Genomic DNA, 72,089 nt, shown 5'->3' on the forward strand with positions numbered 1-72,089 from the left:
TGTCTCTGGCCCCGAGGTCTATTTTATTTTTAATTATGAATGTGTGTGTCTATGCGTGTGACTTCGGGTGCCAGCAGAGGCCAGAAACATACCTTAGAGGTGGAGTTACAAAACGCAGGTGCTGGGTCTTCTGATGGAAGCTTCACCCCAGCCCCTGGCATCCCTGTACCCAGAGAGTCTGGAATGTTCTGGTGGAAGTTCCACCCAAGACCCCTCCCGTATCTCTCTCCAAACCCTGCTGCGTCTCAGAAAGCCCGCCAAATAATAACCCCTCCCCCAGAAATGCTCAAGACCACTCCCACGGGACATTTAAACTGCCCCCCAGAAAACAGACTCATGGTTTTTCCAGTCTCCCCTCCCCGTCTCCTCTCTGAGGGACTGGAAGCCCATCCTGGAGCGTTGTATCCATTAAACGTGGGCTTTTTCTAATTCGGTTAGATTTGGTCTGATTTGGATTGCTGCTTCGGCAGAGAGGCTTATCCCAGGTGTAGAAACTTTTCGCTGGGAACCAAACTCGGATCCTCTAGAAGAGCTGTATGTTCTTTTAGTAGCTAAACCGTCTCTCCATCTCTTGCTTCTGTGGCTGGTGGCCCACCAGATCTAGTTGGTAAGATAATATTGCTGGAGAAATCGCTTGCATAAGTCACACTGGAACTGAACAGGAAGCTTACTCTGGGTTGATTAGCTTTCATAGCACCAGAGGGCGCTATAGGCTGCTAGGAAGAAGTCATCAACAGTCTTGCCTTGCTATGGACCATGTGTGCTACCTTCTGACCTCCCAGGCAAGAATTGCCCACTTTTCAATAGTGGGTAGCCAGCCGTTTTCTGATTTAATGTGAAGCCCAATCCACAGGACAGAATTCACGCCTGGCACAGTAGGCCTAGTCAAAAGTCTGTGGTTGGGGAGGTTATATACCCTAATAGGGAAGTTACTATTGTTTAGCTGAATAGATATGTTGTGCATATTACACAGCCTTCCAGATACTTACGTTTATTCCCATAGATTAGTACTGCGCTCTCAGCTTTGGTCAAAGCAGCTTTGTAGTAACAGTGGCTACACAGAGACACCTAGATGCTGAGAATAAGTGACTTGAGTGTTCAGTCCTAAAAATGGGGGGTGTGGTAGAGTCTAAGAGCCAGGAGAGTAGGAGTGTTGTGAAATGGTCATTGCAGTCCTGCCTCACTAGTAGCTATGATTACCTACACAAGATCTGTTCAAGACTGTACCTGTCTTGACATCATTGTGAACACGGCAAAGGGCTCGTGAGGAGCTGTGGGCAGTTAATGATTACTGGGGAGAGGAGGTCTTTTCTTCAGTGGTACAGCAACTAGTACGTTGCCCATCCATGCTCCTATAGATAGCACAGATGCTATTTACACCTATGCTCATGTAAAAACCCTAATTAAACTCATATAGCTGTATCCCCTGCTCTTTATTAGCATATATTAATTATGGATACTGGTTGCATTTTATTTTCATACATGTTTGTAATGTATTTTGACCAAACCCACTTTCCATAGCCCTCTTCTGTCCCCCTCCCCATTCTCCAGATCTCATTTTTCACATCAGTCCCCCTTCTACTTCCGTGTCTGTGTGTGTGTGTGTGTGTGTGAGAGAGAGAGAGAGAGAGAGAGAGAGAGAGAGAGAGAGAGAGAGAGAGAGAGAGAGACCCAATGAGTTGAGTTATAGGTGCTTACACGTGAGGAGGAGTCCAAGGCTATCTTTGGATGTCGGGATTTGGGGCCACAGAACTCCTTCCCCCATCCCTACTAGTGGCAGTGATGCTCTGACATTGGCATCTCAAGGGAGAACAGGCTTATTTGGGCTCATAGCTCTGGGGCAGAGCCCAGCAGGAACTTGAAGCAGCTAGTCAGTCACCTTATATCTTCAATCGGAAAGCAGAGAGCAAGTGATCAAGGAATACTAGTGTTCAACTCGATTTCTGTTTTTATTCAGTCCAAAACTGAAATAGGGCTGCCTACAGTTAAGGTGGGTCTTCCTACCTCTATTAACCTAGAGGCATGTCCAACGACTATTTGTCAAGTTGACAATATTAGCCACCACATTATTCACCCAAACATATTTGATAAATCTCTGTTCTACCCTGTCATCTTTGACTGAAACATCAGGTGGTTGAGCCCAGCATGTCAGGACTTGGAGCCAAAAACTCCAGTAACACATAATTTTTTTTAAAGATCTGCTTCATATGAATGAATGTTTTGCCTGCACACATGTATGTGCATCACATGTGTGCCTATTGGACCCCCTGGATCTGAGTTTATGAGTTGTGAACCACCATATGGGTGCTGGGAATCAAACCCTGTCCTCTGCAAGAGCAACTAGTGTTCTTAACCACTGAGCCATCTCTCCACCCCCAGTAGTGTTTATTTAACAGTAGGATAGCTGAGTGGTGATTTTATTTTTATTTAAATCTGTATTTTGTAACAGGGTCTTACTACGTAGCCCCCAACAGGCCTCTAACTACCAAAGTCCACAGCCTCCCAGTGCTGGGATTGCAGGCAGATGCCAACACACCTGGGAGCTGCCAACCTCGCTATAAAGCATTTTATAATCACAAGTGCGCCCTACCCTGCATCCTCAACTGTGTTTGAATCCTTTTCTTTCTTTTTTTTTTTTTTTTGACGGTAGTAGTGGGAGATAGTGTCTTGTTTTGTTGCCCAAGCTGACTTCAAACTCTTGCACTGACTCCTAAGTGGCAAGGCATATAGGAATCAAGCAGCCTCCTGGAGAGAAATCTTTTCATGAATTTGATGACTATTCAAATCCCTTACTTTATAATCAAGGTTTTTGTTTATTTGGTTGCTTTTGAAAGCTCTAGCATTTTAGTAATCCTCTGTGTGTGTTTTGGACAGGGTCTCTATCACAACCTAGAAAGGCCTGAGATTTACTATGTAACCCAGGCTGGCCTTGAACTCCTGGCTATTCTCTTGCCTCATCCTCCCAACTGCCGTGTCCAGATAAATTAAACAAATAAGTAATAAGTATGTATATATGTCTGTCTGTCTATCTATCTATTGTTTGCTTTGTTTTTAGAGACAGGGTTTCTCTGCACAGCCCTGGCTATCCCGGAACTCACAAAGATCCTCCTCCTTCTGCCTTCTGAGAGCTGGAATTAAAGACGTGGTGGAACACCACCACCTGCTGATAATTATATATTCTTTTATATATTAATATTTATTTATTATGAATGCAACACCCTGCCTCCATGCCTGCCCGCCAGAAGAGGGCACCAGATCTCATTATGGATGGTTGTGAGCCACCATGTGGTTGCTGGGAATTGAATTCAGGATCTCTGTAAGAGCAGTCGGTGCTCTTAACCTCTAAGCCATCTCTCCAGCCCCGATAATTATATATTCTTAAAGGTTTGTGAATTTTATAGACTTCCTTTAACTGATTACTGTATCTTTTGTGCTTATAATTTTTGAGGAGAGCTAAATATTTTTTATTAAAAAAAGAAAAACAAAGAAAAGGGGGACCTCTGAATTAGACCTGGAGAGTCCAGCACAACTCTAACTCCTTTCTCACATCCTGAGAGCAGCTGGAAGAGCAGGCACTTCGGCCTTGGCATTTCCTTTTGTGTATGCAGTTCCGAATCTATTCAACCCCACGGGAATAGTCACAAGGAATGGTCAGAGGCATCTAAATAGTTACTACTAATAATTTCTGGTCTTTAATAAAGGCAGTGCAATAGAAGAAATGCAATCCAGGCCAGTGAGTGGCTGAGCAGATAGTGTTTGCCACCAGTCCTGATGATCTGAGTTTGATCCTTGAGACCAATATGGTACAAGGAGAAGACTAAATCCTAGAAGCTGTCCTGGCCTTCCTGTATGCGCCACAGCACATACAGAGAGACACATACACACACCTATGTGTATGTAAATAAATATAATAAAAATGTTAGAGAAATGAATTTCATACCTCACCTGGGAGGGTCTTGAAAGCTTTCTCCTGACAAAATGATTTAAGTGGGATACATACTTCATTTTATTTTCTGGTTTTTTGAGACGGGGTTTCTCAGTGTAGCCCTGGCTGTCCTGGAACTCACTCTGTAGACCAGGCTGGCCTCAAACTCACAGAGATCCACCCACCTCTGCCTCCCGAGTGCTAGGATTGGCAGGATACATTTTATAAACTTGGGGGAGGTGTGGTGGGAAGTGTTGAGACTCAAACCTAGAGACTCACACATCTCAAGAAGGCCTCTCCCACTGAGCTATATCCCTAAATCTGTATTTATTTATTTGAATATGAATTTTTTGAGACAGGGTCTCAGGATCTCCAATTTGCTACACAGGAACATAACACCATGCATATTTGCTACCATGAAACTTAAAAGATATGCTGATGAATTTTTGATATTTTATTATATACTAGGGTATATAATGTACCATTTCAAAAAGCTGGAAGAAACCATACAAAGGAGCTGAAATCCCATAGTATCCTATAAATACAATTTTTAAGAGAAAGGAGGAAGTAGGAGGGAGCGAGAAGGAGGGAAAATAGAGAGGAAAGAATTCACTGCCTTAGAATGACTGGGTAGCTGTGTACGTGGGGTTCCTGGAGCTGCTGCCCAGGGAAGGTCATCTGTAATTATTATAATGCCTTTTATGATAAATGAGTAATTTTGCCTATAGGGAAAACAGCTAATAGGAACTGTAAAAAATCTGCTCCTAAAATGCTGAGAGCTCATCTATGCAGGTGCTCCACATAGAACACAACACGGGCTGCAGCCATGCAGGTGCCCCACACAGAACACAGGGCGGGCTGCAGCCATGCAGGTGCCCCACACAGGACACAGGGCGGGCTGCAGCCATGCAGGTGCCCCACACAGAACACAGGGCGGGCTGCAGCCATGCAGGTGCCCCACACAGAACACAGGGCGGGCTGCAGCCATGCAGGTGCTCCACACAGGACACAGGGCGGCTGCAGCTATGCAGGTGCCCCACACAGGACACAGGGCGGCTGCAGCTATGCAGGTGTTCCACACAGGACACAGGGCGGGCTGCAGCTATGCAGGTGCTCCACACAGGACACAGGGCGGGCTGCAGCTATGCAGGTGCTCCACACAGAACACAACACGGGCTGCAGCCATGCAGGTGTTCCACACAGAACACAACACGGGCTGCAGCTATGCAGGTGCTCCACACAGGACACAACACGGGCTGCAGCTATGCAGGTGCTCCACACAGGACACAGGACGGCTGCAGCTATGCAGGTGCTCTACACAGAACACAGGGCGGGCTGCAGCTATGCAGGTGCTCCACACAGAACACAGGGCGGGCTGCAGCCATGCAGGTGCTCCACACAGAACACAACACGGGCTGCAGCCATGCAGGTGCTCCACACAGAACACAGGACTCCACACAGAACACAGGGCGGCTGCAGCCATGCAGGTGCTCCACACAGAACACAGGACTCCACACAGGACACAGGGCGGGCTGCAGCCATGCAGGTGCTCCACACAGAACACAGGACTCCACACAGGACACAGGGCGGGCTGCAGCCATGCAGGTGCCCCACTCAGACCTCCAGTAGAAGAACCTGCTGTGACCCCACAGTGACACCTTGGTCTGTAATGCATTCTTGCTAAGCAATACTTCTCCTGGGCTGTCAGAGCACACCAGGGCAGAATGCCTTGCCCATCAGTGAGCAAGAGAGGCTGCCTTTAAATGCCAAATTCCACTCAGTGACCTGGTGCAAACCTCAGACAAGTGGGAACAGCCAACGGGTATCCTCCAATCCAACTGGACAGAGGACTTCACCTGCACTCCCTGTGTACCACACGCCACTCTGTTTAGCACCGCAGGTAAGCAGTGTATTCCTTGGATGTTCTGCTTCCTGGAAAACAAAGTCACTTTTACTTGGTTTGATCAAAACCATTTGTTGTCCAAGAAAGAGGAAACAAAGTTTGATTTTGGAAATGAGAACAGCATCAATACATTCTTAGTTTAACTTTTGCCAAACATAAAGTGAGATCATGCTTGTTTTTTGCCTGACCTGCCCTAGTTTTTGTTTGTTTGTTTGTTTGTTTTATGAGACAGGGTTTCTCTGTATTGTTTTGGAGGCTGTCAGTCCAGCCCAGCCTCGAACTCACAGAGATCTGCCTGCCTCTGCTTCCAGAGTGCTGGGATTAAAGGCGTGTGCCACCACCGCCCGGCCACCTAGTTTTAAACTTATCAAAAATGACCATTAAAAATTCCTAAATGGGGGCTGGAGAGATGGCTCAGAGGTTAACAGCACTGGCTGCTCTTCCAAAGGTCCTGAGTTCAATTCCCAGCAAACACATAAATAAAATAAAATAGAGCCTGCAATGGTGGTACACACTTTGTTTGAGACAGGGTTGCCCTGTGTTAACAACCCTGGCTGTCCTGGAACTCACTCTTTAGACCAGGCTGACCTCGAACTCAACAGAGATCAGCCTGCCTCTGCCTCACAAGTGCTGGGATCAAAGGTGTGTGCTACCACGGCCTGGCTTTCACCTGGCTTTTTAATGTTTTGTAGTGCTGAGGACTGAACCCAGGGCCTTCCTCGTGCCCTTGCAAGTGCTTTACCATGGAGCTGTGTTCCAGGCCTGGCTGTGCCAGGCTTTGTTAAGTAAAATCACAAGAAAGGCTGGGATGCAGCTCAGGAGTAGTAAACTGCTGCTTAGCATGTGCAGAGTCTTGGGCTCAGCCCTCAACACCTGAAGCGGGAATCGGGGAAGGGTGAAGGGGGTGGGGCAGACAAACGCTGTCTGCTCTAGGGGCTACAGAGCTGTCAGTGGAGACTAGGAAACTAAGGAGTGGGGCGTGGGTCCATTCGTCCAGCAACTTTCTTTCCTTGGACCTACCTTCTCCAAGAAAACTGGGAGCAGCACTCTGGATGGAGTGCTATAGACTTAGACTGTGAGAAGCCAACAGAGTCTTAGGTGTCAAGAGGTCTTTATTGAAATAAAAGCACAGTTACACTTCTACTACCCTTCCCACTGTGGACTATAGATTTAAAATGCTTGCTACATATAGTGAACAGACAGGTCAATACAACTGCAGCTGAAATAAATAAAATAGCCTATTTAATAACTTAAAGTAAAATACTGGACAATATGAAAATAAAGATACATACAATGTTAGTATCTATAGTACTGTACAAATAAAATCATTATTCTTCATTACACAAAACTGTGCAAGAAAAATCCAAATAAGTTTCTGGAGTGCAAAGTTTCAGTTTTCCATTTTAAATTACCATGCAGACAGTTTTTCAAGCCATGCTAGGGTCATGGCAAAGTCTTTAATTTTTAAGAGGAAAATGCTACCCAGTAAATATACCCTACCATCAGATATTGTTCCACTTAACTGCGGCTGCTCTGCTTCTACAGTATCTTTTGGAAGGGAGGTATCTTGTGCATTCAAAAAATTGAAATCAACAAGTTCCCAAAGCAAAATAGTTACTTTTTAGTCCAAAACAAAGTAATGTGACAAATTAGCAACCACACCCTGGATTAAGGAAAAGAAAAGGCTGCTGCAGAATGAGCGAGAAGCAGTTTTCCCTTCATCCGTGAGCTCTAAAAATGATCCCTATGTAAAGACAATCATGAAAAATTTGAAAGACTTACCGAATTCTGATCTCTAGAAGACACGTGATACAATATGGGATTGTGACAAGAGCAAAGTAATTTCTGAACACCTATGTTTCATCTGGGGAGAACTTGGCTGTATTATATGTAACAGTTACTTAAATATTAATTCCGTGTCAGTGTGTGTATAAAACTGTTTCCTGGGCAAAACCCGAGAAGCGTATTTAATAATAAACCATGAATACATCCTGTACCTTGACTTGGCGTGCACACCAACATAAGAGCTCTTCTACAGACTTTGGCAAGGAGACTACACAGCAGCATGAACACACATGGAAGACTGAAAACCACCACCCAACACCTTCTGTTCATAGGACATGGTAACAGGGGCTTCCTTGTGCTAAAGTCTGTCTGCAGCGTCCTTCAGGTCTGTAGTCCTCACAATTCAGTAGTCTCGAGTCTCTGTGCTTGCGCTGCATAGACCTTCATGGGGTGGACTCTAGCCACTGTAAGTCCAGAGGGTCACAGTTCTGTCCGCAGAAGACGACAGGAAGGAAAGGTCCTGGGTGTGCCATCGGCACTGAATCACTTTGTCCTTGTGCTCCCCCACCACCATGAGAGGGAGCTGCTTGGTGAGGTCCCCTAGATTGAGAAAGAAGAAACATTGGCTTTAAGGGAAAGGTCGGCAGATACACAGACTGTACAGACTTCCTGCTACTTTGGGGATGCTACAGTAGAAAAGGTCTCGGCAGAGAGAAATGTCAGGGTCTGGTAACATACGCTGGCACATTTGTCACAGCTGCCCCCCTTCTCCAATGCTGCTCCATCTCACTCAAGACCTTCGCTCATCTTCCTTCCTTTCCTGATTTCAACTTTGATGGATCCCTGGAGTCAGCTGGCAGACCTCTTCTGTCCCCTGTACCTTTTTGTCTTTTTGTTTGGTTGGTTGGTTTTTGGTTTTTCCAGGTAGGGTTTCTCTGTGTAGCTTTGAAACCTGTCCTGGAACTTGATCTGTAGACCAGGCTGACCTCAAATTCACAGAGATCTGACTGGTATGAGCCACCACCACCCAGCACCCTCTGTATCTTACTTCCTCTGAAATTCCATATATCTAGGGTGTTTATATGCCTATGGTTCACAATCACCTTATCCCCAAACTTAAACTTCAGATTAGTAACCAACTATTTTTTTTTCTGAGACAGTGTCTCACTATGCTATCCTGGAACTCACTCTGTAGACCAGGCTGGTCTAAAACTCACAGAGATCCACCTGCCTCTGCCTCTGCCTCTGGAGTGTTGGGATTAAAATCGTGCGTCACTGCATTCAGCCTTTTAGTAATCATTTGATACTCCACTTGATTCCTTAGCAGCCATCTTAAATTTAAGTTTCTAACCTAATTTTTTGTTTTTTTGCCCAAATTTGTTCTGCCCTATTGATGTACCTGTCTCATTAGTGCACTGTCTTCATGCTTATGTCAGGAACTTGGGGACCACCACTGATTCCTGTTCTCTTACTGCCTACATCTAACTGGATCAAAACACCTCGGGCTCAGTTACTTCTCCCTCCACTTCGCACCCCCTTCCCAGACACCGCCCTCTCTGACTGCATTTCTGCTCCTGTCCTACTCACAGCACACACAAGGACTCAACTACTTTTAGATTGTAATCAGATCGTATTATTCCTTAATTAATCATCTTCCAAGGATTCGTGTCATAACTTTTTAATGCTGGCAGCTCATCAACAGCAAGTGTACTATTCTGGAGGGACACTAACAATGGGGAAGACACGTGTGAAGGACAGATCATACATGGGAAACAGATCTTTCTCTTAATTTTTCTATAACCTAAAACTGCTTTTAAAAACAGACCTTTGATGCCGATAAGCTCTGCCTCAGAATTAAGACTTTTGTGTTTCTTTCCTTGGGCTCACTGAGTTCCACCACCTTGGCTCCTTCAGTGTCATGACCACTCCAAGTCTGTCCCTGTCTCAGTATCCTGCTGTCACGCTTGGTACAGCTTTCTCCATCTCATAATTCAGGCCTCCATGCAAATGGCATCACCCTGTCTAAAATAGCCATCCCCTAACTACAGTCACTATCTCTACCAACTAATTTTTAAACAGCACTATCCAGTGCCTAAAAAATTATATTACTTGGTAGTTTATTTTTCACTGGCCTCTAAAATAACAAGCTCCATTAATATGGGAGTTAACTGTCTAATCTATCTGTTCCTAGTTGCTATAAAGCAAACATTTAGTTAATGAATGTTTAAAGATAAAACTAGACACTAAAGGACTAATGATATAAATTGTACAATATTATTTTTAAGGACGTTAAAGAGTATATAAATTCATTACTTATATCACAGAATAAGTCACTGTAGTGAATAAACTGAATAAAATGTGTTTTATTAAATAAAATTTCACTCCATTTCCCTAATAATTTACTACTAGAAATCTTAACTCAGTCTTAATAACTATAAAATTAAACCTCAAAAATGTTAATCATATCAGACTAGAAACAAAGACCCCAAATAGAATAGGAGACTAAAAACAAGGGCAGCCAATCTCATCACCTTGTAGGTCTGTCACCTTTATTTTCATATCGTAAGAGCCTGTTAACAAGTAGTGAGCTCCAGGAGAGAAGCGAACAGAGCGCACATCACTGGAATGCGGGTGGTAGCTCTGGACCATTCTGCCTCCTCTTATGTCATACAGCATGCAGCTAGAGTCTTCTTGACCAGTGGCTAAGAGACGGCCACTGGGATCCACGGCCACAGATGCCACCGCACTGCCTATAGTGGAGAAATGAAAGTTGCAACACAGAAAATTAATACACTTATGACACATGTAGTTGTTTATGTTCACTGAACCACACACCAATGATCTGATGTAGCTTATTAATACTGTTATACTGATTTGACACAGAATGTATTGTATAATGAAAGAGCCAAATTAATAATATCTTTTTTAGAAGCAAGAATAAAACAAGATCTGTAAGAAATGAGAACCTCGCCGGGCGTTGGTGGCGCACGCCTTTAATCCCAGCACTCGGGAGGCAGAGGCAGGCGGATCTCTGTGAGTTCAAGGCCAGCCTGGTCTACGGAGCGAGTTCCAGGACAGTCTCCAAAGCCACAGAGAAACCCTGTCTCAAAAACCAAAAAAAAAAAAAAAAAAAAAAAAGAAATGAGAACCTCTATTTCTTCTGAGTTGAAACCCCCCAGAATAACATTGTGAAACAGTGATAGAAAAACCACTTCTATCCCAGTGAGTTCAATACCAGGCAAGTCCTAAAAATTCCCCATTACTCAGCTTGGAATACCTACCTGAGGGAACAAGAAAACTAACAAATTATACTGTAAAGTAACAACATAGGAAATACCCCAAGGCAACCCATGACTTATTAACAACAGAAATTAAGTTCTGAGCCTGAAGGCTATAACCATAACTTTACTATGTATTTTTAATGGAGGCATTCATAACCCCAAACAAACACAAAAGGATAGTTTAAAAAATTAAATGTAAACTGATAGTTTGTGGACTTGCCAAAACTCAACTGTATCTAAGAAAATTTTATTACTTAGAATTGTTTTTCTTGTTAGGAAAAAGATTTGACTTTTCTTCTTAAAGGCGATCATTCACGAATATAAGATTGAAGAGTTGTGCTCAATACCCAAGTAGTTCAAGTACTCTGCAGAAACTTGATAGAAAAAAAGGACATAAATTTTATCTTTAAAAACAGTATAAACAATGGTATCTATGTACACGCAAAGGTAAACATGCCTATGGAAACTAAAATAATCTTTTCAAAACTTTGGCAAGAAAAAATAAACATTATGGTCTGGAAGAATTACATAAGAAAACATTAAATGAAAACGTAAAAGCTGAAAGGCTCAAGAAGTAAAGGCATACATGAAAGGTAGTTGAGCCTTCAATTCTAAGCTACGGGGTTTGAAGTTGAAGCATCTGCAAGTTTTTAAGCAAGAGGACTTCATGATATGAGATTAATCTAAGTGAAAATGTGTAAACAACTAAAATCGATTATAAAAGGAAGACAAAGCAGAATAACCAAATAATGAGGAACTCAGAGCTGAATTAAAAATGAAAGGATAAACAATATTGGCAGATTACTCAGTGGGTCTTAAAAAAAGTATGAATGAGTCCCAGAGGTCAAATAAAACAGCCTTCCTCAGACTAGTAACATCTCATTTGAATGCCTGAGAGTCTCAGTTGTATGAGGGAAAAAATTATCAGACTGAGACTTTATAGTAAACAAATTATCAAAATCAGAAAAGATGGAACCAGCGTAGCACATCAGGTAAAAGTATTTGTTACCAAACCTAGTGATCCGTTTGATTCTTGGAACCCCATAGTGAAAGGAGAGAACTGACTCTTCTCTACAGTTGTCCTAAGATCCAAGAGAACACCATAACACATGAGCACATACTCACACACATGCACACACACAAAGTAAATGCAATTAATCATCATTTTTCATTAGAGAAGCTGAGGACTGAGAATATGACTCAAAGGGAAAAGTGAAAGACCCAAATCCAGATCCATGATGCCCCATAGGAATGCTAGGCCAGGCATGCAGGTCTGCAATCTCAGTGCTGATGGCAAAGACAGGTTCACTGGCCAGCCAGTCTGGCAGACATGGCAAGCTCCATAATAAGTGAGGGACCCTCAAAAAATTTAATAATAAGGTAGAGAGAAACAGATGAAGATACCTGATGTCAACTAACCTTTGGTTTCTACATGAAAATACAGTGAGTGCATCCGCACATATGTGAACATATACAACATATACACTACATATATAAAAATACATGGAAAAATTAGGGAAAATGAGAGCAGATGACACACAGAGGAGAATGTTGAGGAATATTATTTTAATATGTGTTACATTTGTTTATGCTGTGGAACATTTGTTTTAATTATGCAAAGATGTGTTGTATTCTTTTATGTTGTATTTGCTTAACTATGTAAAGCTGTGTTACTTTGCCTGTCTAAAACACCTGATTGGTCTAATGAAGAGATGAACAGCCAATAGCAAGGCAAGAGAAAGGATAGGTGGGGTTAGCAGGCAGAGAGAAAATAAATAGGAGAAATTTAGGAGGATCAGATTTCAAGAAGCAAGAAAAAGAGGAGAGGAGTTGGCTAGGGGTCAGTTACCCAGCCACCCAGGAGCAAGAGTGAAAGTAAGATACACAGAAGAAAAGGAAAAAGCTCAGAGGCAAAAGGTAGGTGGGATAATTTAAGAAAAGCTGGCTATAGACCCTCCCCCAAATGATATGACAGACTTTGATGATCCCCATGGAAGGCCTCACTCACCGTCCCTGGGGAGTGGATGGGGGGGTGGGACAGGGGGCTGGTGGGGGACAATGGGAGGATGAGAGGGAGAGGAAACTGGGATTGATATGTAAAATAAGATTGTTTCTTAAAAAAAAAAACTGGCTAGAAATAAGCCAAGCTAAGACCAGACATTCATAAGAAGTAATAAGCCTCCATGTGTTTTACTTGGGAGCTGGGTGGTGGGCCCCTCAAAAGAGTAAAGAGTAAAAATAACAATAACAGGGGAACTATACAGAGTTGACTTTAAAGATATAAGATTATCGTGTCAAGAGAAACCTCAGTTCATTTCTTTAAAAAGTTGGTATTAATTCAGTTGTCTCTTGGACTTGGCACTTTACAATAGGTGGTTCATTATTCTGGTCCATGAAAAGATATGAACACTTAGTGTCTACTAGAGATGAGCACTAACAAGCAAAGCATTTTAAACAGACATTAAGAGTTCAGTGACAGAAAGCAGTGATGAGTGTGGAATGAGGGCAGTTAAAGGAGGTGTCTTGTGGTGGTGAGGTAATGCTGAATGAGACCTAAAGGTAAGAAAATACCAAGTCAGTCTCCACCTCAACTCTCAGCCCACCCCTGCTATTTTTTTTTCAGTCTCTTGTAGCCCAGGCTGGCCTGGTTTATTTGGCACAAAACATTAAACTCAGAGCTTCACATAAACTAGTCCAGCACTTTATCAGCTAAGCTACATTGCCAACCCTAGTTTTCCTTTTTACATGAAGATAGGGGTAGGGAAGCAGACACTAGTGTAATATTCACATCTATGCAAACCTACCAGTTCCATGGAATGTTGTGCCAACCACACGAACACAGCTTGGTACTCGAAGATCCCAGAATCTAACAGTCTTATCCTGGGAACCAGATGCAATCATCCAGCCACTCCAGGTATAAAGTGCTAAAATATGCCCTGTAAAAGACCATACATGCAATTACTACTGTGGGAAAGGCCTTTCCACAATTCATCCAAAAGTAAGTTCTTCTCAGGACTGGTTAACCAAATACATCATATCCTAGAGATTTTATATAATATCAAATAGATTAATTTTTAAAAATTCATTAAAACACACATCAAAACCACTATGAACAAATTCAATCTTTCTTTGGTGACTCCATTAGTAGAATAAGTCATTTCTGTATTTCAAGATATAACAATCAGTATACACACAAATTTGTCACTTGAAATAATGGCAACTTTTTCATGGAGAAGACACAGGCAGTTATTCTGTGAAGTGACATTACTAGCTTTGAATGAAATGTATACAGAATCCTATCTTAGACCTGTCACTTCCTGGCTTTACCCTTTCTTCATATATACATCATAAGATGGCTGTGAAGATTAAAGTAAAGGAATTCTGTGATGAGTAAATGGATGTTAATAATGCTATTATTATTACTCTGATATTCAAAACACACAATGAAAGTTTTTGAAATAAAAATCTGTCTCAAAAAGATGCATTGGAAGAGATTTATGCCACTAATGAGAACAGTACACAGCACAGGTTGAGCAAAGCCAGAGTGCACAGAGTGACTGTTACGTACCAGTGTGTCCACTCAAAGCATGAAGACCCTGTCCTCTTTGACAGTCTGTTGTGTAAATGTTACAGTCTCCTGCCCCAGCACTTATTAAGATAGCTCCACCACTCTCTGGGCCTTCCATAAATGCCAAATCTCGGATTGTCCCATCATGCATGCTAAATTCCAGATCTGGTCCTGAAACAGCAGTAAGAATTAAGAAAAAAAAATGCTGCTCAACTTACTGTGTGAAGAGGATGCTAACGTGCCTAAGCATGGGCCAAGGATAATTCAGTAGTGTTAGAGCAAAGCACAACGACACATCCTCAGAAAAACATCACAATAAAAACCATCATCTTGTATAGTAACCTAAAAAATTAATTTTAAAAATAATGCAGCAGTATGGTTTATATTTTTACTTAGGGATTGATATAATCAACTCATTTATTTATCACAAAACTTTAAGAAATCAAAATTGATTCAGTTATCACTGTCCTTAAAGCAGAGCTACAGAAAGTTCATTGCCTTCCTGTCTTTTATTTCAAACAAAAAGGACAGATTAACTCTACAAAGTATCCATTAATTCAATTATGGTAGTTATTTAAAAGGTTCTCTCTGCCTCTATTTCTGTCTCTTTTGTGTGTGTGTGTGCACGCACACACGAACGCTCACATGTGTACATGAGAGCACATGCACACTGTGCAAATGGTCTACCACTCAGCTATATCCCTAGTTCATAAAAATTATTTTCACCTTCGTGTTTTTCTAAAATTCATATACTATTTGGCTCCATGTAAGACTTTTATTTAAAGGAATAATACACAACGTTCTGAGACTTCCTTAGGGACAACAGAAAGACACAGCAGGGGCAAACGTTTGCGAACACTGGCATGTCAGCCACTGCTGCACTCAGGCCCTACCTGTTGCATTACAAGTCTCGGCATTGAAGGGCAGCACTTTCACATACTTGTCATTTGACCCCGTAGCTAATAACTGTCCACAAGGACTCCACGCCACACAATAAATGGATCCTTTATGATGTTTGTTTCTTTTAAATCGTACCACTGGCTGCTTAGGCACGTCATGTGCACTGAAAGAAAAAGTACATAAAGATATTTCAATTTCTTTTTTTTAATTTTAATTTTTATTTTTAAATTTAAATTTAAACTAGAAACAAGGCTGCTTCACATGTCAATTCCAGATCCCTCTCCCTTTCCCTCCCCTCCTCCTATGCCCTCCCACCAACCCCCCCAATATCCCCTCATTTCCCCAGGGAGGGTGAGGCCCTCCATGGGGGTGTCCATAGTCTGATATTTCAATTTCTTGATTTTTAAAATTAGTTAACACGAAATTCTCCATTATAAGGGAAGGAAGAAAAGAATATCCAGCAGCAAGGTGTTATCTTGCGAGAGGTTGGATTTCTTGGCTTCTTGAGATACAGCCTACAAAGCCTAGGATAGCTCTAAACTCAATAATCCTCCTGTCTCAGCTTCCAGAATGGTGATGTTAAATGAGAAAATCACCATATCCAACGGACAGTAGGTTATCTGACTTCTAAAATCACAAAATAATATAAACCATATTTTAACCGAAAACAGTAAAATTACAACTATTATACAAATCTCTCATTTCAGGTCACATAATAAATAGGATGTGTTTTTTTATCTCCATTTATCTTATTTTTCATAAATTTTTTCAGGAAAAAATAAACAAAAGAAAGCTAATACAAACTAAGAAAGTGCAATAAATATTTATTAACAAGTAATAAACAATGTGCTTTAATTTAAGAAAAGGTGAAAATGGGTAAAAATAAAAAAGGCAAGACCCCTCCAGAGTTTAAAATCTACTTGGAGTAGATAATGTCATGACCACTACATATAAGTCATTATGAGAAAGTATAAAGTTTTGAACTGTAAAAAAAAAAAGGAAGTTTTTTTCCCCAAGAAAATCAAAGTGTGCGAATAGCTGCAGGGAAGAGAAGACACAGATGAGAAGGGTTTGCTTGGGATGAGCCATGGCTCTCAAGCTCGAGACAAAGAAAGCCATCACATTAACTCTACACTTTGGCTGTGTCGCCACAACTACGGCCATTTCCCACTCCCTGATCTAAAATTTTGCTTTTTCCTTTTCAAGTATTTCTACTTAGTAACACAGAGCTGGCAAGGTAGTTCAATGGTTATGAGTATCTTCTGCGCTTGTGGAGGACCTGGGCTCAGTTCCCAGCACCCATGTGACTGCTCACAACTGTCTGACTCCAGTTCCAGGATCTGACACCTTCTTGGCCTCTATGGACACTGCATCATATGTGCACTTACACACAAGAGCACTCATCCACTCCATTTACTCATATAATGAGCAATAAAAATTTTAACACTCTGAACTAACAGGGGCTCTATGATTCCTTTCCCTAGTCTTTATTTTTTATTTATATGTATGTGTGTGTGTTTGTGCTTTTATGTATGCCTCAGTGAATTCAGGTGCCCTTGGAGGCAAGAACAGGGTGACACTGGAGTTAACAGTGTTTGTGAATCACCTGATGTGAGTACCAGGAACTGAACGCTGGTTCTCTGAAAGAACATCAAGTGCTCTCAACTACTCTATGCCTCTTATCTAAGCCTTTAAATGCTTTCAGAGGGCAAAAGTCAAAATTATTATTTATTATTATTCATGTATAGAGATAATAAAAATACTATAAAAACTCCATTAATTCTATCCTGTTAGGAGTATAATAAGTCTTTAAATGTTCTTTAAAATTGGTACTGTTGCCAGATGGTGGTGGCACGAGCCTTTAATCCCAGCACTCAGGAAGCAGAGGTAATCAGATCTCTGAATTTAAGACCAGCCTGATCTAACAGTGAGTTCCAAGACAACCAAGACTACACAGAGAAACCCTGTCTCGAAAAACCATAAATAAACAAACAACTGAAATGAAGCTCAACAGAAGGAAAGAAAGAACTGAAACATTAATAATGACAAATATGAAAAACAACCAACATAGCTAACTGAAAACTTAGGCAAGTAGAACAATGCAAACCAGCTGTTCTTACCTTGGGTCAATTTTGTCAGGATAAGCGCATACTCTTAAAGTTTTTGAATTTGAACCAACAGCATATAAACTACCACTTGGGTGAAAAGCCACTGCTCTAACAGCTTGTGTGTCTTCTAGAGTATTAATACAAACAAACTGTTTTTTTGATTTGTCATCCTATGGAAAGAATGAATGTAAAAGTCATTACATGGTTAAAAAAAACAAGCTTGAATCCATTTTAAATTCACTTCAACCATATTATTCCAATTTGATCACTTCATAGTAACTACCAGTACATCTTTTAGTTGACAAATCCAAATTAATCATAATGTTTCTAATTTTGCTAATTGTTACCAAACCAAAGTCAGACAAAAACAAAACATACTCAGCAGTTAAGAGCACTTGTTGCTCTTGCAGAGAACCCAGGTTCAGTCCCCAGCACCCACATGGCAGAAGTTCAGCAGCATAACTCCAGTCCAGGGGGAACTGATACCTTCTTCTGACACCAGGCACATACGTACTGTAGTTACATACATGCAGACACACAAAGTGCTGCCTTGAAAGAAATACATACATACACATGTCATATATATATTACACACATACACATATACATGTATACACTTTATGTATGTGTGTATACATATATCCTCTTAATCTGTAAGGAGTCTGTTTTTGTTTTGTATCATTTAACTGGAATACAAGAATTTTTACATATATAACATATAAATGTCACAGAAATAAGATTATACTGAATTCAAAACATAAACTAACAAATAAATATTTAAATTAAAAAAAAAAGAGCCTAGACAGTTAGCTCAGCAGGTAAGAGCACTGGCTGCTCTTACAGAGGACCTGGGTTCAAGCCCCATCAACCACATGGCGACTCATAGCCATGAATAACTGCGGTTCCAGGGAAATGGACGCCCTCTACTGGCCTTTGAGGTACCTGGCACACACATGGTGCACAGATACACATGCAGGCAAAACACCCACGGACAGAAACATTAAAACTAAAACAAACTATAACAGAATATCTATTCCCATATTAAGTTCTCTTTATCTGTTGAAAGGGAAACACACATAAACAGTTCTGGTAAAACAACAAAGCATCATTTGTCTTCTAATAGGAAACTTATGAGCTACTAGTTGAGAAACTGAGGAGAAGTAGTTCTAGACCAGGGAGGGCAACACAATCACTCTTTCAGGAAGAAAAGGGCCAATATAAAAGGCTATTATTAATTTAACCCACTTACATTAAAAACAGACAGTTTACTATTATTTCTGGCAATTAATATTTTAGCATTTCAAACTGAAATTGTAGAATGGCTTTTTAAAACTATGAAAATGATTTTAATCAAAATATCTGAGATTTGTGTTTATTTCAGGTGTCCGTTTCTGTCCACAGCACTCCCCCAGTTGAAGCAGGTCTATACAGAGATGTCCACAGTTCCTGCTGTCTTGTCCTTTGAAACAGCACTGCTACCTTAAGCAGAACTGACTGGTCTGGGAACAGGGATCTCTAGATGGCATGGTTGACAGCCTTAACCTCATCTTGTCTTTGGGAAATATCAATGTACACTTCAGCTCTTGAGTTCCTAAGAACTCAAGAATCACGGTGACCAGTGAAGGGACTTTCCCTCTTACTACCCACGCTTTCATGCATTCAGACAATACGCCTTCCTTAGCGAAGCAAAGGCAAAGCTAATGTCACATAGATTTCTCTTATCTAACTGAATTCTGTTATTCATATGGACTTTAGTCCATGTACAGGAAATGAATAGTATAGGGAAGATAAGAGAAATAGGAGAAGGATGGTTGATTAACACCCTTCTAAAATATTAATATTAAGAGTTTCTTTATAGCAGAAGTAACATAATTTGATTTTATTTGTGCCACAATGTGCTTTAAATTTTTTTAAAATGTAGCAATATGCATAACAGGAAACTTCATATAAAGATACAGATGTAACAAGAAGATTTCTGTGTGTTTGAGGTCAGCCTGGCAATTTTCAGGTCAGCTAAAACTACACACAAGACGCTATCTCAGGAAAAACAAAAACAAAACGAAACAAAAATACTTTGCAACACATACACATACAGAAAGAAACTTCTCCAAAACATTACCTCTTCCCCTTTTGATCTTGATAGATTCCCTGAAGAATCTCCAAGAGATGGCTTAATGACAGAATGTTCTGATGAGCTGTGGGGTATAAGTTCAAATAAAGTTTACTCTGAAAATTAAAACAGAAACTAAGTTCAAAGCTACTGTATGGAGACATTAGGGGCTCTGGGTTTGGTGATCCCAAGGAGAGTTGTAGAGAGAAGGTGCAATGCCATTCTAGAAAGAAGGTCAAGTCTCTACATTGTACAGTGAGTCTCTCCTCTGCTTGTCCCACAGTCCTGCAATGCTTAATTCTACTCCAAGCACAAGCCTAGAGATTGCTCTTTAGGAAAATTATTTGGCCTTGGAGAAAAAACAAAACAAACAAACAAAAACTAACCAAAACTGACAATTATCCCTTCCTAGAACAGTATTTCTAATTAATCCTTCTTTTGTAAGGAAAAAGAGAGATGAATCACCAACACATGCATTTCTTTTCTAACAAGCTCAAGGGAACTCTCAGGAATTACAGACCATCAGTGTCTTCCAAGTCCTCCAAGAAGCCCTTCTCATGAAAGTAAGAAACTAAAGCAAGTGAGCAAAGAGAAATGCTTCAAAGAACAAAGCCCCAAGACTACAAACATAATGACACAATTTACAGACAAGAGGATTTCACCTCAGGAAAAAACAAAAAACACAGAAAAAAAATCAATAGAAAATAGAAATGAGGAAATTACTAGGGACTTTTTCTAACTCCTAAACCTTAAATTTCTAGTTTTAAAAGGCCCACAGGGGCTGGGCGTTGGTGGCGCACACCTTTACTCCCAGCACTGGGGAGGCAGAGGCAGGCAGATCTCTGTGAGTTCGAGACCAGCCTGATCTACAAGAGATAGTTCCAGGACAGCCTCCAAAGTCATAGAGAAACCCTGCCTCGAAACCCCACAAAAAAAGGCCCATGGGGGAGTCAACAGAATGAAATTCCAGAACCTAAAAATTTCTGAGTGGAAAAAGCAACAGGCCTTACACAAATGATAAAGAGTCAAAAGGACATCAGACTTCTTCATAAGAGCACTGCAACTGGAAGGTTGTGTCACGGGGCTTTGAGTACTGTGAAATGGTTACCATCTCAATCCTATACCAACGCTGCTCCCGGAACAGTAAACATGAGCAGATATGCAAGGTCAGAGAAACTTTACTTCTGACACATATCCTTTTTCAAAGAACTACATGACATCCTTCAAATAGGGAATCCAACACAGGGAAAAGGAAAAGAACATCCCTGGAAAGTAGGAGGAAAGTCCCAGGATTCTCTAGGCCAGTTGTTTCACATAATTGCTTAAAGCCAGTAAATGAAAGCAAGAAGGATTCTGGAGTCATGTCCCAGAGAGAAAAGAGATAACAAATCACTGGGTGCTTTTTACACTAATGAAACGGTTTTGTTTCTTACATTTATTTATGGTGTGTGCACAGGTATGTGCCATGCTTTGTGCATGTGTGCAGGCATGGGTGTTAACTTGCTGTCTTCTCAGATCTCAGGCCCTCTGAGTAAAGCATAAATTTATAATCTAATTCCTGTCTCTACTCATGGGCATTTGGGTAATAGCCTGGGATCCTGTAGCCCAGCTATAAAAGCAGAATATGACATTAATTACAAGGCTAATTTCTATAAGTACACAAGTGTCAAAAGGAAGTTAAACATTTCTAAATTATCCTACCTGAGAAGTGTTTTATGGTAATGCAAGAAAATGTCCCTTGACTATTCTCATTGCATAAATTAACACTTGTTTATTGGTGATAGGAAGATAAAAAATGTTCTAACTGGTGAAAACATAAATATGCAAATTCTTTAGCTGCTATAATTTTTTCAATTGCCAAAATTGTCTTTCTATAATCACTTAAACATGTTCTAAAAATACCCTCTTGTACCCCAAAAGTCTGTGAGATTATCTGTTGAAAAAAGTCAAATACAAAGGGGGAAACTACGGACTCTCTCAATAAGATGGTCTATAAAAAAAACAGAACTTTCTTGGTGCTGGCAAGGAAGCAAAAGGAAAAGAGACAGGAAAGGAGTCTACAGCACAATTCAGACAGACAAGAGAAGGGAAGCTGGAGAGAAATTTGGAGCTAGTAAGCTCTCAGCTCAAGCTTATGTTCCTATTACTACAGTAGGAAGTTAACATTTCAGGTTTTACAGTCAAGCACTTACTTCTGGCTTCCACAAGGTGATTCTTCAAGAAACGGGATGAGATTTGTTGATCCAGGGTTACGAGGCGTGCTTGTGTGAATGTTTGAAGTATCGTGTATTAGCCTCTGACTGGAATCTTGGGGTGGCGTACTAAAACCAGTCACAGAAGAACTATTTGATCCACTGTTTTTGTTCCCAGTGCATTGTTGGTTGAGTACTGGCACCTCATTGCCAAGACTATCCATTCCAATATTTAATTCTCCAAGCTTTTGAATAGACCTATAAAAACAGTTTTTAAAAAAGTAGTTTAAAATAAAAATGTAGTTTAAAACATTTCTAACATATCCAAGGCTAAAGGTTTGAAAAGACAAACAAATGCACATATATAATCCAGGGAAATTTTTATTTAAATATGACCTCTATCAATTTAAGACAAGATACTAAAAAAAGATAATCCAACACCAGGTGATGCTGGCACACACCTTTAGTCCCTCCACTCAGGAGGTGAAGGCAGGAGGATCTCTGAGTCCAAGACCAGCCTGGTCTACAGAGTGAGTTCTAGGACAGCCAGAGTTACACAGAGAAAAAAAAGATAATCCAAATTTTACCACAGCATCACATTAAAGGAGACGGACCTGATGGAAGAATGTGCTTAGCATATGTATACTTTGGATTTAAAAAAAAAAGCTTAATTTCCAAATATTGTCAAAATAATATCACAGTACCAAACTTTCCTCTAACAAAATAAGCTATTTTCATTTCATTATCTCTAGTAGCATCCTGTCAACTATGACATGAATGATTACAGCAGATGACAAATGTCAAGTGATGCCCCTTATTCCAATCGGCATTCATTCACTCATCCTGTGACTAACGTCTGCCAGACTCTGACTGGGGCACTGCAGAGATAAAATGGGCAATAAACAATGCGACCTCAGTGCTTCCTCTCTAACGGTCTTCCCATCTGCACAGCCTGAGTCTCTGGGGCTCAGGCTTATGAAAGGCACAAAGAGGAAGATACGGGGCTCTCTTAGATCTGGGAAGCCTGGGTAGCATATATCTGTAATCCCCATCACAAGAAATGTTAAGGCAGAAAGATAAGGCCAGTCTGGCCTACATAGTGACACCCTCAAAAAAGCTGTGGTTTAGAACTGACCCAGGATCACCCTTTCAGCCCAGAGCCAAGAGGGAAGACTAACACAATAGGTCTAATTACTGAAGTGTGGTAGTTATGTGTGCTCTTTGAAGAAGTCTTTTACAAAAGGCAGGCATATACAAATCCCTGAGGCTAACCTGAATTACACAGAGACACTATTAACTCAAAAAACAAAAATATAATAATAACAAAAATCAGGAAAAAGTTAATATTTGTTAAATATTTATTAGGAACAAATTTAATTAGAATTTCTCAGATTATGCTTTTAGAGACATTAATCCTGTGATATGCTCCCCAAAAAGGACCTAAGTAAATTGACATTAAGTGTAAAGAGACTTCAAAATGCTCACATTAATATGATTGTCATTTGGGGATTTTTCTTTCTTTCCTTTTGAGTCAGGGTCTCTCATTTTATAGCCCAGTCTCTTAAAGTAGGGTAGAATGAAGGGAGGACAGAATGTGCCTAAAATAAGTGCCAAATCAGTAATGCCAATTATAATACTGATAAAACAATAAAGAGCATAAAATTATGAAGCAGCAATATTGAGGTAATGACAGAAAACTGATGTAGAAGTCACTTGAAAAGCATAGGCTAAACACACACAATTATAGACCTGACTATCCTATGGACCTAAAAATTAATTAATCAATTAATGTGAGGGAATGCATGTGACACCGCTTGCTTGTAGAGGTCAGAGGACAACTCATAGGAGTTGGTTGTCTCCTTCCACCATGTGGTTCTTGGGGACTAAAGTGAGGCCATCAGTTATGGTAGCAGGGGCTTTTGCCCTTCTGAGCCATCTCACTGGTCCTATGTCCTGTGGATGTCCTTTCCTTTTCTTTCTCTCTCTCTCTCTGTCTGTCTCTGTCTCTGTCCCTGTCTCTCTCTCTTGGTTTTTCAAGACAGGGTTTCTCTGTGTAGCTTTTGGAACCTGTTCTGAAACTCCCAGAAATCCTCCTGCCTCTGCCTCCTGAGTTGGGATTAAAGGTGTACACCACCACCACTTGGCCATCCTGTGGCTTTCTTTTTTTCTTTTTTTTTTTTTTTTTGGTTTTCCGAGACAGGGTTTCTCTGTGGCTTTGGAGGCTGTCCTGGAACTCGCTTGGTAGTCCAGGCTGGTCTCGAACTCACAGAGATCCGCCTGCCTCTGCCTCCCGAGTGCTGGGATTAAAGGCATGCGCCACCAACGCCTGGCCATCCTGTGGCTTTCTAAAGCGTACTTGTCTTTAATGTAATTTTAAGCTCCAATTACCAAACAAATCAAAAACAATTGTTTAACCGCAAATATACTCTACCCAGACCTGGTGGCTCAAGCCTATGATTCCAACAGTTGGAAGACAAAAAACAGATTTCTGTGAATTTAATGCTAGTCTGGTCTACATAGCAAGTTCTAGGCCAACAGGGTTACAGGCTAGACCTTGTCTCAAAAAAACAAACACCACAAAAAGCAAGCACTAATAACAAAACAATAAAGACACTCTAAACTGGAACTATTTTTGATTGTGTTTAAAGGATGCACACTCTTGAATAGTCTATTTCTAAGGCAACACATCTCAATTACTACTGGGATCACACATTCTTTTTCATACTTTATCATCTTCTAACTCATTGCAGGGTATCTTGTTTAGAAAGTCAAATGGCAACCATGACTTTGGTTGGCATGAAAAAAGAGGAGGGCATGAAAAAGTTATCCTAACCCAGCAATTGTCAATTCATCAGATTAGGATAATTCTGACAAGCAATAGCTTGATCCAAGATGATAAGAAAATACTCCCTGGGGCTGGAGAGTTGGCCCAGTAGTTAAGAGCACTGGCTGTTCTTCCAGATAACCCAGGTTCAATTCCCAGTAGCCACATAACAACTCAACTATCTAAACTCCGCTCTAAGGAAGTCTATGCCCTCTTCTGATGTGCCTGGGCAGCTGGCATGCATGTAGTACATATATACATAGCACGAGGCAAAACAGTCATACACATAAAATAAAAATGTTTAGAAGACAAACAAATAAATAAATAAAAAAGAAAGCTGAGTACTTTAATTCCAGCATTCAGATAGCAGAGGCAGATGGATCTCTGTGCTTTCAGGCTAGCCTGGTCTACAGAGGGAGTTTCAGGACAAGCTCCAAAGCTACACAGAGAAACCCTGCCTCGAAAAACCAAAGACAGACAGACAGACAGACAGACAAAGCACTCTCCAATGTGACTGCTCAGAGGCCTACTTAGACTATGAGGTCATCGTCATAAACATTCCCTGTGTGAAGGTTTGCTGATAGGATCAGTATCAGGATCAAAGGATACACACCATTCAGAGTCAAGCATGTATCACTTCTAACACTGATGAACACGAATAACTGAGAATCCTCACTATAACTGCCAAGCCATAATTATAATAGCTTCAGCACTTTTCCTACATGCCAGAACTGGTCTAAGTACATAGATATTAGGTACATGCATGCAATCTTCCAACAACCTCTGCTCATTTAAATACATATATTCTGGTTTCTTGATTTTTAAAAACTCACATATGCATAACATATTCAATCATTAAAGACAATATAGTTAATAGTTTAAGAAGAAATTTTAAGAATCTACAGGTTGCTTTTTTTTTTTTTAAGATAGTCTCATTTTGTTGGCCAGTCTGTCTGAACATTAACTCCTAGGCTCAAATGAGTATCCCACCTTGGCCTCTCAAATACTTAGAGCTATAGACACATGTCACTATGTCTGGCTAAATCTGAAGGTTTAAAAAGAATAATATAATTATAAAAATTAAACCACAGCATAGGACTCACAACATACCAGACACTGTTCTAAGTACATAAACAGTTGAACTCATTTACTCCTATGGCACCTGGGGAAAGTGGATGAGCAGACAGAAACTAAGTAGGGGCTAGAGAGAATGCTCAGCAGTTAAGAGCACTGACTGCTCTTCCAGAGAACCTAGGTCCAATTCCCAGCAACCATATGGTGGTTCACAACTGTCTGTAGTTCCAGTTCCAGGGGATCAGATGACTTCTGGCCTCCATGAGCACCAGGCATGAGCATGGTACACAGACATACACAGAGACAAAACACTAGCACAGATAAAATATTAAATGGGCTGGGCAGTGGTACACGCCTTTAATCCCAGCACTCAGGAGGCAGAGGTAGGAGGATCTTTGTGAGTTCAAGACCAGCCTGGTCTACAAGAGCTAGTTCCAGGACAGCCTCCAAAGCCACAGAGAAATCCTATCTCGAACCCCCCCCCAAAAAAGCAAAACAAACAAACAAAACAAAACAAAGGAAACAAAGCAGCCTCTCCTATATCCTCATCTATCTTGGGTAAAATGGGATTCACCTAGCTCACAAGTTTCCAGCCCATGGGCTAAACCACCACACTGCAGCTGCCGTTACTTGAAGAGAGACAAAAACTAGATTCTGTAACTGAAAGACATTATGTAATTCTATATTACATAAAACATTTTTAAATCCTGAAAATTTCAAACTACATAGAAAGTAGCAGTTTCTGGATGTTTTTTAAAGATTTATGTGCTTGCCTGCATGTGTGTTATGCACACCATGTGTGTATTTGGTGCCCACAAAGGCCAGAAGAGGAGTCAGAGTTGGTGGGGAGCCTTCTGACCACCATGTGGGTGCTGGGAACTGGACCTGGGTCTTGTGTGAGCAGCAGCACGTCCTCTTAATTGTGAGCTACCCTCCAGCCCCAGCAGCTATAACACACTTTAAACAGCGCTGTATGAATTTCCTATTTACAGAGAGGAGCAACAGACCTATTAAGAAACTGTTCCGTGAGATTCTGCTGCTGATCAGGACCATCCTCCTGGTTCACACCTCCTTCAAGTAACATCTGCTGGTATATCTGCCGCTGTTGCTCCTTCTGTTCTAAATGCTGCTGATAGCGTAATCTTTGCCTATAATATTCTTGAAATTGTTCCGTGGAATCTCGAAGCTTAAAAAATTGGAAAAACAATACATATAACAGACCATTCCTGAATTATGTTTTTACAATATCATCTTTAAATAATGAATAAAATTACAACTATAAAAATTTAAAAATTACACTGCTCTTTGAAAAATAACATAGCACGTGTGTCTGAAAAGTCACAGATTATCGGCTCCTTTGCTTTATTCTGTAACAACTAACTGAAATGGCTGGTTACTGTGTGTTCCTGAGTAGCCCAAAGACAACATGCAAACTGATGGTTACAACAAGAACACAGTCAGAGAATATGCAAGTAGATAATGATAAATTTGTTAGTACTTAAATCATATCTCGTACAGAACTGTATTACTATTTAGTAAAAATATTAACCTTATCAAACATTTAATACTAAGCATGAAATTGGTTTCTACAGACAGAAACAAGTATTTCCCTAAAAACTAGGTTTCAAGTGTTCTTTCATGAGTAAAAACTGGTTTTAAATTCAGCAATCTCAGTATTTCCCATTCATCCTCCTAAATGGGCAAAGAGACTGGCAAATGGGTAGAGATGCCTGCCCACCATGCACTCTGACAACCTAAGTTTGATTCTGGAGAGAACTAAGTCCCACACAACTCTCCTCTGACCTACAAACATGCACTACAGCACGCACATGGGCGAGCACACACACCAACAATTAAATTTTTAAAGAAAAAAAAGCACACTTAACACCTCTTCTAAGTGGAACAGTACATAAATATATATTCTGTCATAATACAATTTCCTGTCAGAAACACATAAAAAAGAACCTTACATTAAGATAAATACTCTATATTATACATTTTAAATTTCTTGTTTATTAAATACAATAAATATAGAATGTATGCTCTTAAAATGAAAAGTAGCCACATTTAATGTAAATTCAATTATTTGAGTCATGAAATATGTAGCATTTTAGATTTTAATAAATTCCTCTACTTATAAAATATATGAAAACTAAACATTCTATAAATTCTTTGAAGAAGTCAGAAAATAAGCCAATAATCAGAATATCTAAAATCTTTGTACTACTACCAAATAAGTCTTTTACATTTTATGTAAGAAATCCTATTAACTTTTACAAGGAGAATAACTTTGAGGCACATTACATTTGGTAAATATTACCTCATTTTTTTCTTGTTTAGCCGGTACTGGATTCTGTGTTCCATTTGCAGGTTCCTTTTCAAAGCCTGAACCCTGGCACGTGGGTTCACTGCTGACAGGCTGCTGGGGCTCAACAGGTGTATCACTTCTTCCAAAAAAACAAAACCAAAAAAAAAAAAAATAGAAAAAGCAGAGATGGGGTGGAAAATTCATTTTAGAGGAATTTTCTTGCATTAAAAAAGAATATTAAGGATTTAGTGTTTATCGACTATACAAAAATAGATGTCTTTCTTTTCTTAACTACATAAAATATCTTCAAAATATAGAACATGCTTAGAGAGGAGATGCTTGTTACTGAGACACGGTCTTGCTGTGTGGTCTCAAACGTCTAAGCTCAAGAGATCATCAGCTTCCCACATACTGAAGTTGCAGGTATGTATGCCATGACCCTCAGCTCTTACCACAGCTGCAGGTGTGTATTGTCATGATCCTCGGCTATACACACACACACACACACACACACACACACACACACACACACACACACACACTGCAGGTGTGTGCTGTCATACCCAGACAGGACAAACATTTACTCGGGAAGCAGGGTCTCTAACCTAATATCAGTAGTATTAGGAAATTCATTTTCATTCTTTGTGGCCCAGATTCATCCATAAACTAGATAGGCTGGAGGATTTCATACCTATATTCCCTATATTCTCTTTATGAAATAAGAATTGTGATTTTGTTACTCAAATATTTGTTTTTCCCTCTTGTTTGTATGTTTAAAGTTTAAGACTTCAGATTTTATTAAGAGACTTTTCTTGGCTTATACACCGAACATAAAAGCAAAACAGATCTTACCACTTCTTTAAAAAAATTACTTAAGATTCTTTTTGTTTGTTTGTTTGTTTGTTTAAGATAGGGTTTCTCTATATAGGTCCTGGAACTCACTATGTAGACCAAGCTGACCTCAACTCAAGAGATCCACCTGCCTCTGCCTCCCAAGTGCTGGGACTCACGGTGCCCACCATCATGCCTAGCCTATCTTTCACATTTTTAATAAATGATCTTTTTAATGGCATAATTTGGGAATTTTATATCAGGTTGTTCCTAATATTCTTTTAAAACACTAACAATTTCTGCTTTTCATAAATCTGAAAAATGTTAATAACAACCCAGGTGAGGTGATGCACACCTCTAATCATAGCACTTAGGAGGCAGAGTCAAGTTGGTCTCTGCGTTTGAAGCCAGCTTGTTCTACACAGTGACTTCCAGGCCAGCCAAAGCTACAAACCTTGTCCCAAAAAAAAAAAAAAAAAGAAAGAAAGAAAGAACAGGAGGGAGGGAGGGAGGGAGGGAGGAAGGGAAGGAGGGAGAGAAATGATGATGAATACCAGATATATACATAGATTTACCTATTGCTACAAAACACCATGGAAACAACTACAGAAGTTACACAACCTTTCACTTTAAAGAATTTAATTATACAGTACTGACCTCTCTAGGCAGAGTATATAGGACACATCCATACAAAGTGTGGGAATCCAGAAGGCAACATTAGACAGTCATTGTCACAAAGGCACCCTTTACTTAGGAGCTGTCCTTCTGACTACCTAAGTATGTGTGCATGTGTAAGAATGATCACTACCATACTTCTATAAAGTACTAACCCTATGATAAGAGCTGCCACACAAAGAACTATGGTTTAAAAAAAGAGGCATGTTATCAGTACAAAACCAGACACGGGCCAACGGACAGAACAGAGGACCCGGAAATAAGCCCACCTAGCTACAGCTACCTAATTTTTAGCAAAGGTGCAACATATGTTGGAGAAAAGACAACCTCGTTACCAAAGGACACTAGGGGAACTGGATTTCCGCATGTAGACGAGTGAAACTAAATCCATACATCACTTTTTTATTTTATTTATATTTCATATGCATTGGTGTTTTTGCCTACATGTACGTCTGTAGGAGGGTATCAGATGCCCTGAAACTGGAGTTAGATAGTTGTGAGCTGTTATGTGGGTGCTGGGGATTGAACCTGGGTCCCCTGGAAGAGCAGCATGTGCTCAACCGCTAAGCCATCTTCCCATCCATATATATCGTCTTCCACAAAAATCAATTTAAAGTGGATCAAAGCCCTTACATAAGATTCGAAACTTTTAAAGGAAAATAAATAAACAAAACATGTTACAATATACACAGAAGCAAAGACTTTTGAAAGAACTCTAATTGCACAGAAAATAATCCCAAGAACTAGAAAAAAGGAAATGACATGAAATTAAAAGGCTTCTGCAGAACATATGGATTGGGGAAAAGTTCTACCAAGTAGAAATGAAAAAAAAGGGAATAATATCTGGAATACAGAAGGAGCTACAAAAATGACACAACACTAAAGAGAAAACCTCATCAAATCAGTAAATGAGCTAATGACTGAACAGGTAATTCTCAAGAAATACAAAGTTAATAAATATACCACGTCATCACGGACATGCAAAACAACGGCTTTGAGAATCCACCTCGCCTCCAGTTAGAATGGCTATTATCAGGAAAACAAACAATGACTAAAGCTGGCATGGATGTGGGGGAAGAAGAACTCATACACTGTTGGCAAGGGTACGAATTTGTGCAGCCACTATAGCAATCAAGACGGAGGTCTCTTAAAAAACTAAAAATGGAACTACTAGGTAACCCAGTCATACAACTCTCATGAGTATGTACCCAAAGGTTCCCAGTCAACACATCACAGAGATACTTGCACAACCATGTTTCTACACAACCTCACAACTCACAATAGTGAAGACATGGAACAAACCTGGATGACCACCAACAGATGAGTGGATAAAGAAAATGTATGACACACAGTGGTCATTTTACTTATTCCTGTACGTATGTAATATGCTTTTGATAATTTGTACTTCTGATAAAATTATACATATAGAATGCCTGTGACCATTTGCACTCTCTTATCCCTTTCTCTGGCTAACTTGCTTCTCCTCAACTAGTCCCCCTTCTAGTCCCATGTCTCTTTTCTTTTTGTGCAGATAGACACAACTGCTATGAGCTGGTGACTGGGATGGCCATGCAGCTTCCAGAAAACACTGTTTCAAGATGCTCTTCTCCATCTTTAACAACCAACTCCCACCCACTTTTGGTGATGCTTCCTGGGCACTGAAGGAGGCATAAATGGACCATTTAAGACTAAGCACTCAACAACCATTTATTCTCAGTACTTTGATCATTAGTGAGTCTCTACATTAACTGTCATCCTCTGCTAAAAGAAGCTTTTCTGACCTAGGCTAAGAGCAGTACTGTTCTATTGGTGTAAATATAAATATTTAGAGGGCATTTTGACTAGATGTCCATTTAGCAAAACACCTGAGTTTAGTCTCCTCTAGGGCCTGTAACTTCCCCAGCCATAGGCTTAGTACCAGGCATGTATTCCCTCCAATATATGGGCCTATAATCCAGTCAGAAACCAGTTGTCCCCAAAACAGTCTTGCCATTAGTGCACCAATGGGCACATCCTGCCTGGCAGGTCAGAGTTCACAATGAGAATTTAACTAGCCATAAAGAAAAAAAAAATGACATCTGCAGGAAAATGGATACACCTGGAAATTATTGTATTAAATGAAAGAAACCAGACCAGAAAGACAAAAACCACATTTCCTAACATACGGAGAACCTATATTTAGAATTATATTCATGTATATGGTGTATGATTAGGTCATCAAACTGGAAAGGGGATCATGACAGGGAGGAAGGTATCTTAAGGAGGGGAGAAAAGAGGGAAACGGAACACATGTGTATGAAAACATAGAGGGGTCTATCTGAGGGAAGAGGAGTCAGTCAGAAGTGGGCAGGGGGGTGGGGGAGCACAGTGAGGAAGGAGTACAATCAGAACAAAAGTGCTGAACACCAAGAGCATTTGCATGCACACACTACAGACAACTTAGAACTGATGATTCCTAATTTTTATGAGCAAATACCTACCGTTCAGGAGATTCTTCATAGATACTGTGACATTCCGTATTCTCAAGCATGAGACTTCTGCTAAGGTTTTGTACTCCTGGGTAATGGAAGTTAGCAAAGGAGTGTGACATTGGAGAAGTTTTGTTCCCAAGATCTGAGATTCTCTTATCATGGCTGGTTAATCCACATGTGAGACCATCTAAAGCAGGGTTCAGGGAACGAGTCATATAGGCATCAGCTGACTGAGGTCTTCTCATTGGTGAGGATGGGTAAGGAGAAAGTTTGCTGATAAGAGGAGTCAAGAGATCAGCATATGCAGCTTTTGTAGGCTTCAGGAGTTTGTCAACATGAATATTCAGCATTTTCTGTTCAAATGCACAAGAAAAGACTGAAGAAGGGAGATTCTGAAGCCAAGACAGTAAACTCAGATCTAAATCATCACAACCGTTGCCACATAAGAGGTCAATGCCAAGAAGCACTTCACTTTCTGTAATTTCTTCACCAGTTGCTTTACTCTGACAAAATTCTACACAGCATTCATAAAGTAAGCCCTTCATTACGAGTTGGAATAAGCGATTGTTACTTGCTTTAAAACCAGCCTCACTTAGCTTCCTGTCGGCAGGGATGAACTCTGCAACCATGACACAGACCTCTTCAAAGCAATGAACTCGTGCAGTGCTGGGATTCCAGTCCTTAAATTCAGCATGATTGGTCAGACGAGGCAAAGTGAGAAGCAGACAGAGCTTGCTGTAATCATCTTTAGAAGGGCAGTACTCCTCTAGAGCATGTAGACACTGGACAGCTTCCTGCATGGTAAATTCCAACTAAAAAAAATATAAAGGATGACTATAAAAAAAAAAGGTGAAAGGCAACTGATCACCTTAAAAAGAAATGTGAAAGCTGAGAGTATAAAAGATAAATTTTGGTGCCAGAGAACATACATATAATTTGCAGAATGTATAATAATTTTTAATTTACAATGTTTTCACAACTTAAAAATGAAGAATTTGGCCGGGCGTTGGTGGCGCACGCCTTTAATCCCAGCACTTGGGAGGCAGAGGCAGGTGGATCTCTGTGAGTTCGAGGCCAGCCTGGTCTACAAAGTGAGTTCCAGGAAAGCCTCCAAAGCCACAGAGAAACCCTGTCTCGAAAAACCAAAAAGAAAAAAAAGAAAAAAAATGAAGAATTTGGTTTATTAGCAAATTAAAATTTTTACCTACAAAAATAACATTCTAAATCAATTCAGACTAATTTCCAACTATTTATTCTTTACTTTACTTTGTTAAAATGGCTAGATACAGGGCTTCCATATCCTGGCTCAGGCTGGCCTGAACTCAAGCTCCTATCTCAGTCTATGGATACTAAGATTATAGTTGAAAGATACCATGTCCAGCAAAAATGGAAAACCAAAGGATGTCAATAGTTTGAAAATTTTGATTGTTTGGTTTATCCCAAATGCAAAAAGCCATTTTCTTAGTCTCAACTTATCTTAGAATAAATTCATGAGGATAGAAAGCAAAATTCACAAAAGGGAATATTTACAGTAGATTGTTACGAAAACAACAGAAATAGAACAAAAGGAAGCTTCGATTAGATGACTGACAACAATGTGTAACTAAACATTGTCAGATACCTTGTGGGCATGTCCAACCTGTGGCCTGTGAGGTAGTATGTGCCCCAGGCTAGCTATGAATATGGCCTAACGCAAAAAATGTAAACTTAGCTGGGCGGTGGTAGCACACGTCTTTAATCTCAGCACTTGAGAGGCAGGCAAATCTCTGTGAGTTCGAGGCCAGCCTAGTCTACAAAGCTACACAGAGAAATACTGTCTCAAAAAATGGAAAAAAAAAAAAAAAGTAAACTTGCCTTTAATCCTAGCACTCCGGAGGCAGAGGCAGGTAAATTTCTTTTGAGTTCAAGGGCAGCCTGGTCTACAAAGTGAGTTCCAGGACAGCCAGAGCTGTTACACAGAGAAACCCTATCTCTAAAAGAACAAAAATAAAATACCATAAGGACAAACTGTAAACTGACTTAAAACATTGAGGGTAGGGGGTTTCTTAAAACTCAATTGTGCAGTTCTTAAGTGTAAGCACTGTAGATGATAATATCATGTCCCAATGTCAAAAGGTTGGACACGCCTGATAGAACTTAACTATTTTGTCCTATCTTACATATGGGAGAAACTAGGATACAGATTTAATCAACTGGTTAGTGACAAACTCAAAGTAACAAGTTGAGGTTTTTCCTACTTGTGGAGATCATTATCTAGCAAAAATTGATCCATTGTGAAAAAAAATCCCACTGTAATATCCTTTGGGTTTAGCTATGATCTGAGTATCTGTTTGTTGTAAGTATAGCTCAATGGATAATAGAATTTGCTACACAGGCATAAGACATGAGTTCAGATCCTCAGAACTAGGTCAGCAAGATGGCTCAGTAGGTAAAAGGGCTTGTTACCAAAATTTAAGCCAGGATCCACACAGTGAAATAAGAGAAGCGACTCAAATTATTTTCTGGTCTCCACACATGTGGAACACACACACACACACACACACACACACACACACACACACACACACACACACACACCATATATACATAGAGGCAGGAGAGATGACTCAGTGTGCATTGCTCTTCACAGGACCTGAGTTTTGATCCCAGAATCCATACCCAGTGGTTCACAACCACTTATAACTCCAGTTCTAAGAAATTCAGTACTCACTCTGCCCATCACAGGTATCTGCACTCATGTGTACACAACCACACACAGATATGCATATCTACACATAAATAAAACCATTCTTTAAACTAACCTTCTGGCTGGCAAGATGGCTCAGAGGATAAAAGCACTTTCCACACAAGCCTGACAGCCTGTGTTTAATCCTCAGAAACCACAGTAGGAGGAGAGAACAGACTCTAAAAGTTTTTCTCAGACTTCCCATGTTCACCACAATGCTCTCTCTCTCTCTCTCTCTCTCTCTCTCTCTCTCTCTCCCTCTTCCCCCCCTCTTCCCCCCCTCTCTCTCTCACGCACACACCCACAATGCTCTCTCTCTCTCTCTCTCTCTCTCTCTCTCTCTCTCTCTCTCTCTCTCCCCTCTTCCCCCCCTCTCACGCACACACCCACAATGCTCTCTCTCTCTCTCTCTCTCTCTCACACACACACACACACACACACACACACACACACACACACACACACGTTGAGCCCCAGCCCCCACGGATCTCTGTGCATTGCTTGTCAGCTGATAGCCACAGGTGCATCCTGCTCTCTAGTCCTGGTTTACAGCCCCAGCCTTGCCCACCTGTCATCAATATCTAGCACGAGGAAACACGAGCTCTTACACCTGGGGTTTCTGCACTGTGCTGTAAGTCTGTATATAAGGCTGCTCACTCCTTACGGCACACACATGGGCAGCATGGTGCGTGCTCGCTCTGTCTCTCTCTCTCTCTGTCTCTCTCTCTCTCTCTCTCTCTCTCTGTCTCTCTCTCTCTGTCTCTGTCTCTCTCTGTCTCTCTCTGTCTCTGTCTCTCTCTCTGTCTCTCTCTCCTCTCTGTCTCTCTCTGTCTCTGTCTCTCTCTGTCTCTGTCTCTCTCTGTCTCTCTCCTCTCTGTCTCTCTCTGTCTCTCTCTGTCTCTCTCTCTCTCTCTGTCTCTGTCTCTCTCTGTCTCTCTCTCTCTGTCTCTGTCTCTCTCTGTCTCTCTCTGTCTCTGTCTCTCTCTGTCTCTCTCTGTCTCTGTCTCTCTCTGTCTCTCTCTGTCTCTGTCTCTCTCTGTCTCTCTCTCTCTGTCTCTGTCTCTCTCTGTCTCTGTCTCTGTCTGTCTCTCTCCTCTCTGTCTCTCTCTCTGTCTCTCTCTCTCCTCTCTGTCTCTCTATGTCTCTCTCTCTATGTCTCTCTCTGTCTCTCTCTCCTCTCTCTCTCTCTGTCTCTGTCTCTCTCTGTCTCTGTCTCTCTCTGTCTCTCTCTGTCTCTCTCTGTCTCTGTCTCTCTCTCTGTCTCTCATGTCTCTCTCTCTGTCTCTCTCTCTCTGTCTCTCTCTCTCCTCTCTGTCTCTCTATGTCTCTCTCTCTCTATGTCTCTCTCTCTCACTCTCTCTCTCCCTCCCTCCCTCTCTCTCTCTCTCCCTCCCTCCCTGTCCCCCTCCCTCTCCCCTCCCCTCCCTTCCTCTCCTCTCCTGGAAATAAAGGCAGCAGACACATTCTCTTAGCACAAACAGCCGTACATCTTGTCTTTCATTTCCTGATACCTCGGACTTGTTTGTGGAGCGGACACCACATGCACGCACCCACACTATTCACACAAAAATAAGCAAATGAAACTTCCTAAGGCTGGAGATACAGCTCAGTTGGTAGAGAGCTTGCCTGACACACGAGACACTGGGTTCAATCCACAATACTAAATAAATAAATGTAACTTTTTAATCCAAACATATTTTATAGTACTGAATTTAAGCCATAAAACCAAGCATTTCATTAAGAAGCAATCTGGAAGCCAGGACATGATGGTGCTGCCCATAAATTCAGCATTTAGGAAAGTCAGCATGGAGGCCAGGTGTGAGATTAAAGACATGTGCTCTAGTGAAGCAGAGGCAAGCAGATTTCTGTGAGTTTGAGGTCAGCCTAATCTGCATAGTGAGCTGCAGGCCAGCCAGAGCTACAAAGTGAGTCTCTGTCTCAAACAAACAAATAAACAACCTCAGTTTGATCCCTGGGACCCAGATGGTAGAAAGAGAGACCTGCAAGCTGTCCTCCAATCTCCACATGCTTTCACCATGAAGTGTGTGACACCACCCCCCAAAAAAATAAAGTTTTAAAAGACTGATCAACTCTGAAATAGAAATACAAAATATTTAGCCAAGATTTAATAGTTAATATGAAAATGAGAAGCATCAGGGGGCAGGGGCAGGAGGATCTTACAGAAGTTTAAGGTCTTCCTGTATTATAAGCTGCCTCAACAACAGCCTGGACTACATGGGAACCTGTCTTTTTTCTTCTAGGTGCCTGAGTGTTTTGCCTGAATGCATGTATGTACACCGTATGTGTGCTCAGTGCCCTGGGAGGTCAGGGTGTTGAATGAGGTGTTGAATCCCTGGGAACTGGAGTTACAGATGGTCATGAGCCATCATGTAGATGTTGGGAGCCAACACAGAGGCCCTTTTAAAAAAGAAGAGAGTGACGAGAGAGATGTCTTTATAATCCTTCTCCAACCCTTGCCTCAAGGGAACAAGGAAGAGATGCGCTGAGAACACCTATGAGGGTTCTCTGGCTCTCTGTGTGTATACACATGAGTACACCTCACATATACATACACAAACCTGGTCTAACTTACCTTACAGGAGAAGAATTTACTCTTGAAGTATTCACATAGCACCTTAATCTAAATCATAGAGAAAAGTTTAAAAGGACTATAGATTGAAAGTACTACAATTGCAAAACTATGGATCTTGCTTCATCACAGCTCCTAAAACTTTGAAAACTCATGACAATAATCTTCTGGTTTAGTGAATAAAATAACTGAAAGCAAGACTTGGCGCAAACCTTCAGGAATAAAAATCTTACATGCTGGGGCTCATCTTCCGCAGACATTGCATTGTTAACACACAAAGCTTCTAGAAACTTCTGCTTGAGGATAATATAACGAAACCTATGGGGGAAAAAAACAATAGTTACAAAGTTGAATGACACCAGGCATGGTAGCATACATCTATAGAGATCTACCTGCCTCATGGTGAAAGCATGCGGAGATTGGAGGACAGCTTGCAGGTCTCTCTTTCTACCATCTGGGTCCCAGGGATCAAACTGAGGTTGTTTATTTGTTTGTTTGAGACAGAGACTCACTTTGTAGCTCTGGCTGGCCTGCAGCTCACTATACAGACTAGGCAGACCTCTGACTCAGGAGGATAGATAAGAAACATGAGATGGAAACCAACCTGAGCTATATGGCAAGATACTCTCTTAAAAGGAAAAGAATGGCCGGGCGTTGGTGGCGCACGCCTTTAATCCCAGCACTCGGGAGGCAGAGGCAGGCGGATCTCTGTGAGTTCGAGGCCAGGCTGGACCGACAGCCTCCAAAACAAAACAGAGAAACCCTGTCTCGTAAAACCAAAAAAAAAGGAAAAGAATGATAATAATGTTTAATATAAGAGAAGAAACATAAGCTTCTGAGACACAACAGGCAAAATTTGTTCCATGCAGACTAAACCCATGACTCTGCACAAGCCAGGTATACATTCATTTTGTTTGTTTGGTTTTTGTTTTTTCAAAACAGGGTTTCTCTGTATTGTTTTGGAGGCTGTCCTGGAACTTACTTTGTAGACCAGATTGGCCTCGAACTCACAGAAATTCACCTGCCTGTCTCCTGAGTGCTAGGATTAAAGGCGTGCGCCACCACCTCCCAGTACCAGGCACACATTCTATCACTGAACTAGAGCACCACTTCAGCCATTTTGCTTTACAAATGATCAAATTGGGCCAGCAAGATGGCTCCTTGGGTAAAGGTGCTTCCTACCACACCTGAAGCCCTGAGTTTGAGCCCCAAACCCCAACATGATGGAAAGCAATAATCAATTGTTTTAAATTGTCCTCTGATCTTCACATGTGCACTATGGAATGCACATGTGCACATATACACACATACAATTACATGTTTTTAAAGGCATCAATTATTATTTTCAAAGAAATCTAAAAAACATAATTTTCCAGTAGCTGACAAATGAACTTAGAAGCTACCAGGAGTAAAACTGGAATCTGAGCCAGGCAGTGGTGGCACACGCCTTTAATCCCAGCACTCGGGAGGCAGAGGCAGGCGGATTTCTGTGAGTTTGAGACCAAGCCTGGTCTACCAAGCGAGTTCCAGGACAGGCTCCAAAACAATACAGAGAAACCCTGTCTCAAAAAAAAAACCAAAAAAACAAAAAAAACCCTGGAATCTGGAGAAACAGCTCGGCAGGTAAGAGCACTTGCTGATCTTGCAAAGGACCCAGGGTCAGTTCCCAGAACTACATGGAAACTCACAGCTTTTGTAACTCCAGTTCCAGGGGATCTGGCACCCTCTTCTGACTTCCACAGGCACCAGACACACATGATTCACATACATACATGCAGGCAAAACATTCATAAAATAAAAATTTTAAAGTCTAAAAAATTTTAATAAAGTAAAATTGCTTTCAGAAAATTCTTAAAATACTTTACTAAGCTCCTTATCACAGTGAAGTCATATCTGATATAATTCTAATCACAAAGAATAGTATCAATCACTATGTAGTGAGTTTGAGACCAGCTTCTGTCTCAAAAAACAGCAACAACAAAACAAGTATTTAAAAGAGCAAAAAGGTACAATTCTAATAATCTTAAAATAACCATAGACTTAAAACTTTTTTTTAAGATTTCTTTATTATATACACAATGTTCTGCCTGCATGTCAGAAGAGGGTGCCAGGTCTCATAGATGGTTGTGAGCCATCACGTGGTTGCTGGGAATTGAACTCAGGACCTCTGGAAGAGTAGTCAGTGCTCTTAACTTCTGAGCCATCTCTCCAGCCCGACTTAAAACTTTTTTAAAAAATAAACTATGTATTGCTGGGTGGTGGTGCCTGCCTTTAATCCCAGCACTTGGGAGGCAGAGGCAGGTAGATCTCTGAGTTCGAGGCCAGCCTAGACTACAGAGTAAGTTCCACACAGAGAAACCATGTCTCAAAAAAACAAAACAAAACTAATTTATTTACCTATCTGTATGAATGTGAACCATGTTCATGCCCAGTACCTATGGAGCTCAGAAGATGGTAGATTATCAGAAGTGCCTCAAGTAAAGAGAGAAGATAGGAAAGCAACAGTAGTTCAGATAAATGAAATCTATGAGTGAGTAACTCAAACTATAAAATTCAACTTCTGTAACTGTAAAGTAGCTTGAGCCTGACTAACCTTTCTTCAGGTACTGTTAAGCCCTGGAGAAAAGGCACACACATACACACACTGAAGACATTAGAAAACAACAACCAAAAATACAATCATGGCAGCACAGGAGCCACATGTGGCAGGAGGATTTTGAGCCAAAAGGTAGTCTGGGCTATATAGCAAGACCTTATCTCAAACCAAAAGGAAAAAAAGAGATAGGGTAGAAAGGAAAAAATGAAAACTAAAACTCAGCATAGGAAGAAGTTAATTCTTGAAAAAAGAGAACTGTGTGAGTAAGAGCCAAAGGTATAAGAGTTTCCCGCATCCAATGGGCTGAAAGATGGTTCTGTGGTTAATAGCATGCACTCACTGTCTTTGCAGAGGACCCAAGTTTGAATCCCAGCACCCATGTTGGATGGCTCACAACTGCCTGAAGCTCCAGCCCCAAGGGATCCAACATCATCTTCTGGCCTCCTTGGGCACCTGCACTCACATGTATGTACTTCCACACAGACACACATGCACTGGCTTAAATGAAAAACAAATCTTTAGGAAAATGTTTCCAGCACCCTAGCGTGATACTGATAGATCAAACAGAAAATGAGTGAAGAAACAAAGAAATAAATAAAAAGAAGCCACAGTTAGAAATGCACTAAAATCTACTGTATAAATTCAAGTGTCCACACCTATGGCTATTCCCAAAATGGTTAAGATAAAAGGGAAATGCTAAGGAACAATGTGAGAACCACAGAAAAAGATGAAAGAATCAAGAAGAAATATGACTAGAGTCCACCAGAGAAGAGAAAAAGCTGCATTGCTTGAATAACAGTCAATACTTTTAAGGCTGGCAAGATGGTTAAGAATGCTTGCTGCTCTTGCAGAAGCCCACGGTCATTCCCAATGCCCCACAAAGCAGCTCACAGCAGTGCGGCCCTCCTGCTCCAGGGGACCTACAGCTCTGGTATTGGCTGTCAGGCACCCACACTCACTTGCACATATCCACACATACACACAGAACTTAAAAGTCAACACTTCAAAGAAAGCAGAAGTCAGTCTCAAGAAGGAATTAAAACTGGGAATACAGCTCAGTTGTACAGCACTTGCATAGTGTACGCGGGACACTGGTTTCTGTTCCTAGCATTTGAGGCAGGGGAGGAGGGCAGAAGAATACTTTATATAAAATGAACACTTTAAGTGACTTAAAGTTGGGAAAAAAGATAACCATTAAAATCTGAACCTGGTATGACTACAAGTTCAAACTTAGCAAGCAATGAATATACTAGTAAATAAGCAACTACTTAAGTACAAAGACTTAAAGAAAAGTACCACAGTAAATGAACAGATAAGAGTGTCTCAGAGAGATTATAAAGACAAAAAATGAGTTAGATGTTATGTACAGCCTAGGTTAATATGAAACTCCTTATTTAGCACAGGATGACATCAAACTCATGATCTTCCTGACTTCTAAGTACCGGGATTATCAGTATATATCATCATGACTAATAAAAAAATGAAATTGAAAAATATGCTACCTGAACTTAAAGGCAGCCAGGGGAAGGGAGGAAAGAACTACATTGGTTACACTAAGAGAATCAGGGCCCAAATTACTGCTGGCTGTACATTGAACAATGAAGGCCAAGCTTCGGCAGAAAGTCATCTTTGAAGTCTGCACTGGTATCTCGGTGTATACACACTACTGACAGAGTAAATCTCAAGAACTGTAATTATGTAACATCCTTATCCCGTGTGTGCTGCTGCTTAGGAAGGCTACATCTTAAATGTGTTTATTGCTCTGTTTTGATGCTAGGCTGTTACCAATGACAAGACACTACACCTTTAAAATAAAATCCTACCTTTTTTTGTCAAACTTTTCCATACATTCTAGAGGTTGAATGAACTGAAGAACTTCATCCCATTGGCCATCCAGAATTAACTGCCTAAATAAAGAAAAACCCAAAATGCTAATCAATTCAGGTCACACTAACAGATGACAGAGCAGATGACAAAATAGACATTAAAAGCAAATAATGAGATTAACCTCTGATTCCTCAACATTAGCAGTATTCTTTTACAATAATTTCTTAATTTTGAATTTATGATCACAGCAAATTCATAAAGAGTATGGGCAGAAGGACTTTTATAAGATTACCAATATTTTATTTAAAGAATACTAATAACCAATCACAATATATGTCACAATACTTTTATAAAGGGATGTTTTAATCTTTAAAAGGAAGGACACAATTTCAAAGGTTAAACTTTAAAATGAATACATTAACTCAACAAAAAACTTTCTATTCTATAATTCTTTGCATTTCACCACAGATCAGTAAAATTCCATCACAAGCCAGTAGGCTCCTAGAGAGGACTCAGGGACCAGTACTAAATTCCAAAGGTATCAACACTTGAAACTAGGCGTGGTGGTGCACACCTTTAATCCCAGCACTACGCAGAGACAGTCAGATCTCTGTGAGTTAGAGGCCAGACTAATTTATAGAGCGAGTTCCAGGGAAAGTTCCAAATCTACCAAGAAACCCTGTTTCAAAAAAAAAACAAATAATAGTAATAGCAGTAATAATGATGATGATAATCTTATTATTGGGGAGGGTTATCACAATATGAAGAACTGTAATAAAGGAGCATTAAAAAGGTTGACAACTAATAATCTAGACCAATCTAGCCTGAAACTCACAGAAATCTGCCTGCCTCTGCCTCTACTTCTCTCAAGTTCTGGGATTGAATACATATACTACAATGCCTAGAAAATTGCTGTTTTTAAAAAATATACACAAGAGAAAGAGATCATTCAATGGTTAAAAGCACTGCCTGCTTTTGTGGGCCTGCTCTTCTGGAGGACACGGGCTCAATTCCCAGTACCCACATGGCAGTTAACAACCATCTCTAACTCTAGTTCCAGGGGATCTGACACCCTCTTACCATGCATGCACATATTACACAGACATACATTTAGGCAAAACATAAATAAAGCTTACGTATATATTTACATATATACAGATACATATATATGAAACACATTTTTTCTAGATAGTTTTGAATTTTCTTTGCTTTTAATAATGAATATATTTCTATATGAATGCTTTATTTATGGCATTCATTTCTATGCACTCCTTATGCATATTTTAAAAAGGTTTCCTTTACCTTCACAGTGCCTTGTATTTCTAGAGTACTTTTCAAATTGCCACCATAAGGCTATGACTGCAAAGTCTATGCATTTTACCACTGAAAACACTCTACAAATATATTGCTGTATGTTGTAAACATTCCATTATGAAATAAAAACCAACTATTAAATTGCACTTAGAGTATATTATACACATCGCCATATTGATACTCTTCTTTGAAGAGCTGCATGCAAGCCTTGTAGTGATGATGTTAACATACCTCAGGAAAAGCATATCATCTGAAAATAGGCCATTTATGACTCCACTTTCCTTCTCAAGGGCCAGCATACTAATGTGGAGTTTCTTTGAATTCAAGAAGTCTAAAATCAGCTTAATGATTTCAACCTCCTTTACATTCACTGTTTCTTCTGCCGTCATATTGCTAGCCTAAATAAAACAATAACAACAAAAATTTAGTCCTGTTGTTTTATGTGTAGGTTTAATTGCCTAGAAATGTCAATGTTGCTTGGGAATTTTTAGTACACGTATTTCCAAGTGAAATTAACTATCAAAACTGAATCATTCTTTAATGTGTTAAAATATGGTTCAGATTTGTTTTAAGTACTAACATGTGAGAAATACACATTGGAGTGATGGCAGATTAAATGGTGAAGTTTGAGGCACCTCAAAATAATCTAGAAATAACAGTATCAGACGTGTCTAACACTAAGACACTATGTCACAATGCTGTCATCTACAAAGCCCATCTAAAGGACACCTCCCCTTCCCCAATGGACTTAACAAAAAAAAATCGTAATTCTAAGTAAGTTTACACTTTTGCACTGAGCTAAATTCATATACATCCTAGAAAACAAGCAGCCTATGGATCAAAGGTTGGTCACTCATGAATCATTTTGGAGTTAAACATAATAAGGCTCAACTGAAACATACAATTTATTGGTAATTTCAGTGTCATACTGGTAATATCAATTATATTTCAACACTTTAAAATTCCTTCTACTGAGATTAGATCAGCCATGGGCCTAAAGGAAAACCAAACGCTATTGTTACGCTAAAGGAACTTAGTAATAAAGTAACTCCTAATAACATTCTGCTGTATCTACAGATCAGCATCTTGCTCAGCCATCAGAGTTTCCTCTTGCAATAGATGGGAACTGATACAGAAACTACTGGACAGTGTGCAAAGAGTGAGACACTTTGGAACACTCACTCATAAATGGGATGACTTCACCACACCTCTCCCCCCTCAGGCTCAGAGAACTATGCAAAGAGGAGGCTGAATGATTCTAAGACCCAGGGGAGAAGGAAGACACCAAAGGAAGCAGTGCCTTCCAGACATAACAGTACTAACCAAGTGAACCCACAGGTAGCATGCACAGGGCCTGTACAGGTTCAAGACAGATGGGGCCCCAGCGCTTAGAGGGGAACATGGGCAGGAGTTCCCATCCCTAACAAGCTAGCTCAAATTTACAACTGCTTGCAAAGGAAAAATTAGTTTTCTCCCACAATACCACAACTGGGTATATAGACCACACTTAAGGGCAAGCCCTGTGTGCAGCAGTAAATGACCAACACAGAACAAACTCAATGATATTTCTGTAAAGAATTTCTTTTTGCTTTGTTTGGGCATATTTTTTATCTTATTGGTCTTTTGCTTGTGTGTTATGGTTTTCAATTTTGAGGCTTTATGTTTTGTTTGTTTTGGTCTTGGTTTTTTTTAAGACAGGGTTTCTCAGTAGTTATGGAAGCAGTCCTGGAACTTGCTCTGTAGACCAGGCTGGCCTTGAACTCACAGAGATCCGCCTGCCTCTGCCTCTCTGTGCTAGAATTAAAGGTGTGCACCACCAATGCCCACCTATAGTGTGTGTGTGTGTGTGTGTTTCTTGCACTTTTTCTTTCATTTTTTAAAAAATTCTTGTTTGATTTTTTTTAATTTGCCTGTTTTCTCAGAGAGAGAGAGAGAGAGAGAAAGAAGGTGTGGAGTTGGATACGTGGAGAGGTGGAAAGAATTCAAGAGGAGATGGAAGAGGGAAAACTGTGATCAGAATATTGCATGAAAAATGTTTTCAATAGAAAAAATAAAATTCCTTTTCCTAACACCTATATAGCTGTAGAGATACAACTGAATACATAGTCCATGAAAGCAAAAAGATTTACAACTAAGAAGTCTAAAATCATCATTACATCAGTGCTCTCATTTTGTACAAGCCATAATCAACTGTATTTGTCAAATGTTAAAACACATAGGAAACACTTAAGTCCCCTGACAGATTATAGGAACATGGATAAAGGTAGCTCTCTCTCTCTTTGCCACATCTACTGTGAGAATGGAGCGCATTCTCAGAAATCAGAACGTCCACATTCCAGAAAATATGACACCACACTGAGGGTCGCAGTTATTGTAAAGGGTCCTAGAGGAACACTTCAGGGGACTTCAATCACATCAATATGAAGCTGAGTCTCCTTGGAAAGAAAAAGAGGCGCTGGGTTGACAAATGGCCATTGTCTGAACTATCTGTAGTCATGTTCAGAACTCGATCAAAGGTGTTACACTGAGCTTCCAATACAAGATGAGGTCTGCATATGCTCACTTGCCCATCAATGCTGCTATTATTCAGGAGGGTGGGCCGCTGGTTGAAACCTGGAATTTCTTGGGTGAAAAATATGTTCTGTTTCTCAAGCCCAGATGGATGAGTTAATCCTTGAAGGAAATAACATTAAATTTGTTTCAAATTCTATGGCTTTGAATCAGCAAGCCACAACAGTTAAGAACAAGGACCTTAGAAAGTGTTTGGATAGCATCTATGTGTCTGAAAAGGGAACCGTGCAGCAGGCCGATGAGCAAGACCGGAGTTATCTAGCTCCAGAAACAAGATCCGGATTCTAAGTAGGATTTGAGATATCTTCGGGAACCATAAAATGAGATACTTCTATTAAAGAAAACAAACAAAAAACCAAACTCATAGTAGGGCTGGCAATATGGCTCAGCAAGTCAAGGCCCTTGCTGTCAAGTCTGACAGCCTGAGTTCAATGTCTAGGACCCACACAGTAGGCAGGCAGAGAGAACAGACTCCTGGCAAGTTGTCCTCTGACTTGCACTCTAAAACATGCACAGACTCACAATACACAAAATGAATAATATATATAAAAAAATTCCTCAGCAATGCAAAAGATTACCATGCTAATGGACTAGCTGCAGGAAATGTCATATGGTGACTAACAGGAATGTTAGGAAGCATTCTTTCTCATAGGACCAAGTTATTCTAATCAAGCAAGAGCTCGTAGATAATCCAGTTTTGTTCTTCTCAATCTGTTCATTTTTATCTATTTTTTCATAAAGAGAAACACAAATGTACAGCCAACTAGAATGTTCTCATCATCAAATAACATACTCTGTTCTCTTCATGTGGTATAGGTGTGCACAGCCAGAACCACATAGAGAGTCCCTGTTTCAAAAACAACAAAAAGAAAAAAAAACGAAAGAAAAAAGAAAAACACTGCTGTTTACTCTTCCAGGAGACATGGTGCTCAATTCCCAGTACTCACATGGCAGCTCATAACCCTCTCTAACTCCAGGGATCTGATGGCATCTTCAAGTACTACATACAGGCAAAACACCCATAAACATGAAAAAGAAAAAAGTTTGAATATAAAATTGGTTTTAGGAATCTAAGATTAGCTGGGCACTGGTGGCAGACGCCTTTAATCCCAGCACCCAGGAGGCAGAGGCAGGTGGATCTCTGTGAGTTCGAGGCCAGACTGGTCTACAGAGCGAATTCCAGGACAGCCTCCAAAACAATACAGAGAAACCCTGTCTCAAAAAAAGAAAAATAAAAGAAAGAAAAGAAAAAAAAAGAAATCTAAGATTAAAGGTGGACATTAACAGATAAAAATGGTAACAAAAATATACTTTCATACATAGAGAAGGAGCTGCAAGTGGTGATGTCCTACAGTAAACTCAGCACTCAAGATGCCACATCAGGACTACTAAGAATTTGGGGTCAGCCTGACCTATCTAGAATATCCAAGGCAAACTTGGGCTAAACATCGAGACAAAATCTCAAAAGAATACCATTAGGGCCAGGCGGTGGTGGCGCACGCCTTTAATCCCAGCACTCGGGAGGCAGAGGCAGGCGGATCTCTGAGTTCGAGGCTAGGCTGGACCGACAGCCTCCAAAACAATACAGAGAAACCCTGTCTCGTAAAAAAACCAAAAACCAAAACAAAATAAAATAAAATAAAGAATACCATTAGGGCTAGCTTTCTAACCAAACATAAATAGAAATGACTTAAATGGTGTTGCTTACTTAACACACAGAACTGGGAAGAAGGGACACACAGGAGACTAAGAGCAATGCAGAAGTTAAGGCTGAAAAAATTAGGACAATCATGAAAAAGTGCTTACAGCTTCGTTTCTATGATTTGCCTTTCATTTTTGTAATTTGCTTTAATTCACATTTTAGTAACAAGAAGCAAATACTCCGGTGGGTACTACAAAGTCTGGAATAATCAGAAATTTTGAATTTATAAGGTCAGTTAAATAAAAGAAAACAGCTTTTTTTTAAATAATTCTTTACAGATTTATTTAGTTATTTTATTACAGCATTCTGCCTGCATGCACACCTGTGCAACAGAAGAGGCACCAGACAGAAGCACCAGATTACAGAGGGCTGTGAGCCACCGTGTGCTTGTAGGGAATAAACTCACGACCTCTGGAAGAGCAGTCAGCGCTCTTAACCTCTGATCTGTCTCTCTAGTCCTCTTTAGATAATTTAACCATACAAAACTTTCCTTCTAATTACAAAGCTCCATCTTCTGCTGCTAATCACCTATGTTTGTAAACACATGTCCTTTATTAATGTTGACAACCATCTTTTTTGTTTGTTTGTTTGTTTTGTTTTTGTTTTTTCAAGACAGAGTTTCTCTGTGTAACAGTCCCTGCTACCCTGGAACTCTCTTTGTAGACCAAGCTGGTCTCAGACTCACTGAGATTGCCTGTCTCTGCTTCCCAAGTGCTGGGATTAAAGGTGTGTGTCACCATCACCCAGCCAACAACCATCTTCTGATCATGGATTACTTTAACTTACCTTCCAGAACTATGGATGACTTTTGTCCCACAGAAACAGACTGTGGAGCTGAGAATGTTAGCATAAAAATGCTTAGCTACCCTACCATTTAAAAATCTGAACCACATAAACCAGTCATGGTGATGCAAATCTGCAATTCCAGCCCTCAGGAGGAAGAGGAAGCAAGATCAGACGTTCAAGTCATCTTTGGCTATATAGAACAAGTTCAAGTCCAGCATGAGCTGCTCAAAATATAAAAAGGGGAAAAAATGAAACGGGGACCAGAGAATTGGCTCAGTACCTAAAGGCACTTGCCACCAAACTTGAAAACCTAAGTTTGATTCCTGGGATAGATGTATTAGAATCCAGGTTATTCTCTGACGTCCACATATGTACAATGGCATGCCCACACAAATACACACAAACACACCAGCAATGAAACAAAAAGAAACATATTATGCCCAGGCATGGTGGCACATTCCTAAATCACAATAGTGGAATAAGGCGGGGGAGGAACTGACAAGAATATAATGGGTTAGAGCCAATTTGGGACATAGTGAGACAAATGATGTTTAAAGTCTGGTGCCACTTTAAATAGCTATAGAAATAAAGTTAGATCAATTGATATGTTGTACATATACGTGAGATGTCTCTAGAAAAAACATACAAGGAATCAGTAATAATGGTTGTGTCCCGAAGACCTAGATAGGTAATAGGGTTGGTTAGATGACTTTTTATTATGAACCTTGTCAAATCTTTTTAATTTTGTACCATGTACAAATATTATATATTCAAAAGATTTAAATGTGGGGCTTTTAGAAAGATGGCTCAGCAGTTAAGAGAACTTGTTGCTTTTCCAAAGAACCCAAGTTTATTTCCCAGCAGCCACATCAAGTGGCTACCTGTGACTCTAGCTGTAAAGTATTCAACTCCTTCTCTGATTTCTGCAGACAACCGCATAAATGTGACATATACACCTGAAATTTTTTAAAAAATTAAAATTTCTACATAAAGTTGAGTGTTATACAAACACTCAAGTATGGTAATCTTAGTACTTGAGAATTTGAAGCAGGTGGATGGCAAGTTCAAGGCCAGCCTAGACTTCATAAAGCTACAAGCTAACCTGGGCTACATAGCAAGATCCTATGTCAAAAAAAATTTTTTTAATAATAAAACATGCCAGGCATTGGTGGCACATGCCCTTAATCCCAGCACTCAGGAGGCAGAGGCAGGCGGATCTCTGTGAGTTCGAGACCAGCCTTGTCTACAAGAGCTAGTTCCAGGACAGCCTCCAAAGCCAAAGAGAAACCCTGTCTCAAAAAACAAAAACAAAAACACCTTACAAAACAACTTCAGATTCTGAGCTAGGCATGGAAACATGTATCTGTAATCTCAGAACTTGGAAGCAGAAGCGATTAATTCTAGTTCAGCCAGGTCTACATTGCAAGTGACAGTATAGCCAGGCACCTACACACATATGCACATAACCCTACACATACATATAACTAAAAATAAACCCTAAAACAACAAGTTAGTAAGTATATAATGAAGTAGTATTACTGGAGAGACATTTGTACTTTGCTCACACTGGCACTGATCCACGGATACAGAAATATGTGATTAGGAATCATTTTATTATTGCTATGATCATTTAACAGAATAATAGTAACAGATTTTCCCATGGCCCATGACTTCACTAGTCATTACCAGGTATGGCTCCCATCTTACAGAGCAGACCTTCAATCCACTCAAAAACAGGAGAATTACTCCTGTAACATCTGTGCCACGATTGCACCAGTGGACTTATCTTGCAGGCAGTTCAGTATTGTAGCTCATAGCATTCATAGGTGGTGAAATTAATGATTACTTTTCTCCTCTGGTACTTCCAACAGTATGAACACTAGCAAGTAAGAGGGAAGCTCCTAGCTGAGGACCAGCAAGATTTCTCCATGTTCCATGACTCAAGAATGCAGCGTCTTCAGCAAAAGTGTCTTACTATCAAGTTGTAAAGGATAACATTGCATTGGCAATAGCTTATAATGTTTGCAGGATCTACGGAACCCCACTGGCCAACAACTCGAAAAGATGTAATCTATTCCTGGTACTGGGGGTTTTATTTGGTAGCACATGGTGTTTACTTGAGCTATTGTTCCCTTCATATGGTAATGCTCCTTAAACTCCTTTTATACATATTTATATTTTAGGAAGCTTCTACTGTAGTAGGTTTCCAGATGGCTTTTCAAAAAGCCTTTAGTGTTAGCTGTCGGTCCTCCATCCTGACCTCCCATTCCTTACCCCAGATGATCCTCCATTTCTGAGTTCCCCTTTAGCCTTTTATAACACTATATTATATTTCCCCCTTCCTGGGAACATCCCTTCCTTTCCTCAAAGTGCCCTGCTCGCTCACTAGCAACTTAACCTCTGTGGGTATTCTAAATGAAACACACATATCTAAAGAGAAAAAAACATGCAATGCTTGTCTTCCTGGATCTGAATTGCCTCACTCAGGATGACTGTGGTGTGCACTCGTAGTCCCACATACTTGAGAAGCTGAGGCAGGAGTATATGCTCAAACCTCAGAATCCCAGAGAGCCTCCATTTCAAAGGATCATCATCATCATCATCTTAGATAGCTCAGGCTGGTCTCAAACTTGAGCTCCTCTTGCCTTAGCCTACTGAGTGCTGCAGATAAAGGTATTCACCCTGCCAGTGGTTTCTGATATGAAGATAACTTCAATTTTAAAATTAAAACTGGGGCTGAAGAGATAGTTCAGCAGTTTAGAGCACAGACTATTCTTGCAGAAGACCCAAGATCAGTTTCTGCACCCATATCAATGCTCACAACATCCTTTAACTCCAGCTCCTAGGGATCCAACATCCTCCTTATGGCCACAAAAGGCACCTATACACATATGACATGTGCACACACACATTCACACATGAATAAAAGCAAAACTAAACCCTTGAAATTTTTAAATAAAATTAAGCTAAAAATTACACAAATGAAAAAAATTTAAATTAGATCACAAAGTTTCTGTTCTATTATTGAGGTACAAACTAGAGCAGAATCCCCCAAAACAAGATTAACTGCTGTGTTTACAATATATAAACATTGGGTACTATTCTTAGACCTTATGTATATTGTTAAGGGAGCTTTACAAAACCATTCTTCACATCCCCTACCATGTGGAATGATGCTCCTCTGAATACATGTCATATCTGTCTTAATTAAAGCACCTAGATTAGAACACAGTATTTTGGGTATGGTCTGGTCAGTAACTATATACAGTAAAATTAACTTCCCATAATTGAGGGCATTTCACAATGAATGCACAAAAAATTGCATAATGTCATCATTTATTTGTGATCTACTTTTTCATTTACCTAAAATTGTATCACCAAACCTATCCCCTCCCCCTTTGAGGCATTATTGTAGTCTAGGTTGTCCTGGAATTTGCTATGTAGACCACACTATCTCCAAAGTCACAGCAATCCACATCTCCCAAGTGCTGGGATTACAGGCATTAGGCACCATGTCTAACTGCTTTTTTGAGACAGGATCTCACATAGTTCAAGCTGGCTTTGAACTAATGATCCTCCCATCTCTATCATCCAAGGGCAGGGGTTACAGGTGTGTGCCACCATACAATCTCCCAATCTGTTTTTTTTTGTTTTTCTTTTTCTGGAGCTGAGAACAGAATCCAGGGCCTTGAGCTTGCTAGGCAAGTGCTCTATTACTGACCTAAATCCCCAAACAGGCCTCCCCCAATTTTTCTTAAACTTGGTTAAAAAAACAAAACTTACCTAAGTTTTCAAAATAATCTTTGAAAAACATGTTAAAACCAGGAGTTAGAGAGACAGCTCATCAAGTTAAGAGCATGAACTGCTCTTACAGAGGGACTGAGTTCAGTTCCCAGGACCAACTTCAGACAGCTCTCAATCACTTTTAACTCCAGCTACAGCTGAACCTCTGGCCTCCCCAGTTACCAGCCCTAACAGGACACACCCTATACAAACACAAATACACACTTAAATTTTTTGTTTGTTTCTTGAAACAAGGTTTCCCTCTGTAGCCCTGGCTGTCCTGGTACTCACTTTGCAGTGTTCCCATAAATCCTTTAAGGCTCCTGTAATAAGTACGGTCCTGAATCTAGAGATGTTAAAAAGATCACACAGAAAATGGTAATGATCCTTGTCATTGTTCCCCTCTAGTGAAAAGTAGTCAACAGATGCCTTAATATTCTCTCAGTGCTTGCAAATGAATTGTTTTCGTCAATATCACTGTCCACTCAGACTAAAACAACACCAATCTCTTCCAAGACTGAAATTCAGCAGCAAAGAGACGCTTAAATCCAGGCAATATGATTTCTAGGGAACTGAACTACCAAGAAAAATTAGGCATCTTTCTTTTCTTTTTTTCTTTCTTTCTTTCTTTCTTTTTTTTTTTTTTTTTTTTTTGTCTTTCGAGACAGGGTTTCTCTGACTAGCTCTGTAGCCCAGGCTGGCCTCAAACTCAGAGATCTGCCTGCCTCTGCCCCCGAGTGCTGAGACTAAAGGCCTGTGCCACCACTGCTCAGCCTGGGCATGTTTTTTATTTTGGAATGTTTTTCAAACTGTGCATATACTAAACAAGTCATATGGTATCCATTCAGCAACAAATTATTTCACAAACAAAAGAGACTGCACAATTATATAACTGGAAACATAGGTTGATGCTCTTGCTCCCTATGATACATTCTTATTACTGATTTTCATAAAAAGAGACAAAAACCAGGAAGCGGCAGGGTGAGAAATAACAAGTTAGATGTCACACACACAATGAGTAATGACACCCCAATTCAAGGAGTGCTTTACCTATGGGTTATTTAGTTGTCTTTGTCATTTATGTGTTATTGTTGTTGGAAGCAATGTACCTTCACCCAAATCTAAATATAAATATACAATCATTCACTACATCTTCCTTATAAATGAGACCTCCAGATTGTGCCATATAAAGGAAAATTGGCTCCTAGGCGTTTCTCCTTTCTAGTAAAATGTTAGCACAACATATGCAAACACTTGAGACAAAAAAAACAAAACAACAACAACCTGAACTTGTATTTTCTGTGAAAAAGATTTATAGCCTTTTAAACCTGTATGTTAATCTCTGTGCCATTAACTTTTTATAGCATTCTATGAACTCTACAACAAAGGGGGAAAACTAAGTGTCAGGATTTCAACCGATGAATCTGGGTGGAACAAAGACTTCTCCCTTCATTATGCAGTGAGAACCAAGTTGCCAAAAAAGAAAGAAACCCTCAGACATCATTGGTAGTTACTAACTGCATGCCTGGATGCACAGTGGGAAAAAAAAATCATCAGGTCAAATACTACTCCTACCTACCTGGATCCCTACCCCTTTGCCAAAGGCGTCGTCCCAGAGCTAGAGCCCCAATCTTTTCTCCCCAATACAGCTAAGAGGCTTAACCCTCTGAGTTCCACAACCTCCTCCAGTATCTTTTACGCAGGCGCCCCAGACCACAACCCGCGTTCGAAATTCAGTCCATGCCCCTGCCCCCCCCAGACCCCCGAAGGCCTGCTCCTAGTGACCACTGACATCAGAAAGGGCAATCCCGATACCCCTTCCCCGTGTCTCCCACGCAGCCCCGCCACTCCCTACCCATTCGCCCAGCCGGGAAAGGGACAAGCTCGCAACCCTCAGTCTTGCTCCAACCCAGCAGAGGGGCGAGGCAGATGCAGCGCAGTCAGCCCTCAGCAGAGGCGAAGTGGGAACCCCATGCCAGGGCGAGGCGCATCGCTCCGCCGCCGGAATCGGGCTGGCAACGAGGGGAAGGTGTGGTCCGGGAGCGGCGGCCTGGATAGACGGCCTGGCGGGTCCCGGGTCCGGTCCCCTAGACACCCGGGCCTCCACCGCGACCCATCTTCCCACAGTCGCCACCCAAGCCTACCCAAGACACTCCTCCCGGCCGCGAACGCCGCCCGGGGGGCCGTGGGGGTCTGCGCCTCATCAGGATGGTGACAGGTGGCGACGGGTGACCATGGCAACCCACGGTGCCCGGCGGCCCGCCCCCGCCTCCAGGAATCCACTCACCTGAGGGCTCCGGGCGGAGCCGGCAGAAGCGGCGGAGGAAAAGGCGGCAGAGAGGCCGGCGGCCGGAGCCCCAGGACAGCCAATTCCCGGCTAAGGCGCGAGCGCGAGGGCGGCGGTCTGGGCTGAGCAGCCCGCACGTCAATCCATCAGCTCGCCAGCCGGTCCTCGTCGCGTCCGCCCCTAGCCCGCCTCCGACCGCTCAGCTCCGCAGACTGCGGTTGTCAAGCGCCGCTGGAGCAGAGCTCCAGCCGCCAGCTGCAGCCAATCACTGCTCGTCCCTGGGGCCGTTTCAGGACCCCTCCTCGCGGGGCGGCTAGGCAGGTGCCTGCGCAGAAGAGAGTCGGCTGGGCCAGCCCAGGAGGATAGGGCGGGGCCTGCAGGCGGGGCCTAACACCGGGGCAGGAACTAAGACTTGGCTGCCTGGAGGCTCCTGGCTCTCAACGTCTGTGCCCTTAAGTATTTGGAGATGCCTATCCAGAGGATGCAGTCCCAGAACCATCGGGTGACGCTGTGTCCCAAAATAGCATGGACAGGGGTGGTGGTTTGAATAAGAATTGTCCCTGTAGACTCATACATTTGAATGCTTGGTCCGCAGTTTGTGGACTGTTTGGGAAAGATTAGGGCAGAGGTTTTCTTTTTTGTTTGTTTTTTGAGACAGGGTTTTGTGTGTGTGTGTGTGTGTGTGTGTGTGTGTGTGTGTGTGTGTGTGTGTGTGTGTGTGTGTGTGTGTGTGTAGCTCTGACTGTCCTGGAGCTAGCTCTGTAGACCAGGCTGACCTCAAACTCAGAGAGATCCACCTATAGGGCAGTGGTTTCCAACCTGAGGGTGGAAGGACCCTTTCATAGGAGTTGCATATCAGATATCCTGCATATCAGACATTATGATTAATAACAGTAACAAACGTATGAAGTAGCAATAAAAATAATTTTATGGTTGGGGTCACCACGGCATGAGGAAGGTATTAAAGGGTCACAGCATTAGGAAGGGTGAGGACACTGGATTAGGAGGTGTGGACTGGTTGGAGAAGGTGCATCACTGGGGAATGAGGGCTCAAAAGCCCAGACCATTCAGAGTTAGTTCTATGTCTGGTCCTGGTGGATCAGATGTAAAGCTCTTAGCTACAGTTCCAGCATCTTGCCTCCCTGTCTGCTAACATGCTCTCTGCCACGATGTCATGGACTAACCCCCTGGAACCCTGAGGCCAAAATTAAATGCTTTCTTTTATAAGTTGCCTTGGTAGTGGTGTTTTGTCACAGCAATAGAAGAGTAACTAACACAACAGGTCTGATACTTCCAGATGTAGTTGTGTACTTCTATTATTTTACTTCCAATAATTTATCAACAAGGTTAAATTAAATAAATCTTGCTTCCTTCCTCTTTTCCATACTCCACCTCTTTCCATGAAAACTTAGCAACTTGTCTGTCCTTTCCAGTTTCTCAATGCTATCCTTCCTTGAAGCACCCACTTATCGAGGTCACTGTTTTTGCCTGCTCGATTATTTACAGTAGGAGCCTCACTCCTACAATATTTGTGTAGTAGTATTCTTCCAAATATGTGATGCTCAAGGAGCTAAATTAAACCTTCAGGAATTGTAACAATATAGAACTATAGAAGACAACCTTGGCATAAAGAATTTGGTCCAGCCAGGTGTCCAACTCTTGGAAGGTACAGGTTGGCCAATCTGTGAGATTTGGCCAGTCTGGTTTACAGCCAGTTAGGACCATAAAGTGAGACCCCGTCTAAAACTAAAAGTTAAAAAAAATATATCCATTTCAAAAATAAAGAGCCAGGTGAATCACATCACTTGAGAGGCAGAGACTGGAGTACTAAGAGTTCGATGTCATCCTCAGTCATACAGAGTTCAAAGTCATCCTGGGCTACATTAGACTCTGTCTCCAAAAACAAAAGTACTGAAAAGATGGCTCAGCCAGTCAAGCCAATTGCCACCGAGCTGATGATCTAGGTTCAATCTCAGAACCACATGATAGGAGAGAACAAACTCTTGCAAGTTGTCCTCTGATCACCACGTGAACACTGGCATGCACACACACCCAATAAATAAATGCATTTTAAAAAAAAAGTCAAGCTGGGCAGTGGTGGCGCATGCCTTTAATCCCAGCACTCGGGAGGCAGAGGCAGGCGGATCTCTGTGAGTTGGAGGCCAGGCTGGACCGACAGCCTCCAAAACAATACAGAGAAACCCTGTCTCGTAAATACCAAAAAAAAAAAAAAAAAAAAGTCAAATACGGTGGTGCATGCCTTTAATTCAGCAGGATAAAAAGCATTGCAGGTTGGAGGCCAGCCTGAGCTCAGCTACAAGCTCTACCCTGTCTCAAAAGAAGATGGGACTGGAGAGATGGGTCTGTGGAAAATACTTGCTATGCCATTGTGAAGGATAGCACCTGTGTGAGACTGATGGCCGCTTATAATCCCAGAGCCTTGGAAGCAGAGCTGGGATCATGGGGGTGAGGGACACAAACTGACTTATTGTCAAGCTCTGGGTTCAAGGAGAGACTTTGCCTTGATAAATAGGGTGAAGAGTTACCAGAGAAGACACCCAATGTCAACTTCTGGCTTCTCATGCACACATACAAAAAGGAGGAGGAGGGAACCCTGAAAAAAAAAGTCATAGTTTAAAGGAAAAGTTGTAGGGAGAACATTTTTAATTTCAGGGGAAATTTTTACAAATCTGAACTTCAAAACACCAATTTCCCAGTTCACCTAAATCCTGGAAGAAAATCATAAAAACAAGTGTCTTAATCACTAGTCTGTTGATGTGAAGAGACACCGTACCAAGGCAACTACTGTAAGAAAGAGCACTTAGTTGGGAGTTTGCTTACAGTTTCAGAGGTTCAGTCCATTGTCGCCGTGGCAGGAAGCCCTGCAGCATGCAGGCAGACACTGGAGCAGTAGAGGGGAACTACATCCTGGTCCACAGTCAAAGAGAGAGACTCTGGGCCTGGTGGAGGCTTTGGAAAACTCAAAACCCAGTGACACACTTCCTCCAACAAATCCTCACTTCCTAATCTTTTCAATCCTAATAGTGCCATCCGTGGTGACTGAACGTTCACATATGTGAGCCAATGAGGGCCATTCTTATCAAGCCATCGCAAGCTTGGCAGAAATGAAGATATTCTGATGAGAAATGTGTGCCCCTCCTCTCAGTTTCCAGACTATTGAGACAATAATTACTAGGACACTGGAATTTTCTGGGGGTGGGAGTGAGGGCGTCTCCTGTCCGGTGACGGAAAAGGCTGAAGCCTGGTGCCATCCAGAGGAAGACTTGTCTTCAAGAAAGAGACTTCAGATGATGTTGATAACTGGCAGCTGAGGCTCAAGCCCAGATCAGGACGTCTTAGCCGCTTAATGCTTCTCACCCTCTGCTAGAACCTAACCCTCATGTCAGTACCCTAAAGACAGACAGACGCAGAGCGCCCCCTGGGCTTTGTTCTCCTGAATGTGGCCGCGTTGAATGTGGCCCTTCTCTGCAGAATTTTCACTATTAACTGGTCTATTTAATTGGTACACTGAGGACAGGTAACCAAGCCTGGGTTTTTAGGGCTGCCAGGACCCAGGCTCTGACCCGAACAAGTCTGGTAACATTTGTTCTGAGGAAAGTAGGAAAAGAAATATGAACACAATCTAACATTATCTGGGGTCCTCGTGTTTAAAAAATGCTTCGCAGACTGTTTGAACTTAACAAGTGACAGACATGATACATCCTGGAAATGGTCTCAATATTTTGCCAGGATAGTTCATCTAAGGAACTATGCCTAAATTTTGCCTGGCAACAGCATCTAAATATTTAAATATTCAATGAGATCTAGAAAGATATCAAACATGTACAACCAGATAACCGTGAATAGAATCAGAAATGTGATAGAAGAAAACCACCTTCCAGTTTTTCTGGTACTAGGTTGGTTTGGGTAGTCAAGAAGCACAAGATAAAGGGTATGCCTCACACTCTCTCTTAACCCTGTCATAACACCAGGCAGAGAGGCACACACCTTTAGTCCAGGGTCTCTGTGAGTTCAAGGCCAGCCCGGTCTACAGAGTGAGTTCCAGAACACCCAAGGGTACACTGAGAAACCCTGTCTCAAAAAAACCAAAAGAAGAAGAAGAGGAGGAGGAGGAAGAGAAGAAAGGAGGAGAGGGGGAAGGAGGCAGAGAAGGAGGAGGAGGAACAGAAGGAGGAAGAGGAGGAAGAGGAAGAGGAAGAAGAAGAAGGAGAAGGAGAAGGAGAAGGAGAAGGAGAAGGAGAAGGAGAAGGAGAAGGAGAAGGAGAAGGAGAAGAAGAAGAAGAAGAAGAAGAAGAAGAAGAAGAAGAAGAAGAAGAAGAAGAAGAAGAAGAAGCAGCAGAAGCACATCGGTGACTCACGCCTTTACTGCCAGCACTCTAGAGGCAGAGACAGGTGGATCTCTGTGAGTTTTGAGGACAGCCTGGTTTCAGCAGGAGTTTCAGGGCAGCCAGAGCTACAAAAATAAACCCTGTCTCAAAAAACAAACAATAACAACAACAACAAAAAAAAGAAAAGACAGAAAAGAGAACAATGGCAACAAAATGATGCCTGTTCATTATTCACATCAGAGTGATCAAAAGCAATAATTTGCCCAGGTTCCATAGCTGACAAGCCTGGAATCTAACCATTCTAACCACTCTTGAGGAACTAGAGGTGAACAGAAGATGGCAGACAGACAGACAGACAGACAGGAAAGGGGGCACAGACAGATAATGCACATGGCAAACTTTGGCTTCTTCCTCCTCTCCTTGTCCTGAGACAAAGGCCTGAGGGACCTTTTCTCCCACCAGCAGGGCTCCTCTCCCAGCTCACCAGTCTGGACCGGCCAGATATGTTCAAGGTCAGTCCTGAAGACGTATTCCTGAAGCTATGGACCTATTAGTTCCCCTTTATTTGTCTCAATGACCAACCCAACCTCAAGTTAAGGGGAAGGAACCTGCTCATACCTCTGTAAATACACATTGCCTGAAGCTTTAGGTTTCTCAGTTCCTCTGTTTAAACTGGCCAACTCAAAATTAGGGGAAGGGCACCTATTCCAGAACACCAAAAGCACTTAAAACTCCCAGTTCTCCCTGGGAAAAAAAGACTTCAGTTCCTGAATGCCCTCTGCTCCGTGGAGTCTCTCTCTCTCTATGGGCTTGCGCGCTCTCTCTCTCTCTGTCTCTCTCTGTCTCTCTCTGTCTCTCTCTCTCTCTCTCCTCTCTCTCCCTCCCTCTCTCTCTCTCATTTTTTTAAAGATTTATTTATTTATTACAAATACAACACCCTGCCTCCATGTACATCAGAAGAGGGCACCAGATCTCATTACAGATGGTTGTAAGCCACCATGTGGTTGCTGGGAATTGAACTCATGACTTCTGGAAGAGCAGCCAGTGCTTTTAACCTCTGAGCCATCTCTCCAGCCCTCTCTCTCATTTTTAATATTGCTGTTTGTTATGTCTGAGGTTTTCCTTGCCTTTTATGTCTTTAATTGGCGGAGAAAAACACAATCAAGACATGTAGACAGCAACATTTTGTTTTGTTTTGTTTTTGTTTTTTCAGACAGGGTTTCCTCTGTATAGCTTTGTAGACCAGGCTGGCCTTGAACTCACAGAGAAACACCTGCCTCTGCCTCCAGAGTGCTGGCACTAAAGGCATGTGCCACCACCACCCAGCTCATCTAACTCTTAGAACCTTATTTCCTACTCTACTTCCTTGTATCTACCCAAAATTTTAGCTTAAAGATGAATCTCACTTTGATGAGGCAGGGAAGAGGGAGAATTTTGTATTTATGCTCCCCATACTCTATAACATAGTGTTACAGTGTACATCTAAATTTTCAGTAAAAAATCAGCACTGTTAGAAGCAAATACACACCATTCATACTTCTGAGGAGCAGCAGTACAAGTAATAAAGAAATGTACCAGACTGGAATAAGACAGCTGGTACACCTTACCGCTGGCATATTGTTAATGCAATGACTGTTTGTATATTTGCTTCCTAACGAAACATCAGCTCCTACAGTCTGACCCTAATATGTGGTAGCCAAAGGTGTCTCCTTTCCTTCTATACCCAGCCAGTGCTAAGATTAGATCTTCTAGGCTTTCGCTCCCCTAGCTGCATAGCAGCAACCTGTTGAGAAAAGACAAAGATGGACTGTCCTTAGATCCTGAGGTGCTGCCTCTGTCATTCACTAACATCTCCTGAATGCCTGCTGTGATTCAGGAACTAGGTCAGGCATCGTTTGGAAACGCAGGTTCTAACATGACAAAATGACTCATGGCGCCCTATGACTTAAATGTCTACAGGCTAAGGCGAATGCTTTTGAATATGATGCTCAAACCTCATTTCTAAAAAGGCAAACAGAAGCTTTTGGTTTTCCCCCAAAATGTCACAAAGGAATCTGTGCACAAGCCTAAACAAGGAAATTTCAATCCAAGGTGTTCAGAGAAGTTAAGTGGAAATAAAGGAACTTGCTTGAAAAAAGCCACTTGGATAACTAAAATATAAACACACCAGAGTTTTGTGTTTTAGGGTCAGCAGCATTCTGGCCTTGGGAGAAGAAAAAAATTATGACCATCACTGCTTCTCCTTAAACAGATTCAAGGATTATATCCAAGGCCGGATGTGGTAGCCCATGTCTATAGTCGCTGTAGCAGGAGGCAGGAAGATCAGAAGTTCAAGACCAGACTCTTCTACATGAGACCCCCTTCTTAACTCCTTCCCTCTTACCCTAACCTCCCACAAATAAACAAACCAACCAGATTTACATGGATCTACCAAGGTTCCTTAGCAAAGCTTAAATTATACATGTATTATTAAATCCAGCTTTAAAAAACACAGAATTTGCCAGGCGGTGGTGGCGTACGCCTTTAATCCCAGCACTTGGGAGGCAGAGGCAGGCGGATCTCTGTGAGTTCAAGGTGGGGCTGGACAGACAGCCTCCAAAACAATACAGAGAAACCCTGTCTCGTAAAAACCAAAAAAACCAAAAAACAAAAAACAAAAAAAACCCCACAGAATTGTTTCAGGTAAGAGGGATGTTTTATTTATATTAATATCTGAGCATTCATAAAAATAATTTTATAAAATAAAACAATACCCTAGTGTCAGTAAGAGGGCTCTGCAAACTAAGGCACTTACAATCAAACCTGATGGCCTAAGTTTGATCTCAGGGACCGACTTGGTGGAAGGAAAGACCCAACTCCCACACATTGTCTTCTGATATTGATATGAGTGCAATGAATGCATCGTACATGTATGTACATAGGCAAGCACACAAAATAAATACAACGAAAAGATAAGGAATGAGCTTGAAACTGTTCAGTAGAACTTTCTGTGAAGTCTGAGTAGATACTGTATGTTCATGTTGTATTGCTGCCTTCCCCATCCCCCACCCTCCCACCCACCCCCACCTGTCAGGGTGACCAAATACCTAATAGAAGCAACTTATAAAGGGTTTATTTGGCTCAGGATTTGAAGGAATGCATACAGTCAGTCCATCATTACATTGGGAAAGAATGACCTCTAAACTCAACATTTAAATAAATTAGATATGCAAAGTCACGTTAAAGTGACAAGCAGACACCATGGATGAATCTTGTTAAGGTACATGAAAAATCAAGCTAAATTTCCAGTGTCAGTCATGAGACAGATTATCCGAGTGTATTTTCCTAGGCAATCCACACCTCTGCACTGCTCAGACCTGGTGAACCACTTTCCCATGTCCACAATGACTCTGTCCTAGCTTGTATGATGCTCTGGGTGTGCAGTCTTATAATTTCCCTCATTATGATTTACTATCATAAGACTGTTTATCTATGTGAGCCTGCCTAGAGGCAAGAAGACAAGTCTTACATTTGTAAGTTGGCATTCACTCCCTTATATCACTCTCCTAAGCATGTCTTCTGTGGCTCCACTCTGGGAGACGGATATGTTCTCCATTTGCTGATGAAGTTGGTTTAATACTGCTCTCAAGAGACAAGTTGGCAAGGAGTTAGTTACTTGTTGCAGCTGAGGTTCATTATGCTACTCTATTACACTATATGCATATGCAGAACCAGGGAACTAAGGAGGGAGCACCTGTGCCCTATAATCACCATTGTTCAGAAGGAAAACTTCTGTGAAAATGGAAACGTGTTAGATCAGCTCTATCCAATGCTACCTTAGACACTGACACAAAATAAACTCTGCCTGTAGCACCCCCACCCCAGATGCAGGAGACTGAAGAAGGAGGATCGTTGAGTTCAATCATGGGCAGTTGGATGACAGACTGTATAGTGAGACTTACCCAATCTCCCTTTCTTTTTTGCCTTCCAGGCCTACTCTATGCCCTTTTTTTCAGGGGGCAGGGACAGGCAGGATCTCATGTTGGTGACTGACCACCAACTCAGTACTTCTGATCCTCCTGCCTCCGTCTGCTGAGACCCAGATTATAGGTGTGCCCTACACTATGATTATGAAGTACTCAGGATCAAACCCAGGGCTTTATGCATGACAGGTAAGCACTGTACCAACTCAGGAACATCTTCACCTCAGAGGTGAGGCAGGAGGTCCTGGATATAACATACTTCTTCCTGGTCAGAGCCAAGACAGTGGTAACTTTTTTTTTTTTTTTGGTACAGCAGCAACGTTTATTGGGGGTGGGGACATCAGTCCTTCTTGGCCGTTGCCTTCCTCATGGCCACCAGCACGTTGCTCAGCAACTCCTCCTTCCTCTTGGCCCACGGATGTGAGTGCCCACCCTCTTCTTGATAAACTTGAGTCCTTGGACACCTTGAGCAGCTCCAGACCTGCCCGCTCACAGGACGCGAAGCCACACACCTCCTGGGTCATGTGCTGCATGAACTTGGTGTGCTTGGTGAGGCGCTGCTGCTCTCCGATGACAGCTGGGACAGGAAGCCACAATTTAACTCTTGCTTGCAATTTTCTGTACTAATGTTTCAGTTTCTGATCTATCGCTGTCAAGAGACACCAAGACCAAGGCAACTTTTTAAAAATTAATTAATTAATTTTAGTTTTTCCAGACAGGGTTTCTGCATAACAGCCCTAGCTGTCTTGGAACTTGCTTTGTAGACCAGGCTGGCCTCAAACTCATAGATATTCTCCTGCCTCTGCCTCCCAAGTGCTGGAACTACAGATGTGCACCACCACTACCTAGCTCTACCAGGCAATTTATAAGAGAAAATCATTTAATCAGGCTATCTTCCAGTTCCAGGGGGTAAGTACATGAGATCTGAAAGGTAGAGGGGAGGCAGGTTGGGACTGGGCCTAGCTTTTGAAATCTCAAAGCCCACCTCCAGTGAAACACCTCCTCCAAAGCCATACCTCCTAACCCTTCTCAAAACAATTCCATTAACTGGGAACCATTCAAACATGAGCCCATCGGGGCCATTGTCATTCAAAACACCATAACTAAGAAGTGCAACAGTTTCCTCAATCTGAAGTTACTAAGGACAGAACCCTAGAACTGCTAGCCATGTCCAAAGACTATCCAGAGAGTCAAACCAATTTAAGATACAAGATAGAGCCGGGCGTTGGTGGCGCACGCCTTTAATCTCAGCACTCGGGAGGCAGAGGCAGGCGGATCTCTGTGAGTTCGAGACCAGCCTGGACTACCAAGCAAGTTCCAGGACAGCCTCCAAAGCCACAGAGAAACCCTGTCTCGAAAAAACAAAAACAAAAACAAAAACAAAAAAAACAAGATAGAGATAGTCTTGATCCTTCTTAAGCCTTTGAGTCCAGTCAGGCCTGAAGTCAATCCCATCCTTTCCTGTTTCAACTGAGTAAGTCAGTAAGTTCCTTTTCTGCTTATATTAGTTTTATATTCTTGGCACCTTAAAAAGTCCTGAGATTGAAAACAAAAAGCAGCCGGGAGTTGGTGGCGCATGCCTTTAATCCCAGCACTCAGGAGGCAGAGGCAGGTGAATCTCTGTGAGTTTGAGGCCAGCTTGGTCTACAGAGCGAGTTCCAGGACAGCCTCTAAAACAATACGGAGAAACCCTGTCTCAAAAAACCAAAACCAAAACCAAAAAGCATACAGTCACAGTGGTATATACATAAACATAATCCCAGCACTTGGCAGGTGGAAATTCAAGGAAGAAGTTCAGCTACATGGTGAATTGGTTCAAGGCCAGCTATGCTATAAGAGACCATCCCAAACATTTTCCCCTAAAAACAAACAAGCAAGCAAATCACCAGGGCTGGATTAGTTTAGCAATTAGAGTGCATCCTGCTTGCAGATGACCAAAACTTTGGTTCCAAGGACCCACATCAGGTGGCTGACAAACACATGTAACTCTAGCTCCCGGGTATCTGAAAGCCTTTACTAGTCTCCTTGGGCACATGAACTCTTGTGTACATGCCTACACACAGATACATAAAATTATGTTACATAAGCAGTAAAACTGTCACATGGGCCTGGGTCATTAGTAGAAAAGTAAGGCATTTAAAATGACTAGGATGGGCTAGAGAGATGGCTCAGTGGTTAAGAGCACTGACTGTACTTCCAAAGGTCCTGAGTTCAATACAGCAACCACATGGTGGCTCATAACCACCTTCAATGAGCTCTGATGCCCTCTGCTGGCTTGCAGACAGAAGATTGTATACATAATAAATAAATAAAGTATTTAAAAAAAACTGACTGGGACATAAAAAATGACTGGGACATTAAGTCAGTTGGGGTACAAAGACTTCTGCACAAGTAGGTAAGAATTGAATAACACTCAGTATAAATTCTTTAGTACACTCTTCAGAATAGAGCAGGCCCTGATTAGCAAAAATAGTGGAAGGTAGCTGGCCTGTCACCTTTACTTCCCACACTTCAGGGGGTAAAGGCAGGTAGATCTCTATGAGTTGGAGCACCATCCTGGTCTACATAGTGAATTCCAGGACAACCAGGGAGATATATATATATATATATATAGCGAGAGAGAGACAGAGAGAGAGACCTTGGCACAACCCCCCACCCCCAATAATGACAAATAGTCCACTGCCATCCTTTTTTAATTTTTAAAATTACAACTACTTATTTTGTGTCTATCTATGTGGAGTAGAGACACATGAGCATACCAAGGAGTGTGTGTGATCAGACACCAACCCAAAAGCAGAAGTTGGTTCCTCCTTCCACCATGGGGCAGGGGATTCCTAGGGATGAAAGAAACTCAGGTTGTCAGGATTGGTAACAAGTCTGTTTACTCACTGTGTCATCTTGTCAGCCCTCCCTCAACTGTCATTTTTTTAACTGAATGAGAACTGAAATATCTCTTCACTCTTCAATTGCTTTTAGCAAATTTTGGTTTATGTATATGAGTATTCTGCCTGTATACATGTTTGTATACCACTTGCTTGCCTGGTACCTGGGAAAGCCAGAAGAGAGCACTGGATCCTCTGGAGCTAGAGTTAGATGGTTGTGAGCCACCATGAGTGCTGGGACATGAAAATGAGTCTGAGTCCCTATGGTTTCTTAACCTCTGAAATATCCCTTCAACCCCTTCTTTTTTTTTTTTTTTTCTTTTTTTTTCTTTTTTCTTTTTTTGGTTTTTCAAGACAGGGTTTTTCTGTATTGTTTTGGAGGATGTCCTGGAACTCACTCTGTAGACTAGGCTGGCCTCGAACTCACAGAGATCCACCTGCCTCTGCCTCCCAAGTACTGGGATTAAAGGCGTGGGTCACCAACGACCGGCTTTTTTTTTTTTCTTTTAGTCCAGCTATCTCATCATCAACTGAGGTGTAATATAAAAATAAGATAGAAAAAGGATTTCTGATATAACAAGATAAAACAGCTAGGGCTATCATAGGAGGGTATAAATCATAAACTCAGCCACATGTGGTGGCACACGCCTTTAATCCCAGCACTCATGAAGCAGAGGCTGACAGATTTTTGTTGAGTTTGAGGCTAGCCTGGTCTACAAAGCAAGTTTGAAGACAGACTACAGAAAGAAACTCTGTTTCAAAATAAAAATTAATATAAATAATAAATAATTCACAAACTCAAGTATTAGTGTGTTAAAATTTTCATCCTTTATTCCTTGTATCAGCAGATTAAATAGGTGGTATTTCTCCAACTACTGATTTAGAGATATTAAGAAGCACCAGTAAGTTTCACAGAATAACATTCAGTAATCTCTTTAAGTGCAATTTTAATCCTTATTATAAGCCAAATAGAACAATAATTTAATGCAATAAGCTAAATACACACAAACCCTGCATATCCTTAACTATGAAAATGCTTTACACAGCCACACAAAGGTTTAGTCAACTACACATTTTCACAATGAAAGTACTTACATTTATGCCACTATAACACCACCCAAAATACCTGTCCTGATATCAGGTTTACAAGCTTTGCCATCCCTACTACTGAAAGCATTTATCTTTAGAAACTTTATTGTTACCAAGGAAGATGAGGTCCACTAACACTAACGAATAGTAGTTTCTTTAAAAAAAAAAGTATTCTTTAGAAAATATTAAAATAAATGATCTATTAAGACAAAGATTCTTACAAGAACTTAGTTCCTTAAAAGAAACACAAACCAGTTCTTTCTCTTTAATAACTTCTCCTGCCACTGTCACAAAAACTTGAAATACATAAAGCACAAGCATCAAGTTTCATAAAGTCAAAAGCATATTTAGATTGCATACTATGTAGCCATGGTATATAGCTTGGACCACACAAGTCTACCTAAATACTACCTTACCTTTTTCAGATGGAACTACACAGTTGGTAGTCATTAAAGCCCAGCAAAGAATTAAATACAGTCAAACATAAGCAATGAAAGGCTCAAGTTATACAGCTAAACTTGAAGACCTCTTTCATTGCTATCATGATATACTGTAGACAAGTTATACAGCTAAACTTGAAGACCTCTTTCACTGCATACCGAGCTATCATGATATACTGTAGACAAGTTATAATGTATGGTTTCCAAACAAAATATCAAAAATTCAGATATTACAAACTGTGTCAAGATCCATAGTTGGCTTCGTCAAAGGCTTTTCTAGCCCGTTTCAATTCTTCGTTCATAGTAAGTAAGTCTTTAACTCTAGCAAACTTCCTTGGGTCCTTTCGAATCAGGAAGACAATATCTTCAACTTGCACTCGACCCTGTCTTCCAATCGACATTGCCTTGTGAGTCTATGACAAGGAAATGCATTCATTTTTAAAAGTCAAATATTTTTGTGTTTTAAGTTGCTATTAAACAACTGGTGAGGTTGAAGATTTTCTCATCTAATTACAGTTACGCATTCATCTTGTTCCTTTTCCATTGCATAGTTAGCAGTATTTTTTTCATTAAGGACATTAAAACAACCAAAGTGAACTGGACCAGTGAGTTGATACACACCTTTAATCCCAGCACTCAGGAGGCAGAGACAGGCAGATCTCTGTGAGTTCAAGGCAAGCCTGGTTTATATAAACATTTGTATAGCAAGTTCCTGGTAATACAGCAAGTTCCAGGCCAGACAGGACTACATAGTAAGAGCCTGCCTCAACAATAAATAATAAATACCCAAAACAACAAAATCTATCAAATTTGGAAATACGCCTGTTTTGTTTTGTGATATAGGTAGAGTTTTTGTTTTGTTGGGGTGGGGTGGCTTGTTAAAGGTGTTCTGGGGTGCTAGTGAACAATAACATTAGAGTTTAATAGCTTGGGAGGAAGGGAGGTATATGGAGGCTAAATAGTAACACTGGTCAAGACTGCTTAAACCTTATATACCAAAATCTATACTGAAGACACAACCCTAACATTTGTTACTGTTGTTTCTGAGACATGGTCTCACTATATAACCTGGAATACACTATGTAGCCCAGCCTTGCCCTGAACTCAGGCCCACTTGTCCAATTACTATTTATCTTTTGTGACTGCTTATAGCCCAGGCTGGTCTCTGCAACAAGTTCTGGGTTACAAGCACATGTACCACACTACCCAGCTTTGTTTTTGTTTGCTGAGACAAGGTCTTGCTATGTAGACGAGGCTGGTCTTGAAACTGGGGTCCTTCTGCCTCATCCTCCTGAATGTTAGCATGCTGAGATTACACCCTCTCATACATGGCTGTTTTGCTAGTGTTTGGTTTTTTGTTTATTGTGGGGTTTTTTTGGTTTCATTCTTTCATTTTATTTTACTTTTTTAGATGGTTTCATTATATATCTCTGGATGGTCTAGAACTTGTAATACATAGACCAGGTTGGATTTTTTTAACTTATAGTGATACTCATGTCTGCCTCTGGGATTCTGGGATTGCAGGTATGATCCACTATGCCAGACTGTGTCATTTAATATGGTGCTGGGGGCGGAACCCAGGGCCTCACACACACACTAAGTGCATGATCTACCACTACTACTGCTATGCTTTCCTTCTGTGCTGTATTAAACCCAGGCCCTTATGCACACAAGGCTTGGTTCTTCCACTAAGCTCAGCCTCTGCCTTTGCTGAGTAATTTTCTTCACTTTTATTCTGTAGTAAGGAAATAATCCAAAATAAAGGGTGAACACTCATAAGAACTAAATATAGACAATCTCAGTAACCATATCCCTGCTAATATACCCAAAGGAAGGATAGGAAGAAATCCATAAAAGTGGTCATTCAAGATGTAGCTTGGTGATAGTGCATTTGCCAAGCATTCAAGAGAACAAAACCACCTGTAATAAATAACTTATACAAGAAGGTTATGGTTAATCATAATCAGTGTGATAATCAATATTGAGTTTGAACTCAGTCTGCAAGTTTTCCTAACATGCATAAAGCCCTGGATTTGATCACCAGCAGTGAATAAATGGGCCTGATGGCACAGCCTATATTCCCAACACTCAGGATGTGGGGGCAGGAGAATCAAAACTTCAAGGTTGTCTTTGGGTACACAGTGAAGCCAGCCTGAAATGCATAAGACCCTGTCTCAAGGGGGAAATAAAATTCAGATGAATTTATACAGCTACTAAAATAAGATTAAAACGCATATTGTAAAACATTTAAGAGTAAAATGAATGTTATAATGATCACTACTATGGTAAACATTATGTAACTTAAGTTTAACTTTTGATTTTGTTTATCTTTGGAGAGGATTCCAAAAGATTTAAAAAAACAAAACCCAAAGGTATGACATAAACTGTACATACCTTTAAATAAAACTGGAAGGAAAAGAACTTAGGCTGTATGAGATTATGAGCAATACTTTTTCATTTTATTCAAGGATATTGTTTTAACAAATAAAACTCTGAAGTTGGAGAAACTGCTCAGTGCTGTTCTTCCAGAGGACTGGAGTTCAATTACTAGCACCCACAAAGCAGCTCACAACCATCTATCTTCAGTTTCAGGGGACCCAACGCCCTCTTCTGGTCTCTGAGAATACCAGGCACACACACAGTACAGAGATATACTTGTAGGCAAACACACACACACACAATAAAAAAAAACAAAAACAAATAAAACTCAGAAGTCTGGAATACATTTATGTAATCTCCATTATTAATGGCAACTTAGATTAATGTTAATAGAAGCCAGGAACTTGCACAAAGCAGGTACTCAAATGGCTTATTTCAAAAGTTTTAGTGTTATTTCAAGCTTAGAATTTCAAATCTTGAACTAAAACAGTTACAAAAATAAAACAAAAGAATTAATACATAACTGTCTTACCATTTCAGTAATGAACTCTATGACAAGGTCTTCAAGAATATCCACTGATTCAGTGTAAGGATTCTGGTCATCCCCAAACCCATACATCATACATCGCACTGTGAAAGAACAAGAGCTTTAGTTTATTCAGAGACTGACAAATTTCACCATTATCTTTTCCATATCAGCAGGATTAAACCAATTTATAAACAATGGCTCAAAAACATTATGGCTGGGCATGGTAGTACATGGCTTTTTAAACCCAGCAGTCAGGAATCGAGACAAGAGAATCTGAGTTCAGGCCCAGGATGCTCGCACAGTAAGACCATGTCTCGCCAGGCAGTCGTGGCCCACGCCTTTAATCCCAGCACTCGGGAGGCAGAGGCAGGTGGATCTCTGTGAGTTCGAGGCCAGGCTGGACCGACAGCCTCCAAAACAATACAGAGAAACCCTGTCTCGTAAAAACCAAAAAAAAAAAAAGACCATGTCTCAAACAAAATATTACAACTGTCTCCAACTGGACTTTGGCATAAAAGGTCTCAGCAGTCCTATGACCAGCCTCCATAAACCTTCCTCCTTCCCAAGCTACTAAACCCTAATATTATTTACGTACTACCCATTCACTAGTCCCTCAAAACACCTTTAAATGTAGTAAGGACAAGGCTAGGGATAGCTTAGCCTTTCTTTCTTTTCTTTTATTCTTATGTTCTAGCTGTCCTAGAACTCACTTTATACACCATGCTGGCCTCAGACTCACAGAAATTTACCTGCATCTGCCTCCGAGTGCTGGGATAGAAGCCGCACACTACCACACCTGGCCTGAAAGATCAGCCCTTCCTGCAAGTGATGTGGAAGTATGGGAGGTAGTGGGGCATTGGAAAGGAGAAGGCAGAGGGTCTCCAACACCACCACAGGGGAAAGGGCAGGATAGAGAGTGCTCCAATTACCTTCTCATAAGAAACAGGCTAAGACAGGAGTTGGTAGCACTTGGAGGCAGAGGCAGGCAGATCTCTGTGAGTTCAAGGCCAGCCTGGTCTACAGAGCGAATTCAAGGACATCCTCCAAAAAAAAAAAAAAAGAAAAAAAGAAAAAAGAAAAAGAAAGAAAAGAAAAAAGAAACAGGCTAAAGCCAGTTGTGATGATGCACGCCTTTAATCCTAACATTCAGGAGGCAGAGGCAGGAGGATCTCTGAGTTAGAGGCCAGCCTGATCTACAGCGTGAACTCTAAGACAACCAGGGCTTCACAGAGAAATCCAATCTCAAAAAAGTCAAACAAGACAAAAGAAACAGGCTGAAACCCTTTTAGGCTTTATCTGGAAGAGCAGAATATACAAAAGAGAAGGAAAGTCTAATTCAGAGTAATAAAAATAACTGCAAAAAGCTAAAAACTTATTTAGTTATCCAATAGGCCGCATACCTTTTAGAGGCTTTTCATATAATTCATTCAATTCCCACACAGGCCTCTAATTTAGACACTGTTGGTAGGGACACTAAGGCAATAAGTGAAGTGACCCACCCTAAGGTCACACAGCTAGTTAAATGGTGAACCTTAAGTGTGACCCCAGCTGATCTGAACCACAGCAGTAATGCTCTTCTTTGTAGTTCAGAGCAGACAGGACTCATAAGGATGCTCAACCTATGGTCGGCATATTCCAGTTACTTCACAGACAGGCATCACACATCTGTACATATACATTCTCTGGAAAGAACTGTAATTTTTGTCAAGTTTTCAAAGGGTATGTGGGGCTGGAGAGATGGCTCAGCAGTTAAGAGCATTGGCTGCTCTTCCAGAGGTCCTGAGTTCAATTCCTAGCACCCACACGGCAGCTCATGATCCGATGCCCTCTTCTGGTGTACAGACATACATACATACATAAAATACATAAATAAAGTATGTAAGGCCGGACAGTGGTGGCGCATGCCTTCAATTCCAGCACTTGGAAGGCAGAGGCAGGCAGATTCTGTGAGTTTGAGACTAGCTCTTGAGACAAGAGCTAGTTCCAGGACAGCCTCCAAAGCCACAGAGAAACCCTGTCTCGAAAAACAAAACAAAACAAACAAAAAACAAAAACAAAAGGGGCATGCAATGCGGCCAAAGCTGGAAGTCTTCTGCCTTTGGATGGAAATGGGTTGTTTCTCCTGTGCCTGTACACCAACCATAGCCTTCTGTTTTCTTTTGTCTGTCACAGGAGCTCAACTATGTAGGTCAGCCTGGCTCAGAACTCAATCCTGCTTCTACTTCCTAAGTGCCAGGGTTACTTAATGTTGACCTCAGTAGTGACCAACAGTATACATATTACTGTAATCTTAGGACATGCACAATTTACTGTATGCAAGTCT

General features: G+C 41.1%; 2 protein-coding genes and 1 pseudogene across 10 annotated transcripts in view; 1 reads left to right on the forward strand and 2 right to left on the reverse strand.

Annotated features, from left to right (window-relative positions):
* Window positions 1-6,922: 6,922 nt before the first annotated feature.
* Wdr47 (WD repeat domain 47) lies at window positions 6,923-54,447 on the reverse strand. Of its 9 annotated transcripts, none has more exons than XM_040752036.1 (15): window positions 54,137-54,447; window positions 43,239-43,405; window positions 41,690-41,773; window positions 37,483-37,588; window positions 31,965-32,767; window positions 27,991-28,114; window positions 26,678-26,856; window positions 21,773-22,030; window positions 19,590-19,665; window positions 17,483-17,640; window positions 15,356-15,525; window positions 14,463-14,639; window positions 13,699-13,830; window positions 10,145-10,363; window positions 6,923-8,213 (listed from the first exon to the last, which is right to left on the reverse strand). In XM_040752036.1, exons 2-15 carry the CDS (start codon window positions 43,394-43,396, stop codon window positions 8,071-8,073), a joined length of 2,787 nt encoding a protein of 928 aa, XP_040607970.1. In that variant the 5' UTR covers window positions 43,397-43,405; window positions 54,137-54,447; the 3' UTR covers window positions 6,923-8,070. The 9 variants fall into 9 exon arrangements, with proteins under 9 accessions (XP_040607970.1, XP_040607969.1, XP_040607974.1 ...); XM_040752035.1 differs by having other exon boundaries at window positions 27,991-28,117; window positions 54,137-54,446; XM_040752040.1 differs by having other exon boundaries at window positions 37,504-37,588; window positions 54,137-54,445.
* On the forward strand, window positions 45,307-45,866 carry LOC106021635 (annotated as a pseudogene).
* Window positions 54,448-66,134: 11,687 nt separating the features above from the next.
* Taf13 (TATA-box binding protein associated factor 13) overlaps window positions 66,135-72,089 on the reverse strand; it is an 11,608-nt gene continuing 5,653 nt past the window's right edge. The window contains exons 3-4 of the mRNA XM_040752045.1: window positions 69,770-69,867; window positions 66,135-67,271 (exon numbers count right to left, since the gene is read on the reverse strand). Of these exons, the coding sequence (XP_040607979.1) occupies window positions 67,101-67,271; window positions 69,770-69,867 (269 nt within the window). The 3' untranslated portion in view covers window positions 66,135-67,100. The remainder of the gene's footprint in view (window positions 67,272-69,769; window positions 69,868-72,089) is intronic.

Source organism: Mesocricetus auratus, unplaced genomic scaffold (assembly GCF_017639785.1).
Source record: "Mesocricetus auratus isolate SY011 unplaced genomic scaffold, BCM_Maur_2.0 Super-Scaffold_100009, whole genome shotgun sequence".
NCBI lineage: Eukaryota > Metazoa > Chordata > Mammalia > Rodentia > Cricetidae > Mesocricetus > Mesocricetus auratus.

What these genes read in the sequence shown, in the direction of transcription:
- Wdr47 (XM_040752035.1), bottom strand. Translation starts at nt 43,396, where the DNA reads ATGACGGCAGAAGAAACAGTGAATGTAAAGGAGGTTGAAATCATTAAG. An exon ending in TATGAAGAATCTCCTGAACG is followed by an intron (nt 28,118 to 31,964) that starts GTAGGTATTTGC and finishes TTTTTTTGGAAG; the next exon opens with AAGTGATACACCTGTTGAGC. An exon ending in ACGGAACAGTTTCTTAATAG is followed by an intron (nt 22,031 to 26,677) that starts GTCTGTTGCTCC and finishes CTGTTTTTATAG; the next exon opens with GTCTATTCAAAAGCTTGGAG.